This window comes from Triturus cristatus, chromosome 9, assembly GCF_964204655.1.
Source record: "Triturus cristatus chromosome 9, aTriCri1.1, whole genome shotgun sequence".
Taxonomy (NCBI): Eukaryota; Metazoa; Chordata; class Amphibia; order Caudata; family Salamandridae; genus Triturus; species Triturus cristatus.
In genome coordinates, this window is record NC_140592.1 from 832875289 (window position 1) to 832947377 (window position 72089).

The window sequence follows — 72089 nt, forward strand, 5'->3', positions numbered from 1 at the left end:
TACCAGTTTTGGGCTCCATACGTACTATGGTCTGGAACGGATGAACACATTGAATGAGTATATACTCATATGTATTTAATTCAGAAAGTTCAGCAGGAATAGCATCCAATTCTAAATTATTATGTACAGCTCTGGTCGGCATTCTATTTTCCTCTAACTTGTTGTAACAGTATTTACAAATACGCTGAACTTCACCCAATTCAAAACAATTTTCAAGAAATATATAGGTGGCAAAATCCTTCCACTTATAATTATCTTCATTTTCACTCTTTCTGTAGAGATCAACATACCTGGTTTGTTTTCTATAATGAGTTCTGCGGCAACAAATACAAGTTATATTTGGTCTTTCATTAGAGATTATTGCAAATTTTGTTATGTGATCATTGAATGTCTTACTTACAGAGGGTTCTACATTTTCTTCCACTTCTTCCTCATTTACTGTGTCCTTCTCTGCACTGTTTTGTTCAGGACCAAAGTAACAAAACTGAATTTCATCAACAACCTTCTCTACATCTGATACCGTTCCACGGAACAGAGCCCTATTCAATTCATCTAACTTTATTGCTGGACTTTTAGCAAAATACAACCGTCTCACAAACTTTCTCATTTCAGTATGATGAACAGCCAGCATCCTAAAATGATGGAAAACACTATTACACACTTTTCTAGATAGACAAGCCAGAGAATGACCCTGCAAACCAGTATTCTCTCTCACTCTGCATGGATCTAGACTTTGAAGCACCTTAATCTTCTGTTTCACACTTTTTTTGCTATATTCTCTTAGAAACTCACGAAATTTATCAATAGATTCCTGACGCACAGTGCAAATACTACTACAATTCCAAGTGTACACTGGGGCTTTAGGACGTCTCCCCATAGCCTCATCCGCCATCACTTGTACCTCATCTCTTGGAACCATTATCTCCTTCTCCATTATGCAACCATTTTTCACTTCATAAGCACGACCTCTGGTGTCAACTGCATGCAGCAAACTATTACTTTGAAAATAGCTCTCTTCGTTAAAAAAAGGTTCACTACTTGAACTATGCATCCATTTTCCTAAAAACACTTTACAAAAGTTTGTTCTGTTCACTACTCTTTTCCTTTTGCTATGTGATTTCAGTACATTAACCATTTTGTCTAATGTACGCATCCTATTCAAAATTAAAATGAATAGTTTCCTTTTTAATGCTAATGCCTTTGCTGCAATGGCTTCAATTTCTTTTTTTCTCTTAAAAAACTTTGCCTTTTGCTTAAATTTCTTCACATCCTTTATCAAATTGGACATAACTCTCCTCTGAAACATTTTTCTACGTATCTCTTTAAACGCTGTTTTTCTGTTTAAGTTTATCTTTTGAGTTGCAGAAGGTATATTTGCATTAACTAAATTCTCAATTTTTTCCTGTCCTTTTCGATTCAAATCATTCTTTCCAGTACAGACATTTTGTACATTTTTCCTTTTTTTGAATATGTTCCTTAGAAAATCTTTTTTTTGCTTACCAGAAGATTTTTTCTTCTTCCCAACATGAGCATCTTCAACTAACTTAGGTCCTCCATTTGTCTTCAAATATAGGTTTTTTTTCTGCTCTTTTTTTGCTCTGGATTTTGTAGGCATCTTAAATTTTGTTCACTGCTCTTCAGCAATACCTGAAAAAAACTAAAAAAAAATTCCTTTATTTTATTTAAATATATTACTACATTTGTTTTCACATTAGTCACAAAACGAAATTTCTTTGCCAATTTGAAAGCACACTTACTGCTCTTTTTTTTGGCAAGTGATAAACACTTTTACAGACTGACACATTATGAATCCACTTTTCAGATTTTTTACAAAGCACATGTCCAAACTGCTTTTTCAGACCAGCATCATTTCTAACCTGGGTGTCTGCCTACACTCCAGCAAGGGCAACCAGCCTTAGTGATGCTGAATGTATTTGCATTACTGACTGAAACCTCAAACCCCACTCGCTTGTGAATACTGTGCATGATTCCACATGGTAAGCAGCTACCTGTGTGCTAAGAGTCTGCTTCTGCACCAAAAAATGGCTCCCCCTTTCCATCTAATGCAACTGTGAAATCTCCAGAGCAATACGCAATAAATCTCTGCCTGTAATTCCTATTTGTACAACTGAGTCATGTTTTCACATTAGTCACAAAACGAAATTTCTTTGCCAATTTGAAAGCACACTTACTGCTCTTTTTTTTGGCAAGTGATAAACACTTTTACAGACTGACACATTATGAATCCACTTTTCAGATTTTTTACAGAGCACATGTCCAAACTGCTTTTTCAGACCAGCATCATTTGTAACCTGGGTGTCTGCCTACACTCCAGCAAGGGCAACCAGCCTTAGTGATGCTGAATGTATTTGCATTACTGACTGAAACCTCAAACCCCACTCGCTTGTGAATACTGTGCATGATTCCACATGGTAAGCAGCTACCTGTGTGCTAAGAGTCTGCTTCTGCACCAAAAAATGTCTCCCCCTTTCCATCTAATGCAACTGTAAAATCTCCAGAGCAATATGCAATAAATCTCTGCCTGTAATTCCTATTTGCACACAGAGTCATGTTTTCACATTAGTCACAAAACGAAATTTCTTTGCCAATTTGAAAGCACACTTACTGCTCTTTTTTTTGGCAAGTGATAAACACTTTTACAGACTGACACATTATGAATCCACTTTTCAGATTTTTTACAAAGCACATGTCCAAACTGCTTTTTCAGACCAGCATCATGTGTAACCTGGGTGTCTGCCTACACTCCAGCAAGGGCAACCAGCCTTAGTGATGCTGAATGTATTTGCATTACTGACTGAAACCTCAAACCCCACTCGCTTGTGAATACTGTGCATGATTCCACATGGTAAGCAGCTACCTGTGTGCTAAGAGTCTGCATCTGCACCAAAAAATGTCTCCCCCTTTCCATCTAATGCAACTGTGAAATCACCAGAGCAATACGCAATAAATCTCTGCCTGTAATTCCTATTTGCACACAGAGTCATGTTTTCACATTAGTCACAAAACGAAATTTCTTTGCCAATTTGAAAGCACACTTACTGCTCTTTTTTTTGGCAAGTGATAAACACTTTTACAGACTGACACATTATGAATCCACTTTTCAGATTTTTTACAGAGCACATGTCCAAACTGCTTTTTCAGACCAGCATCATGTGTAACCTGGGTGTCTGCCTACACTCCAGCAAGGGCAACCAGCCTTAGTGATGCTGAATGTATTTGCATTACTGACTGAAACCTCAAACCCCACTCGCTTGTGAATACTGTGCATGATTCCACATGGTAAGCAGCTACCTGTGTTCTAAGAGTCTGCTTCTGCACCAAAAAATGTCTCCCCCTTTCCATCTAATGCAACTGTGAAATCTCCAGAGCAATACGCAATAAATCTCTGCCTGTAATTCCTATTTGCACACAGAGTCATGTTTTCACATTAGTCACAAAACGAAATTTCTTTGCCAATTTGAAAGCACACTTACTGCTCTTTTTTTTGGCAAGTGATAAACACTTTTACAGACTGACACATTATGAATCCACTTTTCAGATTTTTTACAAAGCACATGTCCAAACTGCTTTTTCAGACCAGCATCATGTGTAACCTGGGTGTCTGCCTACACTCCAGCAAGGGCAACCAGCCTTAGTGATGCTGAATGTATTTGCATTACTGACTGAAACCTCAAACCCAACTCGCTTGTGAATACTGTGCATGATTCCACATGGTAAGCAGCTACCTGTGTGCTAAGAGTCTGCATCTGCACCAAAAAATGTCTCCCCCTTTCCATCTAATGCAACTGTGAAATCACCAGAGCAATACGCAATAAATCTATGCCTGTAATTCCTATTTGCACACAGAGTCATGTTTTCACATTAGTCACAAAACGAAATTTCTTTGCCAATTTGAAAGCACACTTACTGCTCTTTTTTTTGGCAAGTGATAAACACTTTTACAGACTGACACATTATGAATCCACTTTTCAGATTTTTTACAGAGCACATGTCCAAACTGCTTTTTCAGACCAGCATCATGTGTAACCTGGGTGTCTGCCTACACTCCAGCAAGGGCAACCAGCCTTAGTGATGCTGAATGTATTTGCATTACTGACTGAAACCTCAAACCCCACTCGCTTGTGAATACTGTGCATGATTCCACATGGTAAGCAGCTACCTGTGTTCTAAGAGTCTGCTTCTGCACCAAAAAATGTCTCCCCCTTTCCATCTAATGCAACTGTGAAATCTCCAGAGCAATACGCAATAAATCTCTGCCTGTAATTCCTATTTGCACACAGAGTCATGTTTTCACATTAGTCACAAAACGAAATTTCTTTGCCAATTTGAAAGCACACTTACTGCTCTTTTTTTTGGCAAGTGATAAACACTTTTACAGACTGACACATTATGAATCCACTTTTCAGATTTTTTACAAAGCACATGTCCAAACTGCTTTTTCAGACCAGCATCATGTGTAACCTGGGTGTCTGCCTACACTCCAGCAAGGGCAACCAGCCTTAGTGATGCTGAATGTATTTGCATTACTGACTGAAACCTCAAACCCCACTCGCTTGTGAATACTGTGCATGATTCCACATGGTAAGCAGCTACCTGTGTGCTAAGAGTCTGCTTCTGCACCAAAAAATGTCTCCCCCTTTCCATCTAATGCAACTGTGAAATCACCAGAGCAATACGCAATAAATCTCTGCCTGTAATTCCTTTTTGCACACAGAGTCATGTTTTCACATTAGTCACAAAACGAAATTTCTTTGCCAATTTGAAAGCACACTTACTGCTCTTTTTTTTGGCAAGTGATAAACACTTTTACAGACTGACACATTATGAATCCACTTTTCAGATTTTTTACAAAGCACATGTCCAAACTGCTTTTTCAGACCAGCATCATTTGTAACCTGGGTGTCTGCCTACACTCCAGCAAGGGCAACCAGCCTTAGTGATGCTGAATGTATTTGCATTACTGACCGAAACCTCAAACCCCACTCGCTTGTGAATACTGTGCATGATTCCACATGGTAAGCAGCTACCTGTGTGCTAAGAGTCTGCTTCTGCACCAAAAAATGTCTCCCCCTTTCCATCTAATGCAACTGTGAAATCACCAGAGAAATACGCAATAAATCTCTGCCTGTAATTCCTATTTGCACACAGAGTCATGTTTTCACATTAGTCACAAAACGAAATTTCTTTGCCAATTTGAAAGCACACTTACTGCTCTTTTTTTTTGGCAAGTGATAAACACTTTTACAGACTGACACATTATGAATCCACTTTTCAGAGTTTTTTAAAAAGCACATGTCCAAACTGCTTTTTCAGACCAGCATCATTTGTAACCTGGGTGTCTGCCTACACTCCAGCAAGGGCAACCAGCCTTAGTGATGCTGAATGTATTTGCATTACTGAGTCCAACCTCAAACCCTTAAACTATTCTTTTCTTATACCAGTACACCTTAATTTATTGTGAAAACATAGTCCATATTATTTTACATGTTCCTCACATTTAAATTTCTCCCAAAACAGAAAATAATAAACACAACTTCAACAAAAAGAATTGCATTTCTATTATTCATTTCTTAATTTACCATATACATCCCCTCTCAGACTCTAAACTCACCTTTAAAATTAGTTAGTTGTGAAAGAAATGTGGCACTCAAACAGCAGATTATCAGAGCCAGGATCTCTGTTCTCTACACCTCTCTCCTCTCAGCAGAACCAGATAATGGCAAACTTTCCCTCTCTTTTTCCACACATATACATGTTAGTTTCAAATCTCAGTGCTTGCCCCTTTTTTTCAAATGTAATCACACATTTCTATTGGTTGAAAACCCAACCCTTTTCCAAAAGTACCCTTCCCCCAACTTGACTTCTGCCTAGTACCCTTCCCCCAACTTGACTTCTGCCTGCTACCATAGCAACAGCTCATGGAACACTGCTGTGTGGAGTCAGGTCAGAAGTTCGCCAAACAATGTTTCAATTCCAAAGAGCAAGAGTGCTTGACTTTTCAAACCTAACAGCAAATCCATAGTACTGTTCTTTGGTAACACATTTTTCTGTACCAATACAAAACATGCTTCTATTAATTTACACATACAGCCTAGTTTTTATTCTAGAATGGTATGAAACAGCCAATCAGTTCTTTTTTTTTTGAAAAAAATATGTATGCCTCCATTTCCAAACTGTCTTTCTTTTCATATTGCCATTCTACTGAAAGACACCTCCTGAGTGCATCCAGTTCTCCTTTGAAGATGTTCACAGTGTGGATTGTAGGGCACAGCTATGTCTTCTGGAGTGAAAAGTATGCAGAGAAAACAGATATGGTGAGAGACCTTGCTTTGCCAAATGTAGACATTCAATGGATTGGTCAGAGAGGGTTAAAGTGGCACCAATTGATGCCATTGGTGAAATCCTTCATGCACATCCAACACCCTGACCTCATAATAGTGCACTGTGGTGGCAATGACCTAGGCACTTTGACTGGGGTAGGTCTGGAAATGCTTATGAAGGACACCTTTGCACAACTGTTTTCACTTTTCCCTAAAACTGCCTTTGTGTTTTCTAACATATGCCAAAGGCAAAAATGGAACTGGTCCAATCATTTCTGTCCGCAGATTGACAAAGCAAGAAAGCACGTCAACAAATCTGTTTCTGCTTTCCTCCGTGACTATGGTATGGGTTCCATTTACCACAACAACTTGCGTTATGACATGCAAGACATTTATAGAGGAGATGGTGTACACTTCAATGATGAAGGGAACAGAGTCTTCCTCTTGAACCTTAGACTCTGCATCGGTACTTACTTGTAGGTACCACTAAAAAATCACTTAATAAACACAACGGCTCTTTTTAGAGCCCCCTAATATCTAAACACTTAAATCTCATTTTCATTTCTTTTTTTCTTTTTTTTTTTCTACCGTACGCTTACCGTACGCGTACCCCGTGATTTTTTTTAAAATCAATAAATGTTTTCTTTGTACTTTTCTGTCCTTCTTTGACCCCCTTACAAATGTTAGGGGGTCTGTAACTCTCCTCCTTGCCCCCTTTTCTTGTTATCACTCTTTTTTTTCTGAGTGAAACACACGAAATGGCGGCCGCCGCTTCCTGGTTTCGACCGATTCGAATGTTTACTAAGATCTAAGAGCCAATCAGAATCGCGCTCGCGCACGCCACCGTACGCGTACGGTAAGCGTACCGTAAGCGCACCGTAAGCTGGCTCAGATATATATATTGATTTAAAGGCTATTTTCTCAGAATCTACTGAACAGATTTACACCAAACCTACAAAAGGCACTTCCTTGACCTGAGGACTACCTCTCTGCCAAATTTCTAGTAATTCTGTTCAGCCGTTCGGGCTGTAGCTGTGTCTAAAGGTCCTATGGAAAAATGCATGGGAAAAACGCATTTTGGGACCCCCCTTTTATCTCAGCCCCCGCTTGACGAATCCCCCCGAGACTTTCAGGGAAGGAGCGGAGCGTAGCGCCCCACCTATTTTGAAAAATTCGCGAGGATTCGTCGACCGGCACCAAAGTTATTCAAAATAGAATGTTGCGGATTTCCTATGGAAACGTGGTCCTAACTATAACTACCTACTGGCGACCGCCAGTAGGTAATATATTTATATATATATATATATATATATATATATATATATATTCACTGAAAAAACCATAGGTTTCACACATGTTATAGTTAGCTGGACATTTTACTGATAAAAAACCAATGAAATTCCCCCGTTATAGTTACTGTAGGCAACTATAACTCACGCGACCGCAATCCTCTGCTGATGCTAATACTGTATTTAGACACTTATTTGCCCATATCTTCTTCCATTAAATTTTAGCTATACATATATTACAAATATTTTTTTTTCATAAAGACACATATGTCATCAGCAGAGGATTACGGTCGCGTGAGTTATAGTTGCCTACAGTAACTATAACGGGGGAATTTCATTGGTTTTTTATCAGTAAAATGTCCAGCTAACTATAACATGTGTGAAACCTATGGTTTTTTCAGTGAATTAGCAAGGTTTTTTAAATGCTATTTCCTAACTATAACGTGTGTGAAACCTATGGTTTTTTCAGTGAATTTGTACGGTTTTTTAAATGCTAAGTTACTTTACGCCATTTGTGGCGTGCGCGCCCACTTAACGCAGTTCGTTCCGTGCACGGTTTTTATCAACTTTAATAAGCCCTGTACATTTGGTGGCCTTCGGCCACCAAAAGCACAGGGGGTGGGGTCAATGTGGATAGTGTTTTTTTTATTTCGATTTTATAATTTCATGTTGCCAAAATTACGTTTTTTTTCTCTATTAATAAGCCCTGCACATTTGGTGGCCTGCGGCCACCAAAAGCACAGGGGGTGGGGTAAGTGTGGATAGTGTTTTTTTTATTTTTATTTTTTTACTGTAAGCGTACGGTAAGCTTACGGTAAGCGTACGGTAAGCGTACGGTAAGCGTACCCCGCGAAATTGCCGAAAAAAAAATAAAACCGTTTTTGCTCTTGGGGGATGTTTGGGGACTCCCTCAACATGACTATGTGGGAGGGAGTTGTCAAAACAGCCCCGTAACATGTTTTTGGCCATCATGTTTGATAAACAACACTCAGTGCGAGAGACAAAATGGCGGACGCCGCTTCCTGGTTTCGGCCGATTCGAATGTTTACTAAGATCTAAGAGCCAATCAGAATCGCGCTCGCGCACGCCACCGTAAGCTTACGGTAAGCGTACGGTAAGCGTACGGTAAGCGTACCGTAAGCGGGCTCAGATATATATATTGATTTAAAAGCTATTTTCTCAGAATCTACTGAACAGATTTACACCAAACCTACAAAAGGCACTTCCTTGACCTGAGGACTACCTCTCTGCCAAATTTCTAGTAATTCTGTTCAGCCGTTCGGGCTGTAGCCCTGTCTAAAGGTCCTATGGAAAAATGCATGGGAAAAACGCGTTTTGGGACCCCCCTTTTATCTCAGCCCCCGCTTGACGAATCCCCCCGAGACTTTCAGGGTAGGAGCGGAGCGTAGCGCCCCACCTATTTTGAGAAATTCGCGAGGATTCGTCGACCGGCGCCAAAGTTATTCAAAATAGAATGTTGAGGTTTTCCTATGGAAACGTGGTCCTAACTATAACTACCTACTGGCGACCGCCAGTAGGTAATATATATAACAATGCAATTTGCACTTGCTAAAATGGCGACCGTTTTGTTCATGAGTTTCCCAGCGATGTTGAGAGGTAACAGTCCTCTTTCTTTGTTTATGATAGGCGAAAGTATGTAATGGTGCCTTTCACGGTGTATCGCTGTGTGAACAAGCCACGACAGTGGCGAAACGCGTCACGGCGAGTTTATGAATTGAATAAACTCCCTTTGTTTGGATTGAAGTTCGTTGTTTATTTGCCAATTGCCATCCGAGAGCGCGAGTGGGACTCCGTTTTTACAAATATATGTATATATATATATATATATTATCTACTGGCGGTCGCCAGTATATATTATAGTTAGGACCGTGTTTCCATAGGAAATCTGAAAATTCTATTTTTAATAACTTTGGCGATGGTTGACGAATCCTCGCGAAATTTTCAAAAATAATGGGGCGCTCCGCTCAGCTCCTACCCTGAAAGTCTCGGGGTGATTCGTCAAGCGGGGGCTGAGAAAAAAGGGGGGTCCCAAAACGCGTTTTCCCCATGCATTTTCCCATAGGACCTTTAGTAGAAGGTACAGCCCGAACGGCTGAACAGAATTACTTTAAATTTGGCAAAGAGATAGTCCTCAGGTCAGGCATGTGCCTTTTGCATATATGGTGTCAATCTGTTCAGCAGTTCCTGAGAAAATTGCAGTTAAAAGTACATAAATATCTATAGGCACGCACCGTGCGCGCACCGTGCGTGCACGGTGCGCGCACCATAACGTGCGCGAGCATAATTCTGATTGGTGGTTACATGTCAGTCAACATTCGAATCGGTCAAAATCAGGAAGTGTCGGCCGCCATTTTGTGTGTTGTGTGTGTGACAGTGAAAAAGAAAGGTGGAGAACGTAAAAAGGGGGCAGGGTAGAGAGTTCCTGACCCCCTAGCCTTTGTCAGGGGGTCCCTGAAGGACCCCAAAGGGTGAAAAATACTTTGTATTTTTTTTTAAAAAAATCGCGGGGTGCGCGCACCGTGCGCGCACTGAGCGCGCACGGTGAAAAACCTTATAAAAAAAACAAAAACAAAAAAACATTTTAAACGAGCCATTCCATATTACAGGATACAGTCAATCAAACTATATATATAGGTAGCTTATTGTAAAATAAATATATAAAAAATATAATAAAACATACATAACTTAGCATTTAAAAAACCGTACAAATTCACTTAAAAAACCATAGGTTTCACACACGTTATAGTTAGGAATTAGCATTTAAAAAACCTTGCAAATTCACTTAAAAAACCATAGGTTTCACACATGTTATAGTTAGCTGGACATTTCACTCGTAAAAAACCATTGAAATTCCCCCATTATAGTTAGTTCAGATAACTATAACTCGCGCGACCGCCATTCTATCACAAGGATGATGTCATCAGTGATGTCATGAGTGATGCCACTGACCATGTCATGAGTGATGTAATATGTGACGTCATCAGCAGTGGATTGCGGGCGCGCGAGTTATAGTTATCTGAACTAACTTTAACGGGGGAATTTCAATGTTTTTTTACGAGTGAAATGTCCAGCTAACTATAACATGTGTGAAACCTATGGTTTTTTAAGTGAATATATATATATATATATATATATATATATATATATATATATATATATATATATATATATATATATATATATATATATATATATATATATATATATATATATATATATATATATATATATATATATATATATATATATTATCTACTGGCGGTCGCCAGTAGATAGTTATAGTTAGGACCCTGTTTCCATAGGAAATCCGCAACATTCTATTTGGAATAACTTTGGCGCCGGTCGACGAATCCTCGCGAAATTTTCAAAACTAATGGGGCGCTACGCTCCGCTCCTACCCTGAAAGTCTCGGGGTGATTCGTCAAGCGGGGGCTGAGAAAAAAGGGGGTCCCAAAACTCGTTTTCCCCATGCATTTTTCCATAGGACCTTTAGACACAGCTACAGCCCGAACGGCTGAACAGAATTACTTGTAATTTGGCAGAGAGGTAGCCATAAGGTCAAGGAAGTGCCTTTTGTAGGTCTGGTGTAAATCTGTTCAGTAGTTCCTGAGAAAATAGCATTTAAATCAATATATATATCTGTAAGCGCGCTCCGTGCGCTTACCGTAAGCTTACCGTACGCGTACGGTGCCGTGCGCGAGCTCAAATCTGATTGGTTGTCACATGACTGTAAACATTCGAATCGGACGAAATCAGGAAGTGTCGGCCGCCATTTCGTGTGTTTCACATAGAAAAAAAAAGGGAGATATCGTGAAAAGGGGGCAAGGAAGAGAGTTACAGACCCCCTAACATTTGAAAGGGGGTCAAAGAAGGACACAAAATTACGAAAAAAACATTTATTAATTTTTTTTAAAAATCGCGGAGTACGCGTACGGTAAGCTTACCGTACGCGTACGGTAGAAAAAATAAATAAAAAAAGAAATAAAATTCAGATTTAAGTGTTTAGATATTAGGGGGCTCTAAAATGAGCCGTTGTGTTAATGAAGTGATTTTTTAGTGGTACCTACAAGTAAGTACCGATGCAGAGTCTAAGGTTCAAGAGGAAGACTCTGTTCCCTTCATCAGTGAAGTGTACACCATCTCCTCTATAAATGTCTTGCATGTCGTAATGCAAGTTGTTGTGGTAAATGGAACCCATACCATAGTCTCGGAGGAAAGCAGAAACAGATTTGTTGACGTGTTTCCTAGCTTTCTCAATCTGTGGACAAAAATGATTGGACCAGTTCCATTTTTGCCTTTGGCATATGTTAGAATACGCAAAGGCAGTTTTAGGGAAAAGTGAAAACAGTTGTGCAAAGGTGTCCTTCATAAGCATTTCCAGACCTACCCCAGTCAAAGTGCCTAGGTCATTGCCACCACAGTGCACTATTATGAGGTCAGGGTGTTGGATTTGCATGAAGGATTTCACGAATGGCATCAATTGGTGCCACTTTAACCCTCTCTGACCAATCCATTTAATGTCTACATTTGGCAAAGCAAGGTCTCTCACTATACCTGTTTTCTCTGCATACTTTTCACTCCAGAAGACATAGCTGTGCCCTACAATCCACACTGTGAACATCTTCCAAGGAGATCTGGATGCACTCAGGAGGTGTATTTCAGTAGAATAGGAAAAAGAAATGAAAGACAGTTTGGAAATGGAGGCATACATATTTTTTAAAAATAAAAAGAACTCATTGGCTGTTTCATACCATTCTACACTAAAAACTAGGCTGTATGTGTCAAATTATAGAAGCATGTTTTGTATTGGTACAGAAAAATGTGTTACCAAAGAACAGTACTATGGATTTGCTGTTAGGTTAGAAAAGTCAAGCACTCTTGCTGTTTGGAAATGAAACATTGTGTGGTGAACTTCTGACCTAACTCCACACAGCAGTGTTCTATGAGCTTTTGCTATGGTAGCAGGCAGAAGTCAAGGTGGGGGAAGGGTACTTTTGGAAAAGGGTTGGTTTTCATCCAATAGAAATGTGTGGTTACATTTGAAGAAAAGGGGGAAGCACTGAGATTTGAAATTAACATGTATATGTGTGGAAAAGGAGAGGGAAACATTGCCATTATCTGGTTCTGCTGAGAGGAGAGAGGTGTACAGAACAGAGATCCTGGCTCTGATAATCTGCTGTTTGAGTGCCACATTTCTTTCACAACTAACTAATTTTAAAGGTGAGTTATGAGTTTGAGAGTGGATGTATGTGGTAAATTAAGAAATGAATAATAGAATTTGAATTCCTTTTGTTGAAGTTGTGTTTATCATTTTTTTTTTGGGGAGAAATTTAAATGTAAGGAACATGTAAAATATTATGGACTATGTTTTCACCATAAATTAAGGTGTACTGGTATAAATGAGGAATACTGTTTTCTAATTAAATTTTTGGGTGGGTCAGGTAAGTCAGAAATTAGATGGTCCCTTTTTTCCACTTCTCCTCAAACAGATTTTCAGTATTTCGTTATTAATCCCTCAAGGACCTCGTAATGTGGTAATTGTTTTTAAAAAAAAAAAAAAAAAATACGCGTACGGTAAAAAAAAAAAAAAAAGTTTTTAAGAAAAAATTTAAAAAAGTTGAGAGGTAAGGTTGGCTCTTACCAGAGCCGTTGTGTTCATGCAGGGACAGAGGAAAGGAAGAATGGGAATATTACCTGGTAGGACAAATGTGCTGGTCTATTTTGTTGTTATTTAGGGGAACACTGGTCTCCCTATGAACAATTAGACCATGGCAATTTGAGCACCGCATTGTAACCCTCGCAAACCGATGGTTAGTTTCCACAGGACCAGAAAAAGGTGAATCTGCCCCCACAGATGAAGGGCTCAGCTGAGCTTCCGAAGATGGACTCGGCTGAGCTGCTGTGGATGTGCTTGCTCGACTTACTGAAGGGTTTCCTCTAGTATGTCGTGCATGTGTCCTAGGGTGTACATCCTCAAGGTGTCGTAACATAGTGTGATTCCCAAAGGAATACTTCTTGTTAGGATTACCTCTAGAAAGTACACGCTGGCACAGCTTGCAAGTCACTAAAGCAGCATTTACTTTTTTCTCGCCCTCAGGAAAAGTAAAATACTCCCATATAAAAGAGCTCTTCTGTTTCCTCTTTCTCTGCCTGATGGTGGTGCTGCTAGCCTCACTCTCAGAAGAGGAGTGCTGGTCTGCCATCGTATCCCAAAGACAACTCAGCTCCTTCTCCTAAGGGATCACAAGCAGAAATGAGGGGAATGGGTGTGGTGTAGGAGAGTTCTAGAACTGAAACTACTTTGAACCAATCAAAAGTTTTGTTTCTTGATCACATGACCAACCGTGCGCGTACGTTACGCTTACGGTGCGCTTACGGAGCGCTTACGGTAAAAGTACGCATGCGCGTATAAAAGACACACGCACGCGCGCATGCGCAAAACAGGCATGCCCCAACACTTCCGCGTAACGTGCGTGTGTAGCGTATGCGCTTACGCGCCGCGTACGCAGTACGCACGGCTACGTAAATTGCGTAACCATACGCAAAAAGAGTAGAAATATTACGTACATTACGCAAACCGTACGCTTACCGTAAGCTTACCGTACGCGCACGTAAAAAAAAAAAAAAAAAAAAAAAAAAAAAGAATCACTATGTTATACTAATATATCTAACCTGTTTGGTAAAAAAAAAATGAGAAAAAATAATATATAGCAGAATTTTTAAAATTTAAGCATAGTGTTTTAAGAGAATATAAAGTAAAAAAAAAATGTAAAAAACCTTGCAAATAAAAAAAAAAAAAAAAAGTTTAATATAAGAATTTGTATTAAAAAAAAATGAAAAAACCATGGGTATCCCACATGTTATAGGTAAGAATTAGCATTTAAAAAAACATACAAATTCACTGAAAAAACCATGGGTTTCACACACGTTATAGTTAGGAATTAGCATTTAAAAAACCTTGCAAATTCAGTGAAAAAACCATGGGTTTCACACATGTTATAGTTAGCTGTACATTTCACTCGTAAAAAACCAATGAAATTCCACGTTATAGTTAGTGCAGGCAACCATAACTCACGCGACCGCAATCCTCTGTTGATGCTAATACTGTATCTTTAGCTATACATATATTACAAATATTTATTTTTCATAAAGACACATATGTCATCAGTGATGTAATATCTGACATCATCAGCAGAGGATTGCGGTCGCGTGAGTTATAGTTGCCTGCACTAACTATAACGTGGAATTTCATTGGTTTTTTACGAGTGAAATGTAAAGCTAACTATAACATGTGTGAAACCCATGGTTTTTTCACTGAATTATATATATATATATATATATATATATATATATTCACTGAAAAAACCATGGGTTTCACACACGTTATAGTTAGGAATTAGCATTTAAAAAACCTTAGAAATTCAGTGAAAAAACCATAGGTTTCACACATGTTATAGTTAGCTGGACATTTTACTCGTAAAAAACCAATGAAATTGCCCCGTTATAGTTAGTTCAGCTAACTATAACTCGCGCGCCCGCAATGCACTGCTGATGACGTCACATATTACATCACTCATGACATGGTCAGTGACATCACTCATGACATCACTGATGACATCTCAAATGACATCACTGATGACCTCACTGATGACATCATCCAGTGAATGTGTGTTTTTCTGAAAATTAAATATGTTTTATATATGTATATCTCAAGGTCAATGGAAGAATAAATGGGTATATAAGTGTCTAAATGGATGCTTTGTTTTTGAAAAATTTATTGTGTAACTGACTGATTAAGTGTATCATAGTGAATACATGGCTTACTGTGTAATGTTTAAATATGAAAATATCTGTATCAGTCTCTCACTTTGTGTATAAGTGGTTGCATGGGTTGGTGAGTAGCTACATGGGTGTCTATATAGGTTATTAGTTGTTTTTTGAGTATCAGTCTGAGTGTCTGTATGGTTCGGTGGGGGGTATTATGTAGTGCATAGGTGCATGAATGAATGATTCACTCTTTGTGTGTGTTGAACACAGCATGTGTGCAGGACTGTATGGGTGGATGAGTGTGTGTATGGGTGTGTTAGTGAGTGAATGACTGTCTCAATAGTGTCTTTATGAGTAACTACATATGTTTAAAACTAGTATATGTGACTATTGGTGTATATATGTGAGTATATGTGAGAGATTGAAAGAGTTCCTGTATGAATAAGTATGTGTTTCTATAAGTGATTGTTTAAAAGACTAAGTATGTGTAAGTTTCTGTAGAAGTAAGTGTGGTGGTGTGTGTATAACTGTATATGCTAGTAAATGTATGTTTGATTCTTTATTAGCATGAGTGACTATGTGAGTGAGTAACTCTGTGGATGAGTGGCATTGTGTAACAGGATGTATAGGTGTATGAGTACATATGATGAGTGAGTACATGTATGAGTGACTGTATTGGACTGTTGGTGAATGAGTGGATGTTTATGTGGATCTTAGAATTACTGAATAGGTTGTTGTAACTGGTATTGGTATGTCCATTGTTTTGAAAATTTTAGTCTCTATTTTTGAATGTGTGTATCAAAGGTTATATTAGGGTGAGAGGAGGTCTGCCACTCTATCACAAGGATGATGTCATCAGTGAGGTCATCAGTGATGTCATTTGAGATGTCATCAGTGAGGTCATCAGTGATGTCATTTGAGATGTCATCAGTGATGTCATGAGTGATGTCACTGACCATGTCATGAGTGATGTAATATGTGACGTCATCAGCAGTGCATTGCGGGCGCGCGAGTTATAGTTAGCTGAACTAACTATAACGGGGCAATTTCATTGGTTTTTTACGAGTAAAATGTCCAGCTAACTATAACATGTGTGAAACCTATGGTTTTTTCACTGAATTTCTAAGGTTTTTTAAATGCTAATTCCTAACTATAACGTGTGTGAAACCCATGGTTTTTTCAGTGAATTTGTACGGTTTTTTAAATGCTAATTCCTAACTATAACGTGTTTGAAACCCATGGTTTTTTCAGTGAATTTGCAAGGTTTTTAAAATGCTAATTTTTTTTTTATTCTTCAAATTTTTCTAACATATTTTTAATTTAATTTTCTTACCTTTTATAAAGACTATGCTTAAATTTTTAAAATTCTTTAATATGTTTTTTTTATATATTTTTTAAAATAAACGTAAAATTTATTTCCAGTTTTTTTTTTTTTTTTTTTTTTTTTAGTACGCGTACCGTAAGCTCACGGTAAGCGTACGGTTTACGCAACGTCCGTAATCTTTCTACGCTGCTTGCGTATAGTTACGCACTTTGCGTAGCCGCGCGTACTGCGCGTGGGACGCGTGCGCGCTTACGCCACGCGCGCACGTTACGCGGAAGTGTCGGGGAGTGACTGTTATGCGCATGCGCGCAAGCGCGTGTCTTTTTTACGCGCATGCGTACTTTTTGCCGTAAGCGTACCGTAAGAGTACCGTAAGCGTACGGTAGGTCATGTGATCATGAAACACAACTTTTGATTGGTTGAAACTACTTTCAGTTCTAGAACTCTCCTACACCACACCCATTCCCCTCATTTCTGCTTGTGATCCCTTGGGAGAAGGAGCTGGTTTGTCTTTGGGATACGATGGCAGAACAGCAGAGCCCTTCTGAGAGTGAGGCTAGCACCAGCAGCACTGTCTTGAGGCAGAGAGCGAGGAAACAAAAGCCTTCTTATGTTTGGGATTATTTTACTTTTCCTGAAGGCCAGCAAAAGGTGAATGCACCCTTAGTTACTTGCAGGCTGTGTCAGCGTGTACTTTCTAGAGGTAATCCTGACAGGAAGTATTCCTTTGGGAATCACACCATGAAGAGACACCTCCAGGATGTACACAGAAGGACACATGGTCATCTTTTTGGAGGTAACTCTTCAGAAAGACGAGCCAGTACATCCACAGCAGCTCAGCCTGGACCATCATCTGCAGGGCTGACTCCTTCTTCTGCAGGTCAGGTGAGCCCTTCATCTGTGGGGGGAGAATCTCCTTTTGCTGGCCCTCTGGAAATTAACCCTCGGTTTGCGAGGGTTGAAGTACGGTGCGCCACTTGTCACGATCTAATTACTTATAGGGAGACCAGTGTTTCCCTAGTGAACAGTAAAATAGATCAGCACACTTGTCGTACCGTCTAATATTCCCAATCTTTCTTTCCTCTGTCCCTGCATGAACACAACGGTTCTTTTAAGAGCCAACCTTATCTTTCATCTTTTTTTTACATATGTTTTTAAAAACTTTTTTTTATTTTTTTTTACCGTACGTGTACGGTGCGCGTACTTTTTTTTTTTTTTTTTTTTAAAAAACACTAAAAATCATTTATGACATTACATTGACCTTGAGAGACTACAATTATTATTATTGACTTACCATACTCACTGAAAAAATATTTATTCATTTCTTTTTTTAAAAAATAGTTTTAAAAATGTTTGTAGTTTTCGTAAATTTTCTATATCTATCTGGAAAAAAAGGAAAAAGTATTAATATTTTAAAAACTTTTTATAATACAGTACACATATTTACATTTTTTCCCAAAAAATATTTTTGCCTTATTTTTGCTGTTTTCAGAATATATTGCATTTCACTATAAATTGTGAAAGCAATTGCATTCATCATTTTACAGCGGGCAAAAAAAAATACCAATCACAAAGATTGTATTAAAAAAGCCCTGATTCTTTTTTTACTTAAACTTAACATTATAGAAATGCATAATATTGTAAAAAAATATCATCTAATACCAATAATTATTCCTTTAAAATACCGTCTGATATGTTTGTTTCAGAAGTATAATCACAATATTATATCTCAAATAACTCCAAAAAACATCTGATTTCATTTCCTTTAGGCCAAATAGTAATTTTAAATTTTTGTTTGGATTAAATTACCAACGGTAATCCAATAAAATTCTAAAGTTTAATTTGTCCAGATCTCACAGATTCTCTGTAACATTTTGGTTCATGAAAATTTTTTGATTAATTTATTTAGTCCACAATAGAATTGGTTACTTTTCCACATGGCCAAATAGTAATTTTTTAAATCATTTTTGAAAAAATTTCCAATGGCAGTCCAATAACATTCCAAAATATAAAATGTGCAGAAGTTACCGATAATCTCAAAATTATTGGTTTTTCAAAATTTCATTAAAAATTAAAAAAGTCCACATTACAATTGGTTATCTTTCCATTAGGCCAAATGATAATTTAAAACAATTTTTTTTTACAAAATTGCAATGGTAATCCAATAAAATGGTAAAATTGTTTTGTCCAGATCTTGCCAAGTCTCTCTAAAATTTAGGTTTCAGGAAGATTAGATATGAATTTGCTAAATCAAAAGGCAAACGTTGTTTGAAAATCAATTGAGAATCATTACACAGTGTCCAGCCTTTTTCACATTTAAGATAAACTGTGTAATGTCCAGAAGTAACAGTAGGTCCATCATGGAAAATTATTGCAACAGTTACAAAAGTTTTTCCTGAAATTGATAATTGCTGTCCTGTAAACTTCTTTATTGAAGTATCCAATTTTGAACCATCAGCTCTACATCGTTGCATCATTAAAATTACATACTGTCCGTATTCCTTTAAAATTAATGTTGAAAACATGTCAGAATTACACTCACCACATTTCATGCTATGATTAGCATCTTTAACTAATTTTGCAAAAGTGACTGTTTTACTCTCTGGCAATGTCAAATAAATAAACCTTTCATTATCAACAATAGAGCCACTTATATTATAACAATTATCACAACTATGTTCCCATTTATAAGAGAGACCAAAAAAAATGTCAATGGGAACTCCTTCTTCTTCCACTACCTGAAGAAAATACATCAAAAATTCATGTGCATCTTGCTGTTCATTTTGAGAAAACTGTGTTCGTCCTGAACATACATCTAAAAGTTTTCTAATGTCAGTAGCACTTTCTATTTGAGTTTTATCTTTACTCAGCTTTTGAAAAAGGAGACTCAGCTCTGAACAGAATCTTTTTCCCTGATTTACTATTATCTGCTCTTGCAAACTTTCCAGATAAAATGCAACATTCAGCACTACATTTGCGTAGCAGTTGACACCAGAGCTATTTTCAAAATGACATCCTACAACCTGTTCTTCATTTTCCTTTTTCTTTTTGCTTGCAATTACATCACTCCTCTTTTTTTTCCTCTTCTCTACATCTTCACTACAGATATTCTCATTTTTCCTTTTACGAGAAACTACACGTTTCTCCAACACAGGATACTGACCTAAATGAGGAGCATAGCTTCTTCTTAATCTATTATACTCCTTTACACAATTTGTATCAGCACTAACTTTTGATTCTTCAAAGTCTATCATGAATAAACCTGATAATGTTTTGACTCGTGACAAAGCAACATATGCCATACCTTCTTTGAACACAGTTGAACCAATGTTCACAAATGCACAATCTACAGTCAATCCTTGAGACTTGTGAATATTTACAGCATATGCTAGAGAAAACGGAAACTGCTTCCTACGTACATATAAGTCTTTCACAAGCATAAAACGAACTGTACAACGACAAATATCTTTAACTTCATCTATCTGATCAAATTTTATTTTTAAACATTCAATTCCTTCTTTTTTCTGATAATTAATAAAACCCACAACTCTTCCCATCGCTCCATTAACTAAACCTTTCTCAACATCCAAATTTCTCCTTAAAAACACTCTACAGTTCATGCAAACATATAGATTTTTTTCTAATCCAGCTGTTTTGGAGATGTTCTTCTCTAGTGAGTCCAATTTATTTTTCAGTTTGCCTGTTACTGTGACAGTAATTCTTCCATCCTTAATTTTGTCCACTGCTTCCAATTTCCTGATCTCTTCCTTTTCCAATTTCAAAAGCTCCTCATTAAATATTGAGCATTCACGTAGAGTTGGCATTAAGCAGATGACACTTTTGTTTTCTGCAATATTCTTGTATATTTTCTCTGCAACTATTTCTTCCTTTGGAAATAAATTATGTAGCAGCCGACTCTGTAATGCTTTTTTGCCAACTTCTGTGAGTAGTCCAATTCTGATATCTTTCAGAATACTTCCATATTCTTCATCGTTTGCTTGCCTCATATTAGTTGTAAGTTCCTTGTACTCAAAGAAGGACCAAATATTTGTATTTCCGATGCTTCCCAATGACTTCTTCGTGTCTTCATGTGTCACAGTATTAAACACTGGTTGTCCTTTAACTGGAGTAAGTTGCAAAAGATCTCCAAAAACTATGACGTGTTTTCCACCAAATAACACGTCATAGTCTGTCTTCAAAATTTGCTGCATTCTTAAATGCACAAAGGCAAGCATTAAGTTTGATACCATGCTCACCTCATCAATAATGAGAACTTGCATCTTCTTCAATACTCGTGAAACTTCCAAGGATGCTTCTCCAGTTAGCTTGTTGAATTGTATTTTGTTCTCATGCTCTACTGGTAACATTAGCAAACGATGTAAGGTGATTCCTTTTATGTTATATGCTGCTAACCCAGTTGGAGCAGTAACCACACAAGACAAAGTAGAATCCGTTTTTTGCTTTAGGTAGCTTCTGATAACTTTAATTAGGAAACTTTTTCCAGTGCCAGCTTGTCCGCTTACATACATCCTGATTGGATGAAATGATGTGCATGAGCACTCTTTTTTTACATGTAGAAATCCGTGATCAATTTTGTTTTTGATCTCTTCATAAATTTGTTGCTGCTCTTGATTCAGTTGTCTTTCCAAATTTTCTAAGTCTATAAATTCTTCTTGAGCTTGATTCATAGCCGTTTCCACTTCATTCATGGCTATTGATGCTTCCTTTTCAACGATTGGTTGTCCTAGGGGATCTTGACTGTGTGTTCCTGAACTTTGGCTGTCCTGAGAACTGTCTCTAGCTATTTCTGCTGCAATTGTAGTTTCCTGTTCAATTTCTTCATTTAACATTTGCAGATAAGTTGTGAATGTATTGCATTGTATGCTGTCTTTGCAAGCATTAAATGAATCCTCATAGCTTTGAAATTCTCCCAGTAGTTCATCCTCTGTACGCCATGGTTTAAACAACTGTAAAAGAGCCAAGTAGTAAAATTCTTTCTTGTCGGTAGTGTCGCAACTCAGCTTCCGGTGATTTATCAAACTTCCTTTGGTTTGCTTCACCAAACATCCTTCTTCACCAACAACTTTATATTTTCCATTATTAATGTGTTCTGCAGCTTTCTGTGAATAAATGTAGTTCTGCAACACTTCATAGAGACACATGTTCTCCAGATGATGACTTCTCTTGGGATAATATGTGTCCAACATGTTTGTTTTCAATATATCTGTACTTTCTGGGTCATTCTCGGCCAAATATTCAATTTCTCCAACAGATTTCAGTACCCGATTTCTCATTGCTGCAAGGCCTAAACTTGCCCAAATTATTCTTCTTGACTTCGAGTAGAGACTTGCAGAAGATAACCTATCTGAACATTCGTAGGATCCAATTTCTCGATGCGATAACATCTTCAAACTGAAACTGTACAGCTTCTTACTGACAGTCTTCTCGTGAGAAATCTCTTCCCACATTTCCTTCAATTCTGTTTTTTCTGATTTCGTAATGTAAGACGTTACATATCGTGCAACAGCAATGGAATTGTCAGCTACATACTGTATATCCATGTTAGCGTTCCACATGGATAAAATGACTGGGTTGTAGTCATTTATATTTTTTGATTCTTCTTTTCTTTTAAGGTTGTAGGTATTCTTAGGTGATTTTCTTGTGATAGTATGTCTCACAGCTGACATAAAACTGTTTACTCTTCCATTTGAAAGAACAGGTCTAGGAAATCCAAATCGACATTTAGAGTAGTATTTTTCTTTGCTCTTGTATTTCCGTCGACAGTATTTTCCACACCGATGACTTTGGAAACGTAAAACTTGCTCCTTTAACTTTTTCTCTTCTGTGCTTTTTGGTATAGCACATGTTGCATATTCTTCAATGTAAGATAACACTGCTTCATCAGTATTTGTTCCAAACTTTGGGGCATCCTTGATCCACAACAGCATATGAATATGAGGAGCACCTCTTGCCTGGTACTCTTTTCTCCAAAAGAAATCCACTACTTCTCCAAGGGGTGGATTTTTTTTATTGCAGATGAAGGACATCATAGCCTCAAATCTATGATTGAAATATCTGCAAACATTAACCGGATCCAATGAGCACAGTTCTCCTGCTGTCTTGTATTCGATGTTTTTAATGTTTGAATTGGCCTCTCGTAGAAAATCCAGTAAATCATCCCAAGCGTACTCGGCACAGCTTAGGGTAAGGAACCATGTTGGTGTTCCTAAATTGCGTAACATGAATTTTAGTTCACCATGGCGTCGGTACCAATATTCATTTGTCCCACGCTGACAAGCCATCAGATTGATCAGTTGTGTTTCCAAATGATCATCTCGGTGCTGCACTTTCTCCATAAAATCCTTAGCAGACACATTTTGTAAATGTACTCCACTTTTTAAAATGTGATTTACTGCATAAGACAGTGCAGACAAGTCGCTTTCAAATAAAAGATGGAACAAATAAGGAATACTTTGTCGAAATCTGGGATCTTCAGCATATAGTCTTGTAGTCCGATACTCTGAAGCTGGAATCTGTTCTGGACGTTCATCGTATCGTCCTCCTTTTCCCGTAGGAAACAGCTGGGGAAAACATCGAGCTTCCAAGCTCTCCTCCCATACACTCACGGGAGTTCCTTTTGCTTTCTTCATCTGAAAGAGATCAATATTGTCTCCCATAACTTCTTTCGAATGAAGAGGATGTATGCTAAAATGTTCATAAATTTCTTCTTCCTTTGTCTTGTCCACTTTTTCAATTTGTCCAGTTGGTGTTTCTGTGTCTTCTTGAAAATCTTCGTCTTCTTCTTCTTCTTCTATATAAATTGATTCATACCATTTGTTATTTTTTTTCAAATACAAATTTGCTCTTTGTACTTTCCGCACATCTACCAGCTCCTGCCAAATCTTCTTATTCTTTGTAGGTACACCATTAACCAGAATAATTAATGGTTCAGTTTCCAAAGTATCCGCATCAATAGTTTCCATATTTTTTTTCAAATCCAAGGGCAAATACACCACTCTACCTTTTAAACCTCTCAGTAAATCTGAAAGAGGTAATTTACCAGTTTTGGGCTCCATACGTACTATGGTCTGGAACGGATGAAAACATTGAATGAGTATAGACTCATATGTATTTAATTCAGAAAGTTCAGCAGGAATAGCATCCAATTCTAAATTATTATGTACAGCTCTGGTCGGCATTCTATTTTCCTCTAACTTGTTGTAACAGTATTTACAAATACGCTGATCTTCACCCAATTCAAAACAATTTTCAAGAAATATATATGTGGCAAAATCCTTCCACTTATAATTATCTTCATTTTCACTCTTTCTGTAGAGATCAACATTCCTAGTTTGTTTTCTATAATGAGTTCTGCGGCAACAAATACAAGTAACATTTGGTCTTTCATTAGAGACTATTGCAAATTTTGTTATGTGATCATTAAATGTCTTACTTACAGAAGGTTCTACATTCTCTTCCACTTCTTCCTCATTTACTGTGTCCTTCTCTGCACTGTTTTGTTCAGGACCAAAGTAACAAAACTGAATTTCATCAACAACCTTCTCTACATCTGATACCGTTCCTCGGAACAGAGCCCTATTCAATTCATTTAACTTTATTGCTGGACTTTTGGCAAAATACAACCGTCTCACAAACTTTCTCATTTCAGTATGATGAACAGCCAGCATCCTAAAATGATGGAAAACACTATTGCACACTTTTCTAGATAGACAAGCCAGAGAATGACCCTGCAAACCAGTATTCTCTCTCACTCTGCATGAATCCAGACTTTGAAGCACCTTAATCTTCTGTTTTACACTTTTTTTGCTATATTCTCTTAGAAACTCTCGAAATCTGTCAATAGATTCCTGACGCACAGTGCAAATACTACTACAATTCCAAGTGTACACTGGGGCTTTAGGACATCTCCCCATTGCCTCATCTGCCATCACTTGTACCTCATCTCTTGGAACCATTATCTCCTTCTCCATTATGCAACCATTTTTTACTTCGTATGAACGACCTCTGGTGTCAACTGCATGCAGCAAACTATTACTTTGAAAATAGCTCTCTTCATTAAAAAAAGGTTCACTACTTGAACTATGCATCCACTTTCCTAAAAACACTTTACAAAAGTTTGTTCTGTTCACTACTCTTTTGCTTTTGCTTTGTGATTTCAGTACATTAACCATTTTATCTAATGTACGCATCCTATTCAAAATTAAAATGAATAGTTTCCTTTTTAATTCTAATGCTTTTGCTGCAATGGCTTCAATTTCTTTTTTTCTCTTATAAAATTTAGCCTTTTGCTTATATTTCTTCACATCCTTTATCAAATTGGACATAACTCTTCTCTGAAACATTTTTCTACGTATCTCTTTAAACGCTGTTTTTCTGTTTATGTAAAACTTTTCAGTTGCAGAAGGTATATTTGCATTAACTAAATTCTCAATTTTTTGCTGTTCTCTTCGTTTTGTTACATTCTTTCCAGGACAGACATTTTGTACATTTTTCTTTGTTTTGAATATTTTTTTAAGAAATTGTTTTTTCTGCTTACCAGAAGATTTTTTCTTTTTCCCAACATGAGCATCTTCTACTAACTTTGGTCCTCCAGTTGTCTTCAAATATAGTTTTTTTTTTAGCGTTTTTTGAACTCTAGATTTTGTAGGCATCTTAAATTTTGTTCACTGTTCTTCAGCAATACCTGAAAAAAACTAAAAAAAAATCCTTTATTGTATTTAAATATATTACTACATTTCTTTTCACAATAGTCACAAAACGAAATTTCTTTGCCAATTTGAATGCACACAAACTGCTCTTTTTTTTGGGCAAGTGAAAATCACTTTTACAAACTGTCACATTATGAAACCACTTTTCAGATTTTTTAAAAAGCCCATGTCCAGAGTGCTACACTCCAGCAAGGGCAACCAGCCTTAGTGAAGCTGAATGTATTTGCATTACAGACTGAAACCTGAAAACCCCACTCGCTTGTAAATACTGTGCATGACTATACATGGCAAGCACATGGGTGTGTGCTAAGACTCTGCTTCTTCCCCCAAAAATTCGCTCCCCCTTTCCATCTAATGCAACTGTGAAATCACCAGAGCAAGACGCAATAAATCTCTGCCTATAATTCCTCTATGCACACAGAGTCATGTTTTCACATTAGTCCCAAAACGAAATTTCTTTGCCAATTTGAAAGCACACTTACTGCTCTTTTTTTTTTCGGCGCAAGTGAAAATCACTTTTTACAATTGGAAATCACTTTTACAGACTGACACATTATGAAACCACTTTTTTTGATTTATTTAAATGCACATGTCCAAGCTGTTTTTTCAGACCACCACCATGTGTATTCTCGGTGACTGCCTACACTCCAGCAAGGGCAACCAGCCTTAGTGATGCTGAATGTATTTGCATTACAGACTGAAACCTGAAAACCCCACTCGCTTGTAAATACTGTGCATGACTATACATGGCAAGCACATGGGTGTGTGCTAAGACTCTGCTTCTTCCCCCAAAAATTCGCTCCCCCTTTCCATCTAATGCAACTGTGAAATCACCAGAGCAAGACGCAATAAATCTCTGCCTATAATTCCTCTCTGCACACAGAGTCATGTTTTCACATTAGTCCCAAAACGAAATTTCTTTGCCAATTTGAAAGCACACTTACTGCTCTTTTTTTTTCCGGGCCAAGTGAAAAACACTTTTACAGACTGACACATTATGAAACCTTTTTTTTTAATTTATTTAAATGCACATGTCCAAGCTGTTTTTTCAGACCACCACCATGTGTATTCTCGGTGACTGCCTACACTCCAGCAAGGGCAACCAGCCTTAGTGATGCTGAATGTATTTGCATTACAGACTGAAACCTGAAAACCCCACTCGCTTGTAAATACTGTGCATGACTATACATGGCAAGCACATGGGTGTGTGCTAAGACTCTGCTTCTTCCCCCAAAAATTCGCTCCCCCTTTCCATCTAATGCAACTGTGAAATCACCAGAGCAAGACGCAATAAATCTCTGCCTATAATTCCTCTCTGCACACAGAGTCATGTTTTCACATTAGTCCCAAAACGAAATTTCTTTGCCAATTTGAAAGCACACTTACTGCTCTTTTTTTTTCCGGGCCAAGTGAAAATCACTTTTACAGACTGACACATTATGAAACCTTTTTTTTTAATTTATTTAAATGCACATGTCCAAGCTGTTTTTTCAGACCACCACCATGTGTATTCTCGGTGACTGCCTACACTCCAGCAAGGGCAACCAGCCTTAGTGATGCTGAATGTATTTGCATTACAGACTGAAACCTGAAAACCCCACTCGCTTGTAAATACTGTGCATGACTATACATGGCAAGCACATGGGTGTGAGCTAAGACTCTGCTTCTTCCCCCAAAAATTCGCTCCCCCTTTCCATCTAATGCAACTGTGAAATCACCAGAGCAAGACGCAATAAATCTCTGCCTATAATTCCTCTATGCACACAGAGTCATGTTTTCACATTAGTCCCAAAATGAAATTTCTTTGCCAATTTGAAAGCACACTTACTGCTCTTTTTTTTTTCGGGGCAAGTGTAAATCACTTTTACAGACTGACACATTATGAAACCACCATGTGTAACTACAACAAAAACAATTCCCATTTCTATTATTCATTTCTTAAGTTACCACATACATCCCCTCTCAAACTGTAAACTCACCTTTAAAATTAGTTAGTTGTGAAAGAAATGTGACACTCAAACAGCAGATTATCAGAGCCAGGATCTCTGTTGTGTTCACCTCTCTCCTCTCAGCAGAACCAGATAATGGCAAACTTTCCCTCTTTTTTTCCACACATATACTTGTAAGTTTCAAATCTCAGTGCTTCCCCCTTTTTTTCAAATGTAATCACACATTTCTATTGGTTGAAAACCAACCCTTTTCCAAAAGTACCCTTCCCCCAACTTGACTTCTGCCTAGTACCCTTCCCCCAACTTGACTTCTGCCTGCTACCATAGCAACAGCTCATGGAACACTGCTGTGTGGAGTTAGGTCAGAAGTTCGCCACACAATGTTTCAATTCCACAGAGCAAGAGTGCTTGACTTTTCAAACCTTACAGCAAATCCATAGTACTGTTCTTTGGTTACACATTTTTTTGTACCAATACAAAACATGCTTCTATTAATTTACACATACAGCCTAGTTTTTTTTCTAGAATGGTATGAAACAGCCAATCAGTTCTTTTTGTTTTGTTAAAAATATGTATGCCTCCATTTCCAAACTGTCTTTCTTTTCATATTGCCATTCTACTGAAAGACACCTCCTGAGTGCATCCAGTTCTCCTTTGAAGATGTTCACAGTGTGGATTGTAGGGCACAGCTATGTCTTCTGGAGTGAAAAGTTTGCAGAGAAAACAGGTATGGTGAGAGACCTTGCTTTGCCAAATGTAGACATTAAATGGATTGGTCAGAGAGGGTTAAAGTGGCACCAATTGATGCCATTGGTGAAATCCTTCATTCAAATCCAACACCCTGACCTCATAATAGTGCACTGTGGTGGCAATGACCTAGGCACTTTGACTGGGGTAGGTCTGGAAATGCTTATGAAGGACACCTTTGCACAACTGTTTACACTTTTCCCTAAAACTGCCTTTGTGTTTTCCAACATATGCCAAAGGCAAAAATGGAACTGGTCCAATCATTTCTGTCCGCAGATTGACAAAGCAAGAAAGCACGTCAACAAATCTGTTTCTGCTTTCCTCCGTGACTATGGTATGGGTGCCATTTACCACAACAACTTGCGTTATGACATGCAAGACATTTATAGAGGAGATGGTGTGCACTTCAATGATGAAGGGAACAGAGTCTTCCTCTTGAACCTTAGACTCTGCATCGGTACTTACTTGTAGGTACCACTAAAAAAATGACTTCATTAACACAACAGCTCTTTTTAGAGCTCCCTAATTTCTAAACTCTTAATTCGTCATTTCATTTATTCATTTTTATTTTTTTTAACCGTACGCTTACCGTAAGCTTACCGTACGCGTACCCCGTGATTTTTAAAAAAATCAATAAATGTTTTTTTTGTACTTTTCTGTCCTTCTTTGACCCCCTTACAAATGTTAGGGGGTCTGTAACTCTCCTCCTTGCCCCCTTTTCTTGTTTTCACTCTTTTTTTTTCAGAGTGAAACACAGAAAATGGCGGCCGCCGCTTCCTGGTTTCGGCCGATTCGAATGTTTACTAAGATCTAAGAGCCAATCAGAATCGCGCTCGCGCACGCCACCGTACGCTTACGGTAAGCGTACGGTAAGCGTACCGTAAGCGGGCTCAGATATATATATTGATTTAAACGCTATTTTCTCAGAATCTACTGAACAGATTTACACCAAACCTACAAAAGGCACTTCCTTGACCTAGGGACTACCTCTCTGCCAAATTTTGAGTAATTCTGTTCAGCCGTTCGGGCTGTAGCTCGTTCTAAAGGTCCTATGGAAAAATGCATGGGAAAAACGCGTTTTGGGACCCCCCTTTTATCTCAGCCCCCGCTTGACGGATCCCCCCCGAGACTTTCAGGGTAGGAGCGGAGCGTAGCGCCCCACCTATTTTGAGAAATTCGCGAGGATTCGTCGACCGGCGCCAAAGTTATTCAAAATAGAATGTTGAGGTTTTCCTATGGAAACGTGGTCCTAACTATAACTACCTACTGGCGACCGCCAGTAGGTAATATATATATATATATATATATATATATATATATATATATATATATATATATGTGTGTGTATATATATATATATGTGTATATATATATATATATGTATATATATATATATATATATATATATATCAGTAGATAGTTATAGTTAAGACCGTGTTTCCATAGGAAATCCGCAACATTCTATTTGGAATAACTTTGGCGCCGGTCAACGAATCCTCGCAAAATTTTCAAAACTAATGGGGCGCTACGCTCCGCTCCTACCCTGAAAGTCTCGGGGGGATTGGTCAAGCGGGGGCTGAGAAAAAAGGGGGGGTCCCAAAACGCGTTTTCCCTATGCATTTTTCCATAGGACCTTTAGACACAGCTACAGCCCGAACGGCTGAACAGAATTACTTGAAATTTGGCAGAGAGGTAGTCCTCAGGTCAAGGATGTGCCTTTTGTAGGTCTGGTGTAAATCTGTTCAGTAGGTCCTGAGAAAATAGCATTTAAATCAATATATATATATATATCTGTAAGCACGCTCCGTGCGCTTACCGTAAGCTTACCGTACGCGTACGGTGCCGTGCGCGAGCTCAATTCTGATTGGTGGTTACATGACTGTAAACATTCGAATCTGTCAAAATCAGGAAGTGTTGGCCGCCATTTTCTGTCTCTCGCACTGAGAAACAAAGGTGGGGAACGTGAAACGGGGGCAACGAAGAGAGTTGCAGACCCCCTAGTGTTTGTCAGGGGGTCCAAGATGGACCCAAAAGTCCGAAAAATAAATGTAATATTTTTTAAAAAAATCGCGGGGTACGCGTACGGTAAGCTTACCGTACGCGCACGGCAAAAAAAAAAAAAAAAAAAACAAATAAAGAAGTAACAATCACATTTATTAAATAAATTAAAGGACCCACAAGGGAGAAAAAAACAAATGTTACTGCGTAAAAAAAGGCGAGCCGCGCACGGCATGGACTGCGCAACGTGGGCGCTTGGTGCGCGAAGCGCACCGAGCGCCCACAGCGCGCGCACGGTGCGCGAAGGGCACCGTGCACGCAGGGTGTGCGCATAGTGAAAAACCAGAAAATAAATAAATAAATAAATACATAACTTAGCATTTAAAAAACCGTACAAATTCACTGAAAAAACCATAGGTTTCACACACGTTATAGTTAGGAATTATCATTTACAAAACCTTGCAAATTCACTTAAAAAACCATAGGTTTCACACATGTTATAGTTAGCTGTACATTTCACTCGTAAAAAACCAATGAAATTCCACGTTATAGTTAGATCAGGTAACTATAACTTGCGCGACCGCAATCCACAATGTGTAATTTCAGATGTCATCATTGATGTCATGAGGGATGTCACTGACCATGTCATGAGTGATGTACTATGTGACGTCATCAGCAGTTTATTGTGGGCGCGCAAGTTATAGTTACCTGATCTAACTATAACGTGGAATTTCATTGGTTTTTTATGAGTGAAATGTACAGCTAACTATAACATGTGTGAAACCTGTGGTTTTTTAAGTGAATATATATATATATATTACCTACTGGCGGTCGCCAGTAGGTAGTTATAGTTAGGACCCTGTTTCCATAGGAAAACCGCAACATTCTATTTTGAATAACTTTGGCGCCGGTCGACGAATCCTCGCGAAATGTTCAAAACTAATGGGGCGCTACGCTCCGCTCCTACCCTGAAAGTCTCGGGGGGATTCGTCAAGCGGGGGCTGAGAAAAAAGGGGGGTCCCAAAACGCGTTTTCCCCATGCATTTTTCCATAGGACCTTTAGACACAGCTACAGCCCGAACGGCTGAACCGAGTTACTTGAAATTTGGCAGAGAGGTAGTCTACAGGTCAAGGAAGTGCCTTTTGTAGGTCTGGTGTAAATCTGTTCAGTAGTTCCTGAGAAAATAGCATTTAAATCAATATATATATCTGTGGCAGCTTACGGTGCGCTTACCATGCGCTTACGGTAAGCTTACCGTACGCGTACGGTGCTGTGCGCGAGCGCGATTCCGATTGGCTGTTAGATCTTAGTAAACATTCGAATCGGTCGAAACCAGGAAGTGTCGGCCGCCATTTTCTCTGTCGCACTCTGAGGGGGGGAGGAAAAACAAAGTTGGATAATATGAATAGGGGCAGGCTAGACAGCTCCTAACCACCTAGCCTTGGTCAGGGTGTCCCAAAAGAACCCCCAAGGCCAAAAATTCAATATTTTTTTGGGGAAAAAACGCCAATTACGCTTACCGTACGCGTACGGTAAAAAATAATAAAAAAATATATATATATCTACCTTTTCCCTCCCCCCGTGTGCATAAGGTTCCCTGCAAGGCACCTTTTGTGCATGGCATATTTAGAATTTGAACATTTAATAGATAACCTTTCACAAACAAGCGCATAATATGTCATCCGTGTGCGGAAGGTGCGCGAAGCGCATCGTGCGTATATGGCTCATGAAGCGTAACGTGCACGGCACTAACTGCGTAATATCTGACGTCATCAGCAGAGGATTGCGGTCACGTGAGTTATAGTTGCCTGCAGTAACTATAACGGGGGAATTTCATTGGTTTTTTACGAGTGAAATGTCCAGCTAACTATAACATGTGTGAAACCTATGGTTTTTTAAGTGAATATATATATATATATATATATATTCACTGAAAAAACCATAGGTTTCACACATGTTATAGTTAGCGGAAATTTTACTGATAAAAAACCAATGAAATTCCCCCGTTATAGTTAGTGCAGGCAACTATAACTCACGCGACCGCAATCCTCTGCTGATGCTAATACTGTATTTAGACACTTATTTGCCCATGTCTTCTTCCATACATTTTTAGCTATACATATATTACAAATATTTTTTTTTCATAAAGACACATATGTCATCAGCAGAAGATTGCGGTCGCGTGAGTTATAGTTGCCTGCACTAACTATAACGGGGGAATTTCATTGGTTTTTTATCAGTAAAATTTCCGCTAACTATAACATGTGTGAAACCTATGGTTTTTTCAGTGAATTTGCAAGGTTTTTTAAATGCTAATTCCTAACTATAACGTGTGTGAAACCTATGGTTTTTTCAGTGAATTTGTACGTTTTTTTAAATGCTAAGTTACTTTACGCCATTCGTGGCGTGCGCGCCCACTTAACGCAGTTCGTTCCGTGCACCGTGCGCGCACAGTGAGCACGCGGTGCGCTTCGCGCACCGCGCGCCCACTTTACGCAGTTAGTGCCGTGCACGCACGGTGGGCACGCGGTGCGATGACAAAGCAAGAAAGCACGTCAACAAATCTGTTTCTGCTTTCCTCCGTGACTATGGTATGGGTGCCATTTACCACAACAACTTGCGTTATGACATGCAAGACATTTATAGAGGAGATGGTGTGCACTTCAATGATGAAGGGAACAGAGTCTTCCTCTTGAACCTTAGACTCTGCATCGGTACTTACTTGTAGGTACCACTAAAAAATCATTTCATAAACACAACGGCTCTTTTTAGAGCCCCCTAATATCTAAACACTTAAATCTGATTTTCATTTTTTTTTTTTTTTTTTTTCTACCGTACGCTTACCGTAAGCTTACCGTGCGCGTACCCCGTGATTTTTTTTAAAATCAATAAATGTTTTCTTTGTACTTTACAGTCCTTCTTTGACCCCCTCACAAATGTAAGGGGGTCTGTAACTCTCCTCATTGCCCCCTTTTCTTGTTTTCACTCTTTTTTTTCTGAGTGAAATACACAAAATGGCGGCCGCCGCTTCCTGGTTTCGGCCGATTCGAATGTTTACTAAGATCTAAGAGCCAATCAGAATCGCGCTCGCGCACGCCACCGTACGCTTACGGTAAGCGTACGGTAAGCGTACCGTAAGCGGGCTCAGATATATATATTGATTTAAAGGCTATTTTCTCAGAATCTACTGAACAGATTTACACCAAACCTACAAAAGGCACTTCCTTGACCTAGGGACTACCTCTCTGCCAAATTTCGAGTAATTCTGTTCAGCCGTTCGGGCTGTAGCTCGTTCTAAAGGTCCTATGGAAAAATGCATGGGGAAAACGCGTTTTGGGACCCCCCTTTTATCTCAGCCCCCGCTTGACGGATCCCCCCGAGACTTTCAGGGTAGGAGCGGAGCGTAGCGCCCCACCTATTTTGAGAAATTCGCGAGGATTCATCGACCGGCGCCAAAGTTATTCAAAATAGAATGTTGAGGTTTTCCTATGGAAAAGGGGTCCTAACTATAACTACCTACCGGCGACCGCCAGTAGGTAATATATATATATATATATATATATATATATATATATTCACTGAAAAATCCATAGGTTTCAGGGGCGTTATAGTTAGCTGGACATTTCCCTCATACAAAACCCTAGAAATTCCCCTGTTATAGTTAGTTCAGCTAACTATAACTCGCGCCCCCGCAATGCACTGCTGATGACGTCACATATTAATTGAGGAGTTTGGTTTTTTATACAAGGACCGGACTCAAAACCAACGTCCCTCGTTCCAAAATCAAAATCAAAATCAAAGAAAAGAAAGCTACGCAAGCGAAAAAACCGACGGAGTGGCCATGGAATTACGTTCAGGGAAGAAGAAACAATTTCAACGCAAGGGCTGGAAGAAATAGAGTCAACGGTTATAAATTTAACGGATCTTGTTTTAACGGATGAAGAAACAAGAATCCTTTCACTAGGCTTTTCTTTCTGCAAACGAACTAATTTCAACTATACTCAAACGCGCATAGACTTCTTTAAGTTTATAAGAAAACTAAAACTACAGAAATTCTTTGATGTAAAAAATACCAATCGGAAGGAAATGAGACCAGTTGTCAGCGAGGAACCAGGAAATCTAGATGTTGGGGACATGCAGGTACTTTTTGAATGTCAACAACTCATAAGAGAAGGGGATGGTATGGCTGTGGTAAATTCAGTCAGTCAAGTTAGTCAAACAGATGAACTTTTTTGTTTAGATGTTTTTGACAGCACTACCACGAATTTTAGACCTAAATCGAGTTTCACACCCAATACCCCTAGAGATACTCTGGATATATACTCTGACTTGGTAATAAAAGATTTAAAGGAAATATCCCTAAACTCTAGCAAAGAATTTTTAAAGAAAGCTTCTGGTTTTGATAAGAAATATGAATCTGTGATGGTTAAAATTCAAAGTAGACAGGACATAGTTGTAAGGCAAGCTGATAAGGGCGGCAACCTAGTGTTGTGGTCCCTTAACGCATACAATCATGAAGCAGCTTTACAATTGGGAGATAGAGAATGTTATTCTGTAGTCCCCCATAGCAATCTAATTGAAATCAAACTCAAATACCAAAAAGACCTTGCACGATGGCGAGGTATTGGGTTGATTAATCAACCAGAGTATTTGTTTTTGAAGGTGGACAACCCAGTGGTACCTATATTATATTTAATACCAAAAATTCATAAACAAAAGGATAAACCACCAGGGCGTCCCATTATTTCTGCCATTGGCAGTCTCTTTGAACCAACCTCCAGATATTTAGACTCATTTTTACAACAGTATGTGAGGGCATTACCCGCTTATATTCAAGATTCAAGGGATTTCTTAAATCAATTAGAGGATATAAGATGGGAGGAGTCTTATCTCCTCATAACTTTGGACGTCGTGAGTCTGTACACAAGTATTGCCCATGAAGATGGTCTAAGGGCGATGAGGCATTTTTTAAATTCGCGACCTATTAATCTCTACCAGCACACTAATATGCTGTTGGAGATGTGTAGGCTATGTCTCACCAACAATCACTTCCTTTTTGGAGGTGATACTTACAGACAGAACAAGGGCACGGCGATGGGCACCTGCTTCGCCCCCAGCTATGCCAATCTACATATGGGCTGGTGGGAGGGGCAGGTGCTCAAAGTTGATTACATTAATGAGTGGAGAGAAAATGTCATTAAATGGATCCGTTTCATTGATGATTTATTCATCATATGGAACGGATCAAGAGAATCGGCACAGAATTTCATTGAAAGCATAAACATAAACAAATTGAACCTGAAATTTACTGAACACATAAGCTCAGAGAAAGTGACTTATTTAGATCTAGAGGTGTACATTGCACAAAATTCAATCCAAACGTGCACTTTCAGAAAACCAACTGCAGGAAATTCGATCCTGCATGCAGCTAGTTTCCACCCAACTAAACTTAAGATGAGTATCCCTTATGCAGAGAATCTGAGAATGAAACGCAATTGCAGTGAGACTACTGCTTTGGGGCAGGCTCAGGAAGCATTGAGCCACAGATTCCTACAAAGAGGATACAAAATGGGAACGTTAAGACAGGCTCAATTGAAAGTAGCAAACATGGATAGAAGTGCATTATTGAAACCAGACATTAAAAAAGTTGAAGAAAAGCGGAAAAATACTGGAAATCAGATCCGCAAGATTACTGGTTACAGTACATACCAGGCTAGAGTGAGAGATAGCCTGAGTAGACACTGGCACCTTGTGAAGCAGGATCCTATTCTAAAGGGGAAGGTTACACGAACTCCTTTGTTGACTTTTAACCGTGCTAAATCTATGAGAGATGACCTTTTTAAAACAGATTTTGAAGTGAAGAAAGGTGGAGGTTGGCTTAAAGTGAGCCCAGGCTTCCACAAATGTTTTAAATGTAAGGCCTGTAGACACGGTAAAAATACACAGCAGATAATGTCTCCCCTTTTGAATAGTCCATGGAAAATAAGAAAGCCACTGAATTGTAAAAGTGAATTTGTTGTTTATGTCTTGAAATGTTCTTGCCCAAAGATGTATATAGGAAGCACTATTCGTATGGTTCACGTGCGTATCCTGCAGCATCTTAGGGCGATTACTAATAATGACAAAAATTATGTGGTTGCCCGTCACATAAATGAAATTCACAAAGGCAATACTAATGATCTGATATACTTTGCCATTGACCAAGTCCCTAAAGAACAAAGAGGAGGTGATAGGGAAAAGAAATTAAGAAAATTAGAGTCTAAATACATACTCATGTTCAACACAAAAAGTCCTCATGGTATGAACATTGAAGAAGATCTACATATACATTTAAAATAGAGGTATCATTCTCAATCACGTTGATTTTAAATTGTTGTGGTTTTAAACTTTGTTTTTAATTATCCTGTGATGAATTGATTGCTCCGTCTCTTGTCTTCTTCTTCTACAAACTACCAAATATAATCGTTTTTAGGACATCTGTTGTATTACAGTGATTATGGGACTCCCCGATATTTTTATACTGTTGCACCAGCACTTTATTGTGATAACATTGCGATTTTTTGCACAAAGATAGGCACTTGCACTTTACTCTTAAGCATTGAATTGCACCAAAGCACTAGCACTTTATGGGTATCGAGTTGAATCCTACTGTTTAATTATGTCATCAGTGTATGTCCCACTTTGATATTATTAAGTCTCTTTTTCTTTTCCCCTGTCTCTTCCGCCCTGGTTCCTGGATGTAAAGGTTACCAAAATGGATTATAAATGAACTACTCATTGAAAATCCCGTTGATTTTAAAATAGGAACGATGGACAAATCAACTATGACAAGGGACTTAGAGTTATATGACTTAATCATGATGTGTGTAATAATGTTACAAATGATTTTGTGTAATGAAGTAGACAAGAGATACATTATTGATAGATTGTTATTGACTACAATGTTATTCTTTTTAAATCTTTCTGTACTTTTTATGGATGTTTTGATTTGAATATAGATATGTAAAAATATATGAAATATTTGTAAATAATTTCTAAATCCAATCCATTTTTTGATTTTATTTAAATGAGATAAATTTGAATATATGAAAGATTTCTGGCACTATGTCATGATAACGTTGTATTGAAGAAATCAACCGCTATGGCAATAATAGTCTGTTGTTTATATCTATTGAGGAGCGAATCATGTGACCCTGTAATTTTTGCTTAAATGGAAACGTTTGGTCCACATTAGATTGTGTGAGCAAGGGATACGTCCCGAAACGCGTTACGAGAGAAAATAAAACCCAAGCCGGACGGCTGAAAGCATCCTGAGTGTCGGTGTCTGATTTTGGAGAAAGTCGGATTTGGTAGCTAATATATATATATATATATATATATATATATATATATATATATATATATATATTCACTGAAAAAACCATAGGTTTCAGGGGCGTTATAGTTAGCTGGACATTTCCCTCATACAAAACCCTAGAAATTCCCCTGTTATAGTTAGTTCAGCTAACTATAACTCGCGCCCCCGCAATGCACTGCTGATGACGTCACATATTAGATCACTCATGGCATGGTCAGTGACATCACTGATGACATCACTGATGACATCTGAAATGACATCACTGATGACATCACTATATGTATATATATATATATAAATACGCTTCCCAACTTCGTCCTCGTCCTGTAACAAAGTCAAGCACTCCCGGGGTATCGTATCAGCTCTTCTTTAATCAGTTGATTAAAGAAGAGCTGATACGACCCCCCCCCCGGAGTGCTTGACTTTGTTACAGGACGAGGACGTAGTTGGGAAGCGTATTTATGAGAAACGTGGGGCATCACCACGCGAAAGCACCCACCTGTGAGTGACTTGGCTTTTTGGTGCAAACTAGGGGTGGGCGGAATTTGCGAAATTAACTTTCGCAAATTATCGCGAAAATGTTTAAAATTATCGCAAACAACCGGAAATATCGCGAAGATGCGGAAGTTTTTTTCCGGCATGTTCGCGAGATTTTCTGCATGGTTGCAGGTCGCCAACTTACCCATGTGGTTGCTTGCGGGCGCGGCCATCTTGTTTTGAGTTTTCTCGCGGTGCATGATCACGAGAAGAAAGACGTGATCCCGCGACGCATGACGTCACTGCGTGCGCGAACTGTCGCGAGACAGCGCAAATGGCTAAAAACAATACAACATCTCATGGAGAACGCGACCGGATCAAGAAAACTTGTCGGCGAACGCAGGGATTCAGGTAAGGCGATCGCGCGCGCGCGAGAATGTATTATTTTATAGCGCGAGCAAGAAACAAATTATCGCCAAGCTGTGGAAACCGGAATTTTTGACATTTTCGCGCTCTCCGCGGAACGCGAAAATGTCAAATTATCGCAATTTCCGCGAACGGAACGAAATTTTTGCCCAGGCCTAGTGCAAACTTGGCAGTGTTATAGTTAGCTGCCCATTTCACTCGTACAAAACCATAGAAATTTCTCCGTTATAGTTAGTTCTGCTAACTATAACTCACGCGCCCGCAATGCCCTGCTGATGATGTCACAAATTGCATCATTCATGACATGGTCAGTGACATCACTGATGACATCACTAATGACATCTCAAATGACATCACTGATGACATCATCCACTGAATGTGGTTTAGTTTGAAATTTAAATATGTATTATATATATACCAATCTGTATTGAAGATTGAGTGAGTATATAACTGTCTAGATGGAGGATTTAGTAGCTGTCTGACTGTCTTTTTAAGTGAGTAATTAAAAGTGTCTCACTTAATACATGGATTAGTAACTAAACTATGTGAATGTGTGCAGCACTGTCTCTGTTGTTGTATAACATGCTGCCTCAGTTGGTCACTAACTACATGAGTGTGTATATTAGTTATTGATTAGTTGGGTGAGTATTTGTATGGGACACTGAGTTTGTGTGTGGTTGGATGGGGTGTGTGTAACTCTATGCATAGATGTGTGAATGGTTGATTGACTAGGTATATGGGTTTAAGAGTGCATGTGGAAACAGTTGTTTGGGTGACTGAGTGTATTTATTTGTGTGTTGGTGAGCGAATATATGTTTTAGTTGTAAATTTTCAACAAAATAAAAAAATAAAAGGCATTGTATGTGAGAGATGGTGTATATAAATAAGTTTGTGTAAGAGTCAGTGATTGTGAGAGTAAATATATGAATGAGTGTAAAATTGTAATGGTGCTTTTTAACATATTAACGATGAGTTACTATGTGTTTGAATAAATGAGGTGTCATTGGATAATTGTGTAAGTGAGTAAATTTAAGTGCGATACATTTTTTTCATGAGTGAGTAGGATGACTGCATAACCGACTAAGATGACTGCTGATGTGTCAATGTCTATATATGTGTATAAGTGCATTTGATAGTGTTCTATTAATTGATGACTGCATGTATAGATGATTCTGTTGTTGAATGGGTAGTTGTGTGTGTAGACTTAGGAATCAGTGAGTGGGTATGTAGTAACTGGTATTGGTGTGTCAATGGTTTCAAATATGGTACTCTGTATTTTACAGTGAGTGATGAAAGGTTATACTAGTGTATGATGTGGTGTATCGGATTGTCAAGTGGGTGATGTCATCAGTGATGTCATTTGAGATGTCATCAGTGATGTCACTGACCATGTCATGAATGATGCAATATGTGACAACATCAGCAGTTCATTGCGGGTGCGTGAGTTATAGTTAGCAGAACTAACTATAACGGAGGAATTTCTATGGTTTTGTACGAGTGAAATGGGCAGCTAACTATAACACCCCTGAAACCTATGCTTTTTTCTGTGAATATATATATATATATGCAAACCTATTTCCCTCTTCTATCCCACTTCTACCCTTCTCAGTCCAAATAACCGACTAACATATCATCCACCACTCAAATTACTTTCATATTTCACTGTACTAGTTCAACACTAATCCTTTAATGGGTTCCGGAGAAGCGTGCTACTCACCAAAAAAGCACTTCAACACCCCAACATGGGTAACAAGCGCTCTATAAATGCAAAACTGTTTACCTCCTCTATCCCTCCGCTATCCTTCTCAATCCAAATAACCGATTAAAATCCACCACTCAAATTACTTTCATATTTCCCTATACTAATTCACCACTAATCCTTATGGGTTCCGGAGTAGAGTGCTACTCACCAAGAAAGTGCTTCAACACCCCATTAGGGGTAACAAGCGCTATATAAATGCAAACCTTTTTTTCCCTCTTCTATCCCTCTGCTATCCTTCTGAATCCAAATAACTGACTAACATATCCACCACTCAAATTACTTTCATATTTCACTATACTAATTCAACACTAATCCTTCTTGTGTTCCGGTGTAGCATGCTACTCACCGAAAAAGCACTTTGACGCCTCGTCAGGGGTAGTAAGCGCTATATAAAGGTAATTACAATACAATACAATATATGTATATCTACTAAATTCACAGACAAAAACAAAGATTAAAGTCATGTTATAGTTAGGCCTTGTAAAAATATAGAAACTGTCAATTTAAAACAAAAAACCCCTCATAATTTACATAGCTAGCTACAACTTCTGCCCTTGTCATGCACTGCTTATGACCTCACATATTACATCATTCATAACATCTTCAATGACATCATTAATGACTGTCACAATAACTTTATTTAGGCATAAGCCATCAAAGAGATCAATAAATAACATGCAGTACTTGTAGACAACACCATTTCAACAGTAAGAAATTACATTTAGCAGCATTTCAAATGATCATATTTAGCAACATGTGAATAAGTCCAATTATTCCAAAGGTTTTCCAAGAGAACTTCATATGAGAGAAATACAGTTAATCACAATTTCAAACAGCTGTTTTATATACTTCTAAAAACGTTCTAAAGTCTTAAAATCACATTACAACAGTACCAGCTCATCATTTTTGCTCACATCATGGCCAAGGAGTTTCTAAAATAATTTAATAAAATGAAAAGTGCAGTTAACACTCAAGGTAAAAATTGTCATTTTACGTTTTAAAATCTTAAAATCACATTACAGTAATAGAAGCCCTTCTTTTTGACAATACCAAGCCCAAGATTTTAGCAACTGTGCAAACATGCACAGGCACTGGGCCTGTTCTTAGTCTCCTTAGTGCTACATGATGCCTTAGGATGCCCAACTACCTACACAAAGTGCGAAAGTTAGCATAGGCAGGGCATGCAAAAGGTACATTTGGAATAGTCTCGTTTTGGCCTTCGCAAAACAGGCAGTCCTCTGCTGCTGTGTCTGCCAACCTTGCGGTGAAGGCCTCTAAGGAGAGTGAACTCCTTTTGAACTGGTGATATAACTTCCTGTCATGTGGGGCAGTAATAGGGTCCCAGAACTGCTCCAGGCATACAAGGGCTTGAAGTTCTGGGAACTCTCTAGTTAGCGTAGCACCCCTGACTTTAAGCCCCTTCCTCTGTAGGGTGTAGGTCTAATAATATTTTTTCAACACACCCTTCAAGGGGATTTTAGTTACCTCAGAATGAGTCCAAAGGACACCCAAACCAAACTGCATTAGTTGCTGCTTATTTGAGGACAGCCATGGAACTTTGTTAGCTTGATCCCATCTTAATAATCTCACCTAGAGTGTTGCATAATGCACCAGCTCGGAGGTAACCCTGTAAAGGACAGAGCACAAAGGAGCTTTGATGGCTACCATTTTCAGACCCATATCCATGACTAAGGGTCACAATGAGATGCTGGATGAAAGTGAGACCAATGCTCTTACAAATGTATTCTCTGATTTCACCATATCCAAGATGTCGCCAAAACCCCAGAGCTCCGCGATGTATATGGCTGCTTCTAGAGCGTTAGCTGTGTAAACATTCAGGACAGATGCAGCAAGCCTAGTGTGAGAAGCATGATGTTCTTTTATAATTGAGACAGCAATCTGCCTGTGCTTTATTGTTGCGATGTCAATGTGTGGGTGCCATGATAAATTAGATGACATTTTGATGACCAAGCTACTTGTTCTAATAGCTCATTCCCCAACGGCAAACTTCCTTTTGTACTGCCTAGAGTGGTTAAGTGCCATAAATTTAGATTTATCTACATTAATCTCTAACCCTTGCTCCCAGTAGAAGCCACTAAAGCTGACTAATAGTTTTTGCAGCCACTCGTTTTTTTAGAAATTAACAAAGTGTTATCTGCAAACAACAAAATCGGTATCTTAACCTTCGCTATAGAAGGGGTATCAGCCTCAACTTTGGAAAGGTGGTATACCAAGTCAGTTAGTTGGCCCTGTGAGCCTCATTGTGTCCAGGCCAAGTTATTATTGTGTAATCTAACTAACAGAGACAGTATGTCAAAAGGCATTCCCATTTCTTAGATGGCTGACCAATACCTTGATCGTGGTCACATCTCAAATGATATCATTGATGACTATTCAATAAAAAAACATAGGTTAAAGTGATGTTATCAATGATGTCATAGAACAGTGTTTCCTTAGTTTGTGGGTCGTAATCCACTTTTGGGTCCTGAGACGATTTTTGTCAGGTCGAGAGAGTCCAAGCAATAAATGAAGATGGCTTTAAAATCTGTATTTATCTTGTCACATTTAATGGACTTGAAAGTCAAAGGTCAAATGTCAGGCCTTGTCTTATGGCAAATTGTTGCTTTTATGACTTGTGGATTGGTGTTTACTAACTTCTCACACTTTGCAGTCAGAGAAAGAAAATTAAAGTGATTTATGTAACAATCTTGCTGGGAACAGGTGTCTGAAAGGAAAGGTTGTAGGATGTCATTTTTTGTAACACACTACAAAATCTAAATACTGTACATTAACCTTACACATTCAGCAGTTAGGAAAGCAAATGAAGCACATTGTTTTTTAAACTCTGAAGTGTGATAGAAGCAAAGATTTTAATAAGATTAAAACAAATCAAGACAATTAACTTGGTGGCGCACAAATGATAAATATTCACTGAAACCCAATTTTCCCACATCATCATTAGTGAGCAATATAGTTTTATCAGTAAACATGTATGTCTGTACATATTTAGTGGCTATTTCAATGGAAAATGTGCTGCCTGTAAATGACAGTGTGCAACCACATAATGATTTAGTTATATCAAATAAACCGCCTGCTTCATGTCCATTAAAGCTAGGTGGTATGCAAACATTCATTCTAAAAACTGGGTTATAATTCTAAAATGTTTGGGAACCACTGTCATAGAACATGTCATGAGTGATTTAATATGTCAGTTCATAAGCAGCGCATGGCGAGGGAGCAATATATTGTTACTTCAGTAAACGACAACTTGGAACTGCAGTGTTTGTTAGTTGAAGATGTTACGTTTTAACTGACAATTTTACCTAACTACAACGTCACTTAAACCTATGTTTTTTTCAGTGAATTTCTGAGATTTATTTTAATGTAAAGATATTATTACTATAATTAACTTTAACACCATTTTAACCTTTGTTTTTTTAGCAAATTCTCAAATTCTTTTTTTCAACATCATGTAAGATTTTATTGCCATACCTATCTATTTGAACACCTGTCATGTACAGCCTTTGGCCAGGTCCTGTGCCTAGTTCCCAATGGCCAGCCAACCCCCACTGTGCACAACCTTCTTGCCTTGTATGGTGTGGAGTATGCCGCCAGACCTGGCCTGTGTCCAGGCCCTGCACCCCCCCTTCCCTCACACAGGCAGCCAACCCATGCTTTACACAACCTTCTTCAGTGCTGTGCTTGGGGTTGGTTGCAAGACAGCCCTCACAGGCCACTAATGTCCCAAGGGCGAACAATACAACACAGTTTGTACTCCATGTTAGCCTTTTTTTAAGTTTTCTTTTTCTCGTCCCTCAGGACTCTCTCAGGAGTCCTTGAGCACAATGTATTTCTACAATAGCACCTTAGTTTCTCTAAATCAGCATAACAGATTTAAATCAAATCACAAAAGTCACTCTCACTTTTTCTCAGACCCACTTAGCATATCAGCAAAAACTTTCCAGGAAAAAGCAGAGGTGGATTTATATTTTTTGGGGAAAGTTTCATGAAGATTCATTAGATGGTGCCAAAGTTCTTAGCGAAACAAAAAAAGCTCTTCCTATGGAAACTCTGACACACACATACATATATATATATAGAATTATACAATTATTTGCTAATACTATAATTAAAAAACTCTACTAGAACAACAGATAATAACATTTGAGGTGAGCCGATTCAGAGCATCAATGGTGTTGTAGGGTGCTCCATATAAAGGAGCTGCTCTGTGCCTGAACTTCAGAACAACCCAGAGTTCCTTGATTCCTGTTTTGCATACTTTATTCAGCACTCTAAATCTGAAAGGGTACCGTCTTGACATATAGTGGGTTCTCCATTATTCCTTGAAGAAGCAGTGCATCACTGATGAGCTAAACTAGAGTGAAACACACGTGTCAGAGGTTTGCTTTTATTCATTTCAGGATGACTTAGAAGGTATTTTACCAATCCAAACCTGTAATATTGCCCCGGAGTGGTGAAAGGTTTAAATAATGTTTAATCCCAGCGTGGGTGGCACTGTATTAAGCCTATGATTAAATACTTTGCTGGCAAACTCACAAAAGGATTTGTTCCTTTCTAGTTTGGCGTGGATGGCACTTTGATAATCCTATGCTTAAAACTCTACTTGAAAAACTGACATTTGAGGTCAGCAATTCAGAGGGTCGCTAGTGTTGTAGGGTGCTCCATCTAAAGGAGCTGCTCTCCGCCTAAACTTGGGAGCTACACAGAGTTTGTTGATTCCTGTTTTGCATAATTTATTCGGCACACTAAGCCTTACCAGGTATTGTTTTGCCTTATAATGGGTGCTCGCTTGTGTCTGTTCTGACCTGTACATTTCTGATGAGCTATAACTAGCGTCAAAACACATGTCAGGGATTGCTTTTATTCATTGCAGGTTGACTTGGACCGTATTTTACCAATCCAAAGCTGTAATACTGTGCGCGGAGTGCTAAAAGGCTTTTGTCTTCTTTAGCTTGCCATGGATGGCACTGTGCTAATCCTATGCTTAAAGATTTTGCTGTAAAAATGGCAAACATCTTTTCCCCTTTCTAGCTCAGCATGCATGGCACTGTGGTAATCCTATGCTTAAAGCTCTGCTAGAAAAACAGACATTCTTAGAAGCGACACTTCTGCTGTAAGGTGCTCCATATAAAGGAGGTGCTCTCTGCCTAAACTTGGAAACCACCCAGAATTCCTTGTTTTCCGTTTTTCACATATATGTGTGTGTATCTATCTATCTATCTATCTATCTATCTATCTATCTATCTATCTATCTATCTATCTATCTATCTATCTATCTATCTATCTATCTATCTATCTATCTATCTATCTATCTATCTATCTATCTATCTATCTATCTATCTATCTATCTATCTATCTATCTATCTATCTATCATGTATATTCACAAAAAAACAATGGTTACAGGTACGTTATAGTTAGTCTGATGTTTCACACATACAAAACCAGACAAATTCAGCAGTTATAGTTACATGGGCTAACTTTAACTCACCCCCCCGCAATGCACTGCTTATGACCTCACATATTACATCACTTATGACATGATCAGTAACTTCACTGATGATATCACTGCTGACATCTCAGATGACATCACTGATGATGTGATGACATCATCCAGTGACAGTGAGTGTTTTCTAAACTTTACTGAGTGTTAAACATATATACTAAGATAAGTGGTAGTGCCTATATACGTGAATGAATGGGTGTGTATGTGGTGTATAGAAGAGTGAGTGAGTATGTGAGAGACTTAATACATGAACGAGTGGGTGTATAGATTTTTATATGGGTGAGTGTGTCAGTGGATGTATGAGTAAGTGAGTGGCCATGTGAGTTTGCAGGTGTCTCAGGGACTGTAAATGGTAAATGCGAGGCTGCAAGAGTGGCTGAATGGGTGACTGAGGAGATACATAAGTGTCTGTATGGCTGAGTGACAGGGTACATGAGTGGCTGTACAGGTGCATGAATGGGTGTGAAAGTGGGTGTATGTTTGACTAAGTGGGTGTGTGAGTGGCTGTATGGGTAAGTTAATAGCTGTGAGTGCTGTATGGGTAAGCCACTGTGAGTGAGGTTGTATGGGAGAGTATGTGTATGTCTCACTGTTTAGGTGAATTAGTACATGTGTTAGTATATGTATGACTACGTGAGTGAGTGCATGAGTAACTGTATGGATGAGTGAGTGGCTCTGTGAGTGACTGCATGGGTGAGTAATTAGGTGTGTAGTAGATGTATGGGTGAATTATTTACTGTGACAGACTTTATGGGCTTATGAGTGAGTATGCAAGTGTCTGGATATCTATACAACTGGATGTGTGAGTGGGCATATAGTGGTTAGTGAGTAGGTGGAAGAGTGCCAGTATATGTGTCAGTGGTTGTGTTAGTAACTGTATGGATGAGTTGATGTGCAGGTGGCTCCATGGATTAGTGTGTACATGTGTGTGGATAAGTCTGTGAATGGGTTTTTCAGTGGTTGTGTGGGAGTGGGTGTATGAGATATTGTATGGGATATAAAGGGGTGCATCAGTGATTCTGTGGATGATGTCATCGGTGATGCCATTTGAGGTGTCATCAGTGATGCCATTTGCGATGTCATTTTTTATGTCATGAGTGATGTAATATGTGAGATCATAAACAGTGCATTGCGGGGGAATAAGATATAGAAATGTGTAGAAAGAGGCAAAAGAAGGGCAGAAAGAGGCAAGAGAAGTATAGAAAGAGAGGAGCAAGAGAGGTGCAGAAAGAGGGAAGAGGGGTGCAGAAATAGGCAAGAGATGTGCAGAAAGAGGAAACAGAGGTGCAGAAATAGGCAAGAGGGGTGCAGAAAGAGACTAAAGAAGTGCTGAAATAAGCAACAGGGGTGAAGAAATAGGGAATAGAAATGCAGAAAGAAGGAACAGAAATGCAGAAAGAGACAAGAGAAGTGTAGAAAGAAGCAACAAAGGTGCAGAAAGAGGCAAGAGACGGGTACAGAAAGAGGCAAGAGAAGTGCTGAAAGAAGTAACAGGTGCAGAAAGAGGCAAGAGAAATGCAGAAAGAAGCAACAGAAATACAGAGAGGGGCAAGAGAGTTGCAGAAAGAAGTAAGTGAGGTGCTGAAACATGAAAGAGGGGTGCAGAAAGAGGAAAGAGGAGTGCAGAAAGAAGCAACAGAGGTACATAAGGAGGCAATAGAACTGCAGAAAGAGGCAAGAGTGGTGCAGAAACAAGCAAGAGAGTTGCAGAAAAAGGGAACAGGATGCAGAAAGAGGCAAGTGCGGTGCCGAAAAAGGGGCGCAGAAAGAGGTAAGAAGGTTGCAGAAAGAAGCAACAGAGGTGCAGAAAGAGGCAAGAGAATTGCAGAAAAAATTAACAGATATACAGAAAGATGCACAAGAAGCGCATAAAGAAGCAAGAAAGGTGCAGAAAGAGGCAACAAAAGTGCAGAAAGAGGCAAGAGAGGTGCACAAGGAGACAAGAGAGGTGCACAAAAAGACAAGAGAGGTGCAGAAAGAGGGATAAGTGCAGAAAGAGGCAACTGGGATGGAGAAAGAAGCAAGAGAGGTGCATAAAGAAGGAAAGGAAGATAACTAGTGCAGAAAGAAGCAACAGAGGTGTAGAAAGAGGCAAGAGAAGTGCAGAAAGAAGCAACAGAGGTGCAGAAGGAGGCAAGAGAACTGCAGAAATGGCATGATAGAGGCAGAAACAGGTAAAAGAGGTGCTGAAAGATGGAACAGGGGTGCAGACAGAGCCAGGAGAGGTACAGAAAGAGGGAAGAGGGGTGCAGAAAGAAGGAAGAAGCGTGCAGAAATATGCAAGAGAGGCACAGAAAGAAGCAAGAGCAGTGCAGAAAGAAGCAACAGAGGTACAGAAAGAAGCAAGAGAAGTATTGAATGAAGCAACAGGGGTGCAGAAAGAGGCAAGAGGGGTGCATAAAGAGGCAAGAGATTTTCAGAAAGAAGCAACAGAGGTGCAGAAAGAGGGAAGAGAATTGCAGAAAGAAGGAACAGAAGTGCAGAAAGAGGAAAGAGAAGTGCAGAAAGAAGCAACAGAAATGCAGAAAGAGGCACGAAGATGCACAAAGAGACAAGAGAGGTGAACAAAAGACAAGAGAAGTGCCGAAAGAGAGAAGACAAGTGCAGAAAGAGGCAGCAGTGGTGCAGAAAGAAGCAAGAGGTGCAGAAAGAAGCAAGAGAAGTGCAGAAAGAGGCAAAAGAGGTGCAGAAAGAGGCAAGAGAAGTGCAGAAAGAGGCAACAGGGGTGCAGAAAGAGGCACGATAAGTGCAGAAAGAAGCAACAGAGGTGAACAAAAGACAAGAGAGGTGCTGAAAGAGAGAAGACGAGTGCAGAAAGAGGCAGCAGTGGTGCAGAAAGAATAAAGAGATGCAGAAAGCAGCAAGAGAGGTGCAGAAAGAAGGGAGGTGCAGAAAGCAGAAGAGGTGTGCAGAAAGAGGCAAGAGAAGTACAGAAAAAGGAACAAAGGTACAGAAAGAAGCAAGAGAAATGAAGAAAGAGGCAAGAGAGGCACAGAATGACACAAGAGTGGTTTGCGCCAATTTAACACCCACATTTAGCAATAAGTAACTGGTGACCATTCTATGTTTGCAAAGAGCCTTCCACCACACTGTAACACTTGTCGCTGCATTTTTGGAAATGTTTGACAGTTTTGAGCTAGAAACAAGGTTCTTTTTGTTCAAATCTGCAGATTATGCAGCAGGTCATGGATTAGGTGGCAAATGCGGAAAATGTATAACTGTGCGATAGTTGGTGCAGCCAAACAGTCGCATAATTCCAGTGGCCCTGTTCATACCTCTGACTAGGTCCAGAAGCGCTCATCAGTGGTTCCTTCTTTTTTGTGTGTGAGAAGTTTGCCTGATATATGCTGTCCACTAGTTATAGTGGGCACCTTGTATCAGTCCAAACAACCCCTTATGGTGATAGGTTAAAGACAACCTTTATTGAAAGCTATCCTAGTGGTAGCTATGGAGAGCAGCCTTCAGGCTAAGTCTTGAAGGAATGTAAAGCAGCTTGTTTTACCAGTCTATAATCTCTTGAAAGGCCAAATGAAAGGACAACCAGGTATATATTTAAAATATATGTATTTAAGTCAAAAAAGTCTTTATTACGATTATTCATCTTATGTATTTAAGATAAAACACACCCTTGTAGTCTCTTTATGAGACTGGAGTTCGAAGTACTTAAGTTACAAGTCAGTATTCAACAGTAAAAGCACAAATACACGTTTGGGCCCTAGGGGCGTACCAAACCATATACCAATAAAGTGGTATAAGAACCACGACTGAACTAGACACAAGGCCTAGAGCCTGTAGAAGTGCTTGGACCACAAGGAACCACCCAAGGTAGTAACACAGGGGACCCACGGGGGATTCGTGCAGTGTGAGAACACAGCCGCGAATCGCCGTTAACTTCTTGGTGGGAAAGTCGCGGTTGGAAATTTAGAGTTTAAGGACACTTAGAGGATGACTACGAGTGAACCCTTTTGGTCTTAGAGGTATCCCATGGGAGTACTCAAGTTACCTCACTCAGGGAAGCCGGGTGCATAGGTGTCAAATGGTGTTGGGTCGCGTCGTTGTTTTCAATGGAAGCTGCTCAGGAAGTGCTGCTGCCGTGAAGAGGAGAAGTGTCCGGAGAGATCCAAGCCTGGATCTAGGATGGAAGGAACCTGAAAGCAGAGGGGAAAGAGTCTGGGTCACTTACCAGTGACCAAGGGCACAATAGTCCAATGCCCACAGATGTCAGGTGCTTCAAGTGAGTTGATGGGTGTCTTGACTCTTCAGCCACGGGGTCCAGGAGGCATCGATGACAACCAGGAGCTGGATTTGAGCTGTCCCATAAAGTTTGTTGAGTGCTGCGGTGTCGGCGACCAGATTGGACTCAACAAGCCTTGGCAACGGCAAGTCACATGGAAATAGATAAAGGACGTCCGTGCAGACCAGCAAGGTCTGGAAGACTCACCCAGCAAGGGTAAGTTGGGGCATGTCTGGAGCAACCAGGAAAACCCAATCAGAAGAGGAGTTGCCTTCGTGGGAACCCACAAGCCAACGGGCAAGCGATCACAAAGGAGCCTCAAGCGGTTGCACTGGAAACTGGCCCACAGGTCACTCGTGCAGTGGAGGCCAAAAATCTTCGGTGCAGGAGGTGCTCAAGGCTGGGGCTACTCGGAGCCTAAAGCACAACTTTGAAGAAGACCAAGAAGATGATGGATCAGCAAAAGATCATGGTGTCCAGGGGTCATGGTTCTACATCACCCACGATAGCCACGGGCCTCAGCTTTGCTGTAGACTCAGGGTAGCCTCAGAGAAGTTTGGAAATCTACCTCTGGGGATGCAGAGACTTCAGCGTCTGGCAGGTGCTTCAGAATTTCAGACCAGACAGTTGCTTCTTTGGTGCCTGCCAAGCAGGGGAGTCACTCCTTGACCCCAAGGGAGATTTCTTCAGTCTTCTAGTTGAAATAGAACATTGAAGGTCCAGGATATATGTTGGAGAGTTTTGTCCAAGGTAATCTAAAGTCGCAAGAACTGGGTTCCCATACTTATACAAAGTTTGGGGGTTGGACATACTCTAGGGACCCACCTATGGGAACGGTTTGGTAAGAGGGGTGGTTACACCCATTTCCTTTGTCCAGTTTCACGCCAGAGCAGGGGCAGGTAGCCTCTGAAACCGGTTTGAACTGGACTATGCACAGGGACACCAAGTGTGCCCCCAGTGCAGGACTTCAAAGCACCAGAGAGTGCTCCCGCCCAGCCCCAATACACTTCTGCCTGTCTGGGGAGGTGGTTACACCTCCCTGGAACAGGAAACCCATTGTCCAGGCCTCCCCTGCCGGAGTTTCAGTCAGCAGCAGGAGGCCAGACCCGTGTCTGTGGCAGTGGCATCCATTTTGTGATGCCAGGGCTGTAGAAAGTCTTTACCGGGTTAGACCAGTGTGAACATGTCTCTCCCTCTAGAAGGGTGGAATGCTACCCCCGCCACCAGAACTGACGGGGGGTAGTATTCCAAAGCGTTTGACAGCAAACACAACATGTTTCCGTGCAGCCAGTCCAAAGTTAGCATTTACCACGAGGTTATAATGCACTTAAGAGTATATAGTCGGGCTGCACCACAAACAGCATCAGAGGAGGTACTCCGAATGCTGCAGAGGGGCTCTGCTCGTGCAGGGGCAACCTCTCACATAAAAACCAAGCACTCTGCCTTCAGGATTGTCAAGGCCTGCCATAGGAGTGACTTATAGGTGTTATATGTGTGTGCAATGGTAGTGATATAGGTAGCCTATACCAAAGTAAGGGGTGCAGGCACCACCTTACCCAGGCTGCAGTAGCAGACCTGTGGTGTCATTTTTGAGTGCATCCCAGGGGTGGCATAATACATGCTTCAGCCCCTGGTAGGCCTCTGAGGTACCTGTCCCCTAGGTACATAGTATACCATATACAAGGGGCTTATAAGGCACTCCAGAATCCAATTAGAGATGTACCTAATGTACATGGAAACCATTTTAAAGAGGAAGCAGCTAGGCTGGGGTCCTGATTAGCAGGGCCACCTCCAGACTAAGGTAAAAAAACAGTGAAACACAAGCAAAAAGTGGGGTACCCATGTGAAGCAGATCCTACTCTCCTTCAGGCAGTGATTCAAGAATGGATGTTCCCCCCAACACCACCACAGCTGAATGCATGTAGAACTTGCACTTTTGGTTTCCAAATCATGATTGTGAACAAGAACCTGTCGGGTCAAAATGAGTTAAGGAGTTGGGCAAATAAACTCACTTGCACAGCACACCTGAGTGTACGTTCCTCTCATTCTTTGAGGTTCTGGATTCAGAATATCAGCAGCTCTGCCGATGAACACACTACCTCCGCAAGGGTATGGAAGGGTACAATAGGACACGTTACAACGCAAACTTTTACAACGCTGTCTTTACAACATGGTTTTCACATCGCAACATCCATCACAACGCATGATTTTACAACGCATGCCATCACAAAGCATTTTTAGAAACTACACTTACAACACATTCCATTACAACGCATACCATTATAACACATACCATTACAACGCATGATACTTTTAGGTCAACAGAAGTGTAAGTGTTGGATAGTGTAGGGGTACAAATTACTATTACCACTCCACTGAGTGCAACAGTTGGGTAAGTATTGGATAGTGTAGGGGTAAAAATTACTTTTCCCACTCCAGTGAGTGCAATAGTAGGGTAAGTGTTGGATAGTGTTGTGTTAAAAATTATTGTTTCCCATTACTCACCTTGTAATGCGTTGTAATGGCATGCGTTGCAGTGGCATGTGTTATTATGGCATGTGTTGTAGTGACACGTTGTAATGGCTGTGTTGTAATGGCATGCGGTGTAAAGGATGTTGCATTGTAATGACTGAGTTGTAAAGGTAGTGTGTTGTTATGACTGCGTTGTAATTGTTACCCAGCAGGGTATGGATGCGGTGGCGATCTTAACCGGTTTCTTTTCTGTAGGAGAAGGCTTAACATGATATCCAGTAATTCATTTTTGATAACGTAAATGCTATTTGCTATTCCGTGTTTTTATCTTTCTTGTTGTACATGCAAACTTGTATTTTGTTGTACTATTTAGTTAGAGCAGTAAACCAAGGGTAAGTTAACCACCGGTATTTCAAAAATTATATATTCAGCAGCAACATCATCCCAGCAGAAACACTTGCGGTGCCAGGCAGAGCTGCTGGTTTCTCAATTGATGGCTGGTCAAGGAATATCTAAACATGACCACCTGCCTAGTGTGGGTTGGACCTGAGCGCAGATCCTCGCCATTTCATTACGTCTCTGAAGCGTTTAAAACAACCCTCAGATAGTCTTCACATTGCCTGGCCAAAGCTCTGCCAGTGCCAATCAGCCACCAATAATTGTCCTAGGCAAGCATGTGGCAGTCCTACCCACTTCTCTGGTGTGGGAGGGAGGCCATCTTAAAGCAGATCTGTTGTGACAAGTTACAATGAAGAATGAGATATGTCGTTGCGTTTCCCGCCCTCCTACATATATACAAAATGCAATGCAAAGTATCTATTGTATTTAAATACTACAATCTTATTCATCAGTAATGACAGTGAGAACTGTTCATCTGTGTATAGAGTGCAACGTATTAAAACTCAGGGGCATATTTACAATAAAGTGGCAAAGTATGTTTTTAAGCCAAGAAGGCTAACAAAACGCTTCATCACTTTAGAAATGCAGGGCTGCACCATATTTTCTAGAATATGGGGCAGCCCTGCATTTCCCCCTGCCCTGGCGCTAACTTTAGCTGCCTTAGCACCAATGCAGGCATAGTGCAAGAGTGCCTGTGCTGAGGGGAATATTGTTTATGTGCAGGAAGGTGCCCCTTCCTGCACATAAACAATCTTTAAATGCCATTTTGTAACTTCTATGTGTGCTGCTTACTGAAATACACAGATAAGTTGCAAAACAGATTTCTTTTTAAATGATTGTTTATGTGCAGGAAGGCGGACCTTCCTGCACATAAACAATCATATGCAATTTGAGTTTCTATGTGTGCTGCTCAAGGCAGCACACATGGAAACAGCAACAGCGAGTAAAAATAAAGCATTTCTCCTTGTTTCGCCAGTTTAATACCAGGTTTTCCCTGGTCTTAATTTTGGCACTGCCTCCTATTTAGGCTGCTCTTGTAAACAGGAGGCAGTGACAAAATCGATGGGTGTTGCAGTTGAACGCCCACGTCAACACCTATTGCCCTCCCCTTTCATGCTAAATACAGCGTGAAATCATGCCTTATTTACAAGGCCGCATTAAGCCACGTTAAGTGGCTTAACCATGCCTTGTAAATAAGACGAAGCCCCTATCACCATTGCAACGTCACTGAAAGTGGCGGTGTGGTGGTGGGAGGGGCTTGTAAATATGTCCCTCGGTATTCCAGTTTACGAATATTGCACTGTGGCTTCATGACTAAGGTATGGTGCTTTCCCTGTCCGTAGTCCTTAGTCATGTTCTGAACTTACACAGGGAGGTGGCTATCAGGAGAGGTCATTTCCAGAATTGGAGGGACAGCCCTGGAGCTGCAGGGGGCAGAGTGGGCTGGTTCTCATCCCTGCTTTGCATTGTTTGCCAGATGGCTGTACTGTGTTGAGGACGTGACCCGTTGGGGCTGTGTGTGTGTAGTTGTTGTCCCTGCCACTTGCAGAAAGGTGTGCATTGTCAGTACAGATCCTGTTTGTGTATGTTGGGTGCTTGTTGCTGCTGCCCACTTTATCCTGCCTCTGTGTGTGCTCCCAAATCCAATTGCTCTCCATTGTTTTCTGCTCTGTGTTGGAGTCGTGGTGGATCATTTGCTTGGACTGGTGTAAAACCTGGTGTAGATAACACAAACAAGATCTACTGTGCTGTACATAGCTGGCGTGGCCTATCTTCCACCACCATAGGAATATAAGCAAGTATATTATCTGAATCAGCAGTGGTGTGTTCCTATTTAATCTGTGATCCATAGCTCTAACACCCTTATAGCCTTGATTTACGTCTTAAAACTCTGGAGAACACAGTTGACTGGAACAGGGTTGCTACTCTACTTCTCTTGGACCTTTTAGATGCCTTTGACACGGCTGACCATGACACCCTAAAAAAAAGACTCTATGGAGCCGGCATAGAGGGGACTTCTCTTGACTGGTTCACATCCTTACTTTACAACAGAACTAATGTCATCCATACCCCCCTTTCTCATCCAAACCTTACTTTACAAAAGCAGGGTTCCCTCAATGCTTTATCATCTCACATATGCTTTTCAACATTTACATCAAATCATTACCAGCACTGACCAATCAATTTCAACTCACATGCTATAACTATGCAAATGCTACACAAATACTCCTTAAACTGGAAAGCCCCAGAGACATTGGAAACTCACACATTTTCAGTTGTCTCAGAGCCATGGATCAATGGATGACATGGAGCCATCTCAAAATGAATGCTTCCGAAATGGAAATACTCATGTGTGGAGATTGGAAAACTTATCATCCACTTACCACCTAACCTGATGATCTGGGAACACCACCTAAAGTATTAAAGGAAGTAAGAAACCTCAAAAATACCATTGACGCTAGGCTATAACTGAGTGCCCAAATGGACAAACTAGAAAGATCCAGCTCTGTTACTATAAATTCTGTGTGATGCATCTTCCTCCACTTGGAATTTCCACACAAAGTCCAGGCTACTTTCTCTCTAGTTCTGTGTAAACTCGATTATACCAATAGTCTGTACCACGGATCACATTTAACAACTAGGAAAAGACTACAACGGATTCAGAACTCTGCTGCCTGACTACTCTTACATATAAAGCATGAGCCCACATCTCTAGGGGTGGGCGGAATTTGCGTAGTCGCGCTACGCAAAGCTCCGCGAAATGGTAAAAAATTTCCGCAAGCACACAGAAATTCCGCAAACACGCGGAATTGATTGTTCGTGATGCTTTGTTCCTGTTCGCGAACGCTGTTTGCGTGCTCGGAGGGGAAATATCTCACGAACATGCATGTTGAGAACGCAAACAAGCAAAACATTCCGCGAAGCCGCGGAACGCAGAATTTTGGGCAATTCGGCATTCTCCGCTGAACGCAAAATTATTACCCAAATTCCGCGAGCGGAACGAAATTTACCGCCCAGGCCTACACATCTCCCCTGCCTAAAAGCCCTACATTGGTTACCAGTTGACAGAAGATCTGCATTCACACTGTGTTGTATCACCCACAAAGTAATACATGGAACAGGACCACACTTCATCAGGAATAAAATCACACAATACATTAAACAAAAGAACCTCTACTCTAGATTGGCACCTCGCCTCAAAATCCCACCATGCAAGAACAAAAACATAGGTGGCACATATTTCTCTGTTCAAGCAGCCAAACTAAGGCACTCTTTACCACCAAACATAAGATCCACGGATATCTACCTTATCTTCAGAAGACTACTTAAGAGTTGGAACTTCCCACATAACCATCATACTGAAACATAAATTACAGCATATCCCTCTGTTTATAAGCAATTATTTGGACTATAGATGTGTACCTACATATGTGTATTGATTTGTATAAATGTTTACAATAATTATTGTTTTAAATATATAGATGTTTGTTAGTTCTGCTTACAAATGTACACATTACTTATAGTTATAATATTCTATGTTTAACATGTATATAGGTGACTGCATAAATAAGTCAATCATTTATCATAACTATTTATCAATAATTGCTTCACTATGGCATAAAAACAAAATTAATAATTTAACTTAAAGTACAGCAACACTTGAAAGTCTGAGCTTTTTAAATACAACTTAAATCTTCATATATTACCTTCCTTATACATATATACCTTGCATGTACTTATGTATCATTATATTTATTACTTTGCTAATAATTCAGCATCTCCAATGCACTACCCCATATCTCACTCTATATCTCTCGCTATATATCCTCTAACTCCTCTCTGAATAATCTCAAACTCTCTCCAATGCACCACCCTATTTCTCACCCTATACCTCTCTCAATATAGCCTCTACCTCTACTCTCTCACTCATCCCAAACCCCATTCTTCTACTATGATCCCCAAAATACCTCTTTCTAGACTCCTCCCTCATCTACACCTCATTGCATCATCTCATACCTCTTTTACTATTCAGATCTCTCAAACAAGCCTTTCTAAACTCTTCCCTATGACTCTTGCAGCTCCACCTCCCCTTTACTCATCTCAAACCTCCTCCTACTAATATGAACTCCCCCCAAAAAATCTTTCTAGACCCTTCCCTTTTCTATCCCTCCACTAGTCCTTTTCAATCCAAATAACAGACTAACATGTGCAACGTTCACATTAATTTCATATTTCTCCATACTAATTCCCCACTAATCCTGTTTGGGTTCCTCAGTGCTGTGATAACCACCAGAAAGCACTGCAACACCTCCTCAGGGTTAGCAAGAGCTATATAAATGTAAATCCTTCCCTCTTCTACCCCTCCACTATAATTTTCAATCCAAATAACAGACTATCATGTCCATCGCTCAAATTAATTTAATATTTCCCTATACTAATTCAGCACAAATCCTTTTTGGGTTCCGGAGAAGCATACTACTCGCCGAAAATAAATTCAACATCTCATCAGAGGTAGCAAGCTCTATTTAAATGTTAACCCTTCCCTTTTCTTTCCCTTCACTATCCTTTTCAATCCAAAAAACAGACTAACATGTCCACCACTCAAATTATTTTCACATTTCCCAATACTAACTCACCACTAATCCTTTTTGGGTTCCAGAGTAGCATGCTACTCACCAAAAAAAGCACTTCGATGCCTCGTCACGGGTAGTAAGCGCTATATAAATGCAATTGCAATATTTATATTTATATATATGTGTGTGTGTGCATGTGTATACCTATATATGTGTGAGTGTGTGTAGATATATATAAATACTGCAGTCAATCTAATCAAATATGCAGGATCTTAAAGAACAGATGGGACATCCTTAGACAGGATCCCATTCTGCGTAATGAAATAACTACATCCCCATCGATCACATTCAGAAGGAGTGCATCACTTAGAGACATATTGGTACACAGTCACCTCCGGCCCAAGGACAATAATTGGCTCAGAAAAAGCAAAGGCTTCCGCAGATGCGGCAAATGCAAAGCATGCAAACATAGTAGCAATGTCACCGAAACAATCCTAGAAAGGACTAAGATCAAATGGAGAAAACCTAATGCAACAAACTGTAATACTGAGTATGCAGTATATGCCATCGTCTGTTCATGTGGCCTTTGGTACATAGGGTCCACAACATTTGCAGTAAAAAAAGCAAATCTTAGAACATTAGAGTGCGATTACTAACAATGACCAAAGCTACAGCACAGTCAGACACTTTACCAAAGAACACGGGTGTGACTGGACAAAAAACAGATTTTTTGGACTGGACACAGTCAACCCAAATCCAAGGGGAGGTAATCGAACAGCTGCATACGTAAACGAGAGTCACGTTTCATTCTCCTAGCAGGCACCAGATTTCCAAACGGCCTGAATCAGGACGAGGAACTGTACAGCCACCTGTAAATTTCAATTGATACACTTTTAATCTTGCCTTGACTGAACACTCGCTCCTTCCCTCTTTCCTCACATTTCACACCTTTTTGTTTTTAATGAGACAATAGCATATTACAGAGACGTGCTTACTACTGTGGAAAAAGTCATGTTTTTCCTTACTTGTAATATGCTATTCTTATTGTTCTGATGATTGTCACCTAAGGCATTCTAACTATGTGGTTTTATTGTGTTTTTTTAGGAGAGAGCGTCTGCAAACCACCTGACCTTCACATTCGTGTTAGCTATATGAGCACTGGAGTCACGGACCTATAACCTCATTTCACTCCAAGTCACCTTTATAGTTGAAAATACAAACAGGGTACTAGACCTTCACTTTTTTAAATTCATGGTCTCATGATTCAAAACCAACATGATTCCGAATGTAACAGGACCAATATCTACTTGTTTTTCAAGATTGAGTCCTTTCTCTCTCCTTATTGTTAACACAGGGCACTAGACCCACAAAACAATGACCATCACTTGAATAGTATCACTTACTTTTGTTAGCGCAAGGCGGGCACTAGACCCACAAAACAATGACTATCACCTGAATAGCATTACTAACGCTAGCGCACAACACACCAGGTGTAAATATGTTGTCTACAATTTTCAGAACAAACCACTACAAAAAAACTTTCTTGCAATGCACTATTGAGAACTCAGTCTGCTAGTTTGGATTTATGTACACTAATACAGTTTGGCACCTATTTTTGTTTTCAAAATGTGACGTAAACATTTATTTTCTTTTATGTCTATTACTATGTGTAATGCCGACTGCAGTGAAATTATGTGGATAGAAAGTATGTGGTATTTAGTGTATAAGAATTATGGAGAGTGGGATTATGTGTTATGGAGAGTAATTATGTGGTATGGTAGACTGTGTTGTGGAGTGGTAAACTCAGGTTTAGTCTTCCTCATTTCCATAGAAGCTAAATTATGAACTCAATGAGACAAAAAAGAAGAAATCACTGAGGAGCACTTCTGGACCTAGTCAGAGGTATGAGCAGGGCCACTGGAATTATGCGACTGTTTGGCTGCCCCGACTTTCAAACAATTATACATTTTCCGCATTAGCCACTGTTAGACCTGACATCCTTGGCGTGGGTTTTTCCCCTATCTTTTGCCTCTGCTACCTGGATTTTTGATGCTGTGCTGGATTTCGTTTTTGCTGGTTTAGATGCTTTGGACACTCTGCCACTGCTAATCAGTGCCAGAGTGTAAGTGCTCCCTGTGTAAAATATCATATTGATTGGATATACCTGATTGGCATATTTGTATCACCATGAAGTCCCTAGTAAAGTGCACTGTGTGTGCCAGGGCTGGTGATGACAGATGCTACTAGTGGGTCTGCAGCGCTGGTTGCGCCACCCACATGAGTAGCCCTAAAATGGTGTCTCAGGCCTGCTTGCAGTCCCTGGACTGCCATGTCCTCCTGGCCAGTGTCCCCACTGGCCGGGCCTAACCCTTCCCTTTTTGTGCACATCAGTCATCCCTATGGAAGGCCCAAGGTACCCCCCTGGGCAGGGTGCAGTGTATGTAAAAGGTAGAGCATGTACTAGTGCAGGTACCATGCTCTGGTAGTGAACAGCGGCCATTTTGTATGTTCACTGCTGCAAGGTTATCTTGCTCCATAGGCTAACATGGGGGAGGCTGGTGCCAATGGCTATCAGCCTATCTTCTCATAGGAACAAGATAAGACATGAGTGTTTAATATCCCTGAGCTCAGCATTTAATAACACATCTTTTAGGAGAGGTTGTTTTTAAATCCTGAGTTGGAGAATAGTACTTTTTAGAGAGTAGCTGTTCTCTTGTCTGACCCTTCTGTGTGCCTGGGCATGCTTGTGGATTGACTGTCTGGTTTGAGAGTGACAGGGGCTGGGGATCCCCCAGGAGGTTGGCTGAGTCAGCCCTTTGCTGAATGACGACATTTGCAAGTAGAGTGGAGGGAGGAGGTAGCACCTGGGAGTGAATAGGGATGTGCCTGCCTGCCACTGTGCTGGCTCCACCTCCTGCTGGGCGGCTGACGACTCTGCCCCTCACTCTGAAAGGAAAGAAGAAGCCAGGAAAACAAAGTGCTCCAGCAACACACAGAACTGGATCAGACCGGGCTCAGGACCCACTTGCACAAAGACTTCAAAGACTTTTAGGGGTATAAGTAAAGGACCCCTGACAACAGATTTTTAGATTCTACAATCAAGAGGAACCTCTGCTGAAAGACGGACTGCTGAAGGACTGAAGGAAGATTGCCTTGCTATGTGCTCTAAGGGCTGACCTGTTCTGCTGTACAACTGAAGCTGAGGAGGAGAAGGGGCCTTGATGTGTACTGTGCTCCTGCCTACTTGACCTAACAAGACTTTGCTGTGTGCTGTGTCATCAACTCTGAATCTCCAAGGGCCTGAGAAGAGCTGGCCTCCTGTTTTGCAACCCAGGGATATAAAGGTTGCCAAGACTTTAAGACTCTGCTGTGTCCCCTCTGTACTGCTGTGTGCTGCAAGGACCGTGGACTGTTCTACTAAGCGTCTAAACATCTGCCCCGGGAAGTGCGCTGGCTGCTCTCTGTTTTGCTGGAGAGTGCCGCGCTGATTTTGGCCTGACACCGGTTGCCGCCCTGAGAAGACCGACGTGCTCATCGGCACGTGTATTGCTGTGGCTGCAGGATTGAGGGCGACCCCTGTGCTAACTAAGCCGCTGTGAGGCTTGGCGGCGTCACGATCGACCTGCTGACACGGGGCGCCGTGGAATACCCTGCCCGCGATACACCGCCGCAGCCCGGGGGCCTGAAACTGATCGAAAGCTGCACTTCCCCGCTCTGCGAAGCCGTGGAGAAGAGAACGAGGAGGCCGCGACCTGATTGGCTGCTGGTAGGAGGCTTGGCCGGAGGAGCCGCGCTGCGAGTGGCTGACTCCGGTGACGTCGAATCTGCAGTTTCGAACAAAAAAAGCCTTGTTTCTAGCTTTGTAAACCTAGAATGGTCTATAGAAGAAAAATGGGAGGGGGGCAAGGGAGAATTTTTAGTGACCTACAAGTAAAAAATTCCCTTAAAGAATACAATAGTAACACATACACATCCTTGGGTCTAGACTTACAAAACTAAGCACGTGGAGTGACGGACAATAGTCCCACACAATTCACTTCTTGGAGAGATATCTTTCAGGACGAATACCTCACCTACCAGAGGTGGCATGCTTCATCATCTAGGTATCTCCTCTTAGTAGGAAAACCTGGTCTCACTAAGGGCTACAACCCCTCCTCTGAGGAGAGGGAGCTCAGGGATGTTTTGAGTGAGCTTACCCTATGGAGGATACACTAAATTCCCACAGATGAGAGATGCTCCAAGAGAAATGGTGAGGACGCAGAGCGAAATAAATATAACTAGTGAGGTGGTGAAGTTAAAATTGCCTAGTCAAGAACAAAAAAAAATTTAACGGCTTGTTCCTACTGACAGGGTTAAAAAGACAGTGCAAGAAGCAGTACGGAGTTAAACTGCTCTGTGTTTAACAAAGGAGGTCTACATGTTTCAGCCCTAGTTAATCCAAGAGGTATCAGGGCTTTCGTGAGCACCTAAAGAAGATTGAAGCTGCCAGTGAAAACAAAGTGTATAAGTAATAGTAATGATATCAAACCAGTTTCCAGGAGGCAAGATGGCGGCCGTGGCGTGGGCTGTGTAAGCAGCTCCTCACTCTGGCCCCGCACCCGGTGAATGTGAAGATTGTTAGTCGGAGCTTTGTTCTCTAAGTTGCTATTTTGTGGCTAGCATGAGACGGGGAGAGAGATTCGTACCGTAATAAGCTGAAAGCAGAAGAACTAGCCGTTAGTACCTCGTATGGTGCTGTGTCGGAGATTTTGGAGGGAAGGCTTGCGGCGTGGATTCGGGCTTCGGCTCGAGCTCAGACTCGGAAAACGGAATCCGTTTCAGAAACGCCGTCATCCAGGGTGAAATTTCGGAGCTGCTTCTCCTTCAAGCAATCGGATTTTCAAAAGCGTGAGTAAGCTGAGAACTACTTGACTGGCACAGTGCGATTGAAATTTCTGTTTGCTTTTCGAACTCGAGGTGAGATGACGGCTGTGGAAGCTTTCGGCTTTGTTCTCCGAAAATCATAAAAAAAAAAAAAAACTGGTGTCGATTGAGCTGCGGGTTTAAGGAAGAGATCTGCAACATTGTATCGCTGTATGGACACATTTTGATTTATTGTAAAACCTGGCAGCTGATAGTAGTTCTGACCCGGACACTGTACTCAGAAGGAGAGGAAAGGAGAGTTTGTTATAATTGAAGAAGCTCTCTGAGCCTCGGGAACTTTAATTTATTAATTGTACTAATCAATCAGAAATTGGCATCAGATGCTGCTTCTTGTTCATGAATACCGGAATCGTTTTCTGCTTTGGCGATATTTTGGTTTCACTGGTGCTCACTGGTCGATAATATACGGGGATAGTGCCTCTCTGAGCTCTCAAAATATGCCACCAAAAAACCAGTCAAAGGTTCAAACTCGGAGTGTGCGGATAAAACAACCCGCTGAAGGAGAGGGTGCTTCATCTCAACTAAATGTTAACAAACTTATACCCACTATAGAATCTGCTGATAAAGGGATAAGTCTTACTGCTGTAGGCACTGTGGAGAAAGGCTCCCTGCCTCAGTCTGCTGTAAAACAAGGGATCACTCCGATCCACAGTTTTTTTGAGAAAAAAATAGAGAAACAGAGAGACATTGTTTTACCAACATTTATGCCTGAAACTTCTGAGCCCGTAACTGCAGATATTATTATCGAAACCAATATTACTGCTTCAAACATAACGGAGCAATCTACAAACGTAGACTCTCAAGCTTCTGGTTTACAAAGGATTGTGGGAGATGGAGTTCCAAGCAATCTTTTACAATCCAATGGGTCAGCTGAAACTCCCACTAACATGGACTTAAATACCCTAGAAAGAGCCAAAACTCTTCAAGAGGGTGGTGAAAACTTTCATTCTCTGTCTGACTACACATCGGATGACAGTCCTAGTCATAGTAAGGAATGGGCGGATTATACCGCAGAGAGTAGTTTTGTCGGGGAAGACGATGATGAGGGAGTCTCACCGAGTACAAGTATTGCGACAATTAAAAAACTAAAGAAGAGGGGATCTCATAATCGAACGACAGCTAAATCTAGAATCGAGTCTGCAGGATCCCCCTCCTCAGCTTTTGACAATCCAGTGGTAACAAATAGATCTGAGGCTGAAATTGGAGACATACTGACTAATATTCAAGACAAATCTAATCCAATTGAAACTCCTTTAGAAATTACGCTAACCACTATATATAACACTATGATGGCACACCGTGCGGAGTGCAAAGCGGAAAATCTTCGCACTCAAGCTACATGCACTAAACTAAAGAATTCGATTCGTCGAGTGATTAAGGTTTCTACGGAGACCGCTGATAGAGTCACTGAAGCCGAGACCCGTATCTCGGTGTTGGAGGAGGAATCTCGAATTCAGAAAGTAGAACTTGAGAACGTTAAAGCACACAGGGATGACTTATCTTTTAAATTAACCGGGCTAGAAAATCAGGCTCGAAGAAATAACCTGCGATTCTTGGGCATTCCTGAAAAGAAAGAAGGATCAGACACTAGACAATTTATTATTGAACTTTTAAAGGAGGCCCTCCCTGATCTAAAAACATGGGATTGGACAAAGGAGATTCAAAGAGCCCATCGCTTTCCGTTCTCTATGAAGAATACTCGACAGGGTGACCAGCCATATCCTCGAGCAATTCTTGTCAGCTTCAATAACTTTCTTGCAAGAGAGGAAATCTCACTGCTAGCTAAACCTGAGAAAAAGATATCTGCCAAAGGTTGTACTTTTTTTGTGCGGCCGGATTTCTGTCAGGCAACAGTGGCCCAGCGTTGGCAACGTAGACAGCTAATACCCCAATTTCAGCAGAAGGGGGCTACTGTTTACCTTCAGAATCCCGCAAAACTTAAAGTGATATGGAAAGATCAAACAAAATTCTTTTTTTCAGAGATCAAAGCTAAGGAGTTCTTACTCATGTTATAATACATGGCCTAGTGTTAGCTATTAGATTTTTTTTTTTTTTCTGCTCTTTTTACTTTTCTCTTATCACAATTGGATAGTTGGATAAATTGGATAAATTGGATAGTTAATTCTTGTATCATGAAGATTTTGACAAATTATAAATATATATGTCTAGCATAGCGCTACTTATTTTTAAGAACTCTGTTTTCTGATACGGGGCGAAGCCAGAGAGATATGGCACTCCATCTTATACAGGAACTGTTAGTTCCTGAGCCTCATGTGTGGGGGAGGGGGTTGGGTGGGTGCTCTTCAACGTGGGGGTTGCGGCTGTGGTGGGGGTGGTGGGGTTGGTGGTGGTGGGTGGTGTGGTATAAAACAGCAATGATGATTGATTTGGGTTATATAAGTCTTAGTAGGTTGATTTCTATTTCTTATGTGAGCGCCCGTTGGCGAAAGGTCTTTTCGATTCAACTAAATAGGTTATTACTGTCGGTACTTTTTAAAGATTTTCAATATGGTGAGAAAAATCAAAATCTGTTCTCTTAATGTTAACGGCCTGAATGACTTTAAAAAGATGGGGACTTTGCGATACTTGATTCAATTTCTCCAAATCGATATTTTATGTCTACAGGAGACACATATTCCTTGGTCTAAGAGGAATTTGTTGAAAAATCTTGATTTGGAGCTACTTGTTTGTTCCAAACAAATGGGAACAACCAGAGACGTCGCTATTCTCATAAAACGTGGAATTGGGAAATGTATCAGATCTTTAGGCGATAGATGGGGGAGATGGGGGATTGTAGAAATTATTATCGACGGGAACAAACTGACTATTTGCTCTTTATATGGCCCGAACTTAGATGATAAGGAGGTATTTAATACAATCAATTCTGAACTTGCAGTTTGGGATCATCCTTTAATCCTCTGTGGCGACTTCAACATTAATATTAATGCTGATTGTAATATTAGGAATTTCGGGAAATATAGAGATCGGAAACCTCAAACGTTTAAAGCTCTTAGAGAACTAACGTTAAGTAACGGACTGATAGATGTGTGGAATAAATTTAGACCCCTAGAATCAGGCTTTACTTATTTCTCGGCTCCACACCAAAAATTTGTTCGCCTGGATTATTTTTTTATTTCTTTTCAACTTGTTTGTAATAGTAGTATTGATGTTCTACCCCAAATCATTTCTGATCATAATCCTATTGTTTTAGATCTTTCGCTTTCTCATTTAGTCCACTCACAAAAAAGACCGTGGACATTTCAGAGAAATTTATTGTTAGATCAAGATTATCTAGCTCATATGGCTCTGGTAATCAGGGAATTTTTTTCAAATAACAATAATACTGCTTCGATACAAACGGCCTGGGATAATTTTAAATCAATAATAAGGGGTGAGACCTTGAGTTATTCGATTCTCCGTAAAAAGAAAAAACAAGCTGTATTTAGAGAGAGTCTGGATCGAATAAGGCAAGCAGAAATGAAACTAGCTTCTTGTGTCAGGCTGGGTTCAGCGATACAAGAGGCTCAAAAATCGCTGGTCACTGCGCGGTCGACTGTTTATTCTTTTTTAGCCAACCAGGTAGCTGAGAAGTACAAATTATTTAAAAAAGAATGTTATGAATTAAGTGAACAAACTGGCAGAGTATTAGCCCAAAGATTGAGACAGAAAGCAACCGCTACGGATATAGTTCAAATACTGGATATGGAAGGGGTTATTCAGGAATCCAAGTCTGGTGTTCTGGAAGCATTCCGAGATTTTTATCAATCTTTGTACAATTGAACAAACGACGGCACTAGTGTTTGTGAAGATGCTTTTAATTATTTTCCGAATATTGAACATCTTTCTTTTCTTACGGAAGTTCAAAAAAGCACATTAATCGCTTCAGTTACTTGGGAAGAGATAGAAGGGGCTATTCTTGGTCTGGCGTCTGGTAAAGCGGTTGGACCAGATAACATCCCTCTGGAATTTTATCGAACATTCCGTAACATGCTACAACCAGAGTTGCTGAAAATCTTTCAAGAAGCATTCAATGGTCGGCCGCCTCCATCATGGTCATTAGCCACTATTGTCGTATTTTAAAAAAAAGGGAAGGATCCTATGGATCTCGGGTCATATAGACCTATATCCTTAATAACATCAGATAGCAAAATCTTCTCTAAAATATTAGCTAATAGATTAAATGACTTAATGCCAAATTTAGTGGCTGATTCGCAAAATGGCTTCATTAAAAAGAGAGATACAACCGATCATGTTAGAAGGATCATTACTTTGTTAGACTGGGCGCAGGCCACGGGATCCCCAGTCGGAATTGTTTTACTTGATGCTGAGAAAGCGTTTGATAGGGTAGACTGGGGGTTCCTTTGGCAAGTATTGACTTGGAAAAAATTTCCAGTTGAATTTATATGTGCTTTAAAAGCCTTATATAAACAACCTAGGGCTGTAATTCGCATAGCTTCTGAGACATCTACTACACTATCAATAACAAGGGGGACTAGGCAAGGGTGTCCATGCTCGCCTCTTTTATTTGCACTTTATATTGAGTCTTATTTGCAAAACTAATACACCAGGAAAGTATCCCGCCGGTTATAATTCATCAAGTAGAGTATAAAATCTTCGCATATGCAGATGACGTTGCGATTGCCACTTCAGATATCAATTTAGCATTTCCTAAAATTATAGAGGCAGCTCGGGAATTTGGTTTATATTCTGGATATAAATTAAATATAGCCAAAACACAAATAATTCACTCTAATGCTAGTCTATCAACTGACTTGACATATGCTACAACGGCCTTATATTTAGGTGTAACACTTTCTGCTAAGGTCGAGGATATTGTTGATCTTAATCTCGATCCTCTACTCGTCTCAACTAGCAGATCTCTTGAAAGGTTAAATAATCTTCATCTCTCCCTTTATGGTCGTACTAATGTAATTAAGATGCTCTTTTTCCCCAAATTTCTTTATCTTTTTCGTACTATACCTTTATTATTTCCCTGTACCTTATTTACAAAAATAGATAGAATATTTTCAAGATTTTTCTGGGGATATAAGAGAGCTAGGCGATCCCTTAAATGGTGTTCACTCCCTACTTATAGAGGAGGTTGGGGATTACCAAATCTCCGCCTATACTACTTGGCGATATCACTTAAACTTATGAGAGTTCTAATCTTTCAAGAATTATCACCTAAGGATCCTACTTATCCAACAATTTATGAAATGATTTTATGTGCGCAAGCACGTCAATGTCTTGTACGCTTTTCAGAACCAAGTTATTACAAAAAAACAAGATTTAAAGTCATACTGACCGTTTATCAGGTATGGAGACAATGTAAGAAAAGATTCTGTTTTAATAACATTACCTATTATACACCATTATATCATAATCCGATTTTGCCACCAATATTTTCAGACCAGATTCTTCAGCAATGGCAAAGACTTAATATGCTTAGTCTAGGTGATCTCTATCAAGAAGGACGATTTGTTTCATTTTTGTATGTACAACAAAACTATAATGTACCCCAAAAAGATTTTTTCAAATACTTGCAAATACGTAGTTTTTTAATTACCCAAAACTTATTATACACTAATAAAATTAGGAAAATTGATATACTTGAATGTTGTAAGAAACAAAATAGAATTGGCATAATTTATCAGACTATGCTAACTCGGATGGAAGACAATCTTGATCTATTTAATTTAAAATGGCAAAAGGATTTGGGTATAAGGTCTATTAACTTATCTGATGCTTTATATTTATCTGATTTAGTCTTAATTAATGGATCCTTAAAAAGCCAATTCTTTATGAGTATTTTTGATTTATATTATACTCCAGCTAAATTTATGAAGTGGAAAGCTAATAGGGGTGATAAATGTAGTCGATGTAATTTTCTTGGTGCAAATGCTGCTCATATGTTTTTTTTCTGTCCAAATCTAGCTCAATTTATTTCCGAAGTTCAAATGTTTTTGAATAATATTATGAATTCATCCGTTACTCTCTCTGCTGAATTTGTCATTTGTGGTGTCCAATCAAATCCTGTTAAACTGTGGACAATTGCCGAAGAAGGCTTCTTATTTATATCTATGTCTATTTTTAGATACTGTATTACTTCCCATTGGCTAGATTCTGATCCTCCTTCATTTATTCAATGGCAATCGAAATTGTTGAACATTTATCAGCTAGAGCAAGCTGTGTATAGACTAAAAGGGAGGAAAAAGAAAGCTCTAGGTTTAAATATTTGGGCCCCTATTAGTAACTGGATTCAATCTTAGAAGGTTAATTTTTCTTTTTTCGTTTTTTTTTTTATTGCCTTTGTATTTTAATGCTTTTGAAATGAAATCTGGTCTGATCTTATTCAATTATGTTAATTCCTGTTTTTTGTATGTATGATTTGTAAAACTCGATCAATTATTCTTGCTGTTGTGAAAATTTAATAAATATAAATAAAAAAAAAAAAAAGGAAAAAATAAAGGTCAAAGTAACCTTACAGTTAGGAATGATAAAAAAATCTGTTTTTGTTTCAAATAAAAACCTTAGAAATTCACAAAAAAAAAAAAAAAGATATCAAACCAGTTATCCCTTCAATTTCAATTTCTCGGATTTTACTGGTTGTACCTGCAAAAGTGAGACAAAAATGTGAGGAAGGAGGAGTTAAGCATTTCCTTCCGGTCTATTCACGCAGTTATGCATTTTGTGTTAATTACTAGTTTCACTCACCCAAAGTTCTTGGATAAGCGGCCACAACTAAACCTGGCTGCAGCTCAGGTAAGGGGGCCCCACTCTGTAAACAAGCATTTGCAATGCATTTACGCAATGCCTTTTATATTTGTTTTCGTTTTAAAAACATAAATAAAAGACATTGTCATTTACAATGCCAATAGCTTTAACTCGTGTAACTGCGAGACCTATAGCATTGCAGATGCTTGTTTTAATGGTTTGTTTATTAATCTCCATGAAACATCAGAGCACGGCTGTGGGAACAACTCACGAAAGAAGCTTCTATTGGGGGGTGGAGGGTCTCAGGGTGTCCGAAATTCTGGCACTGCATGTCAAAAGAAAAGCACAATTAAAGTTTTACTTGTGAAAAGCAAAAGTTTATAGTAAAAACACAACTGAGTGTTTCATAATAATTTTAATAGCAAATCGCGCTGCTTAAAAAGAATAAAATGGGACAGAGTAGAGGCACTGACAGACCCAGGAGGGTGTGAAATGGGGTTTCAGCTGGGGCAGTGGGTACGAGGTTGTTTTCTCCACCCCAGTAGGGTGGGCGCTCTCTGGGTCAGCAGAAGGCGTGGCGGGGCCATTATGGGGGGGTTTATAGGCTCAAAAAATGATGTAGCTTTAGCGAGCGAGTTTACTGAACAAATAAACATGAAGCCTACCGCACTGAGTGCAGACTTTGAAGATATGGGGCTCAAAAATGTCACTATTTATTTTACTTGATTCTAGTGTAATTATGATGTCCCCAGATCATCCTGCCTAAAATAAACATGCACAGGGCGAACCAGTCACGATGTATAAATAGGCAATATTTGTCGTGTAGGCCTATGTTGTACACTACTGGATGAACTGTCCCCAGGTGTTTACCAGTCTAATGCTCTGTGCATACCGTATGTAAAGTGTACAGGGTCAGCATACGTACACTAAGTGTTTTGCTCCCCTCACAGGCTGTGTAGACAATCAGTGCTGGGCATGTATTCCTATGATGTACGCCAAAGGCTAGGTTATGAAAAGGCGTTTGTCAATATAGTGCTTAAGCATTGTGCCGAACGAATGTAAAGTGTATTGAGTAAGCATGATACATGATCTCTATTTCAATATGGGTTATATCACAATGCTAGCCAGGGAATCTCGTCATTCAACCCGGTGCTGTCACTCTTGAGTCTGTGCACCCAACGTTGTTCCCGTCTAAACAAAAATTTAGAAATGTCTGTGATGTGAGGTGGAATCCATGGTTGTTCGAGGACTGTCCAGGTCAGATCATCCAGGGCATGATTTTTATCCAGAAAGTGATTGGTCAATTTGGTAGATTGTTTTTGCACCGAATGGTACTCTTGTGCTCCATTATTCTGGTTTTAATCTTGCGTTGTCATCCCCACGTAGCACAGGCTGCATGGGCAGACAATCAAGTAAATCAGCTTTTCGCTGTCGCAGATCGTATGTCTATACAAGATCCATGGCCTGTCTGTACCAGTACCGATGGACCCATTCTGTTTTGTTTGGGGGCACACAGCACATGAACCACACGGGTAATGTCCTTTTATGGTTGGTAGGTCCCATGTCTCTTGGTTAGATGTCTTCTTTTTCTGTCTGGGCCGAGTGTGTACGAGCTGATCTTTGATGTTCCCACGCCTTTTAAATGCAAATAATGGTTGGGGCATTGGGTACTTCCAGATATTTAGAATCTTCCAATGTTTCAAAATACCTTTTTTGATTTGGTTAGAGTAACTACAGAATGTGTTGACACAGGTTAGACGTTGTTGGTCCTCTTTGGGCGGTGCAATCTCAATTAGAGCCTCTCTATTGTTATTGGACGCTCTTTTCCTGGACCTCCAAGTGATATTAGGTCGATAGTTCCGGTCTTTTAATTGAGATGAGAGATTCTTCGCATGTTCGGTGTACTTATCTTTGGTGGAGCAATTCCTTCTGATCCGTAGAAATTGCCCTTATGGTAGGTTCTCACGGAGGGACCTAGGGTGGTAACTCTGGTATGAAAATACAGAGTTCCTAGCCATTGGTTTCCTGTTTAATTCAGTATCCAAGCTGTCACCCTCCAGAATAATGCAAATGTCCAGAAATGGCAAGCTGCTGTTGTTGAATTTGCAAGTGAATTTCAGGTACTCATTCTTGGTATTGAGCCATTGATGAAACAACCTGATCGTTTCTGGAGTACCCCTCCATATGATGAACACATCGTCAATGTAACGTTTCCAAACACTGATGTTTTCAATGTATGGATTACTCTCTTTCAGGATCTCTTCATTTTTGAATTGGTGTACAGAAGGGTTTGCAAAGCTAGGAACAAAAACACTGCCCATAGATGCCCCTGATGTCTGAAGGTAGAGAACCTCCTCGAACTTAAAGACATTTTTTGTTATGGCCAGGCGAGCATATGGAAGGTTTAACTTCACCACCGGACTAGTTGTCTTAGTTATATTTATTTTGCACTGCGTCCTCACCATTTCCCTTGGAGCATCTCTCATCTGTCAGATTTAGTGTATCCTCCATAGGGTAGGCTTACTCAAAACATCCCTGAGCTCCCCCTCCTCATAGGAGTGGTTGTAGCCCTTAGTGAGACTAGGTTTTCCCACTGAGAGGAGATACCCGGATAATGAATCATGCCACCTCTGGTGGGTGAAGGTATTTGTCCTGAAAAGGATTTCTCCCACAAGTGAATTGTGTGAGACTCTAGTCCGTCACTCCACATACTTAGTTTTGTAAGTCTAGACCCAGGGGTGTGTTTGTGTTACTAACCTAGAATGGTCACCTGTTACTTATTGCAAAATGAGTGTTAAATTGGTACTAAGGGCGTGCAAGCAACTCTTCCTTCTTTCTGCACCTCTTTTGCCTCTATCTGCATTTCTGTTGCTTCTTTATGCACCTTTCTTTTTTTCTACACTTCTCTTGCCTCTTTCTGTACATCTCTTCTACTTTCTGTACCTACTTTGCCTCTTTCTCCACCTCTAGTGCCTCTTTCTGCACCTCACTTGCTTCTTTGTGTACCCTTCTTGCCTCTTTCTGCACCTCTCTAACCTCTTTCTGCACCCCTTTTCCCTC